The sequence below is a fragment of the Nicotiana tabacum genome, chromosome 16 (genome assembly GCF_000715075.1).
Source record: "Nicotiana tabacum cultivar K326 chromosome 16, ASM71507v2, whole genome shotgun sequence".
Taxonomy (NCBI): domain Eukaryota; kingdom Viridiplantae; phylum Streptophyta; class Magnoliopsida; order Solanales; family Solanaceae; genus Nicotiana; species Nicotiana tabacum.
The window spans coordinates 168,149,551-168,221,639 of record NC_134095.1 but is presented as its reverse complement, the minus strand read 5'-3'; the positions used below and the strand labels follow the sequence as shown (position 1 = coordinate 168,221,639).

At 38.7% G+C, this 72,089-nt stretch overlaps 3 protein-coding genes, 1 long non-coding RNA gene and 1 pseudogene across 11 annotated transcripts in view; 2 read left to right on the top strand and 3 right to left on the bottom strand.

Annotated features, from left to right (window-relative positions):
- The first annotated feature begins 29,781 nt into the window (after window positions 1-29,781).
- Window positions 29,782-33,818, top strand: LOC107788372 (leucine-rich repeat receptor-like tyrosine-protein kinase PXC3). The gene is made up of 2 exons (XM_075233609.1): window positions 29,782-33,098; window positions 33,193-33,818. Exons 1-2 carry the CDS (start codon window positions 30,746-30,748, stop codon window positions 33,516-33,518), a joined length of 2,679 nt encoding a protein of 892 aa, XP_075089710.1. The 5' UTR covers window positions 29,782-30,745; the 3' UTR covers window positions 33,519-33,818.
- A 1,016-nt stretch (window positions 33,819-34,834) lies between these two features.
- LOC107788374 (uncharacterized) lies at window positions 34,835-39,858 on the top strand. 3 transcript variants are annotated; one of them, XR_012700409.1, is made up of 7 exons: window positions 34,835-35,031; window positions 36,192-36,337; window positions 37,019-37,546; window positions 37,635-37,714; window positions 37,797-37,926; window positions 38,032-38,163; window positions 38,298-39,858. XR_012700409.1 is itself a non-coding variant. In XM_016610051.2 (5 exons), the coding sequence occupies exons 1-5, from the start codon at window positions 36,330-36,332 to the stop codon at window positions 38,055-38,057; spliced, it is 396 nt and encodes a 131-aa protein (XP_016465537.2). In that variant the 5' UTR covers window positions 34,835-36,329; the 3' UTR covers window positions 38,058-39,858. The 3 variants fall into 3 exon arrangements, 1 of the variants encoding a protein (XP_016465537.2); XR_012700408.1 differs by having other exon boundaries at window positions 34,835-36,337; window positions 37,395-37,546; XM_016610051.2 differs by having other exon boundaries at window positions 34,835-36,337; window positions 37,395-37,546; window positions 38,032-39,858.
- Window positions 39,859-39,917: 59 nt separating this feature from the next.
- Window positions 39,918-45,505, bottom strand: LOC107781180 (NADPH HC-toxin reductase 1-like; annotated as a pseudogene).
- Window positions 45,506-47,458: 1,953 nt separating this feature from the next.
- Window positions 47,459-50,178, bottom strand: LOC107781179 (uncharacterized). The gene is made up of 3 exons (XR_012700407.1): window positions 50,041-50,178; window positions 47,867-47,988; window positions 47,459-47,781 (listed from the first exon to the last, which is right to left on the bottom strand). It is a non-coding gene; the product is annotated as an uncharacterized LOC107781179 (long non-coding RNA).
- A 14,081-nt stretch (window positions 50,179-64,259) lies between these two features.
- Window positions 64,260-72,089, bottom strand: part of LOC107781178 (protein SEMI-ROLLED LEAF 2) — an 11,254-nt gene continuing 3,424 nt past the window's right edge. For 2 of the 6 annotated variants that reach the window (XM_075233611.1, XM_016601841.2), the window contains 14 exons: window positions 71,777-71,824; window positions 71,329-71,513; window positions 71,047-71,243; window positions 70,236-70,528; window positions 69,949-70,098; window positions 69,451-69,846; window positions 68,133-68,282; window positions 67,920-67,995; window positions 67,527-67,654; window positions 67,188-67,388; window positions 66,978-67,100; window positions 66,775-66,891; window positions 65,809-66,036; window positions 64,260-64,908 (listed from right to left, as the gene is read on the bottom strand). In XM_075233611.1, the coding sequence (XP_075089712.1) occupies window positions 64,744-64,908; window positions 65,809-66,036; window positions 66,775-66,891; window positions 66,978-67,100; window positions 67,188-67,388; window positions 67,527-67,654; window positions 67,920-67,995; window positions 68,133-68,282; window positions 69,451-69,846; window positions 69,949-70,098; window positions 70,236-70,528; window positions 71,047-71,243; window positions 71,329-71,513; window positions 71,777-71,824 (2,457 nt within the window). In that variant the 3' untranslated portion in view covers window positions 64,260-64,743. The remainder of the gene's footprint in view (window positions 64,909-65,808; window positions 66,037-66,774; window positions 66,892-66,977; window positions 67,101-67,187; window positions 67,389-67,526; window positions 67,655-67,919; window positions 67,996-68,132; window positions 68,283-69,450; window positions 69,847-69,948; window positions 70,099-70,235; window positions 70,529-71,046; window positions 71,244-71,328; window positions 71,514-71,776; window positions 71,825-72,089) is intronic. The other 4 variants (XM_016601845.2, XM_075233612.1, XM_016601846.2 and 1 more) reach the window with 3 other exon arrangements.

Below are 72,089 nucleotides of genomic sequence, written 5' to 3'. Positions count from 1 at the left end.
AGAACTTAAAAAGGGCTGAACTTTTAGTCTTCAGAAAAAGAGAAAACAAAAGGCTGGAATTTTTAGTCTTAAAGCTGAAACTTTTAGTCTGAAGAAAGGTTTACTGAGTTTAAAGAAAGCTGAAAAACATAAGTTAGTTTCCAAAATAGATTATAACCAAACACCATCTGAAAGTTGAATAAGAATTCATATTGGTCAAGCTGCCTTGGCCAAGTTCTGTCATCTGCATTGACTGAGCTGTTTGTTGGTTGCTGAACTGTTGTTATTTGCTGCATTGAACTTCTTTTACTTCTGGTGTATCATTACTCTTCGTCTGGAATTATTGGTTTGGCACTCGACTATTTGCTGGTTTCATTTATTCTGGGAATCATTGTTGGTTGTTCGTGGACTGTGGAAAACAATCTTGGTTGTTGGTTTGTTGCTGTGCTGTTGCTGTGTATCTGTTGATGCTGTGATTACTGCACACTACTCAACTGATCACTCTCCTTCTTCCTTTCCTTTCCTTACCAGGTACACAATTGATACCACCAATGTAACTGAGAGTTTGAGCATGAATGCAAAAGAGAGGACCTGCAGATTGTTTTTTTATGTATACATGAACTGTTACATTAAATGTCATAAAATAGTTACATTTTCGTTTGTATAATAGAAGTAGCCTACATGCTCAGTATATCAATGTAGGTTAATGAATGATAGTCATGTATGTATGCTGTTAGGTGAAAAACATTCCCAGTGTAATAAGTTGTATTTTAGACTTAGTCTGATGGTGTAGTATATTCTATAATGTAGGCCAAAATAGGAAAACTATCCACATGAGTTAAAGTTCTTTCCCCTTTTGCTAGTTTGTCACATATAAATTGATAAAGAACAAAGAATCAGTTCTAGGCCTCAACCTCAGGAAGGCCGAGCCCAAATCGAAAAAATCAGCTAGGCCTGTATCGGAAAAACAGGGCCCAAGTCTGTCCATCTCGCATGAGCTAGGTTTGTGCCCATAATTTGCGACTAGTTGTCCATAAGTGCAGTCACGTTTTATTATTCTGTAATAGCACTTTAAATCCGGTTTTATAATCAACTAAGGCTATTTACTGCTTTCAATTGATAGAGACAAACACGACGAGAAACGTAGTTGCTATAGGATATCCTTTAAAAATAACAATGAGATGAGCCTCGATAAAAATAAACAAAACGCAGAGGCGGGGCCCTTGTTAAATGTATATTAGTGAAGCATTTAGTTTCCAGGACGGGTTGTTTAGCAAATCTCACAACCTTCCTAAAATAACAATACGTTAGACTCTTTAGGACGCGCCTTAATAAATCTTACCTTCGTAAACTCGGGTGCACATTGATGTGACCCAAATCCAAATCTCAACGGAATCGAAATGTGTTTCTAATCACGGGTACATTGATTGTGACGTGGTTCGAGATGCGTGTCCATGACGTTGCAAATTCATTTTAAAAAATAAGGATGAGATGAGCCTCGCCGAATAAAAATACAAATTGCGGGGCCCTCAGTAAATACTTGTTTAAAATTACTTAGAATTCAGGAGGGTCGTTTAGCGAATTTCACGGCCTCCGCAAAATAATAACGCGATAGTCTCTTTAGGCGCATGTTTAATAATTTACTTGCTTAAGTTCGGGTGTGCATTTCATGCGACCCAAAGCCAAATCTCAAAACATCAAATAAAATGCGTTCCGGATTGTGGGTGCATTTCGTGTGACGCAGTCCAAAGACGTGTTTTAAGCGATGTTCACATTCTTGTAAAAAACAATAATAATAAAGCGGTTAAAAGTTAAAATTTGCACATAAGTTCATATTGTATTAAAAATCAGATAAATAAGCCAAATATAACAGTTGAGCGACCGTGCTAGAACCACGGAACTCGGGAATGCCTAACACCTTCTCCCGGGTTAACAGAATTCCTTATCCGGATTTCTGGTACGCAGACCGTAATATAGAGTCATTATTTTCCTCGATTCGGGATTAAAATTGGTGACTTGGGACACCCTAAATCTCCCAAGTGGCGACTCTGAAATAATTAAACCAATCCCGTTTCGGTTGTCCTTTAATTGGAAAAAACTCCCTTGCACCCTCTCGGGCGCGGAAAATGGAGGTGTGACAGCTCTGGCGACTCTGCTGGGGATTAGATGACCCAGAACCACTGGTTCAGGGTTAAGAATTCGAGCTTAGAATAATTGTTATTATTTGGCTTTATTTATTATCTGATTATTACATGTTTTGAGCCTAATGTGCTAAATGCTGCTTTTATCGCTTTGATATTATTTGAACTGTATATAAATTGTGCCGAAACCTTTCTCTTCTTACCTCCGGGGATGTGCTTACTGGTTGAGACTCCCTATTCTGTTAGTGTCATACCCTAAATAAAAGAGGCTCGGAAAGTTTCTAAGCCGGTTGGCCTTTTGGTTCCCGGAAAGGAGCTCCTTCCTCAACTCGAGTTGTCCGCTCGGGTACACTGTCTAGAACACCGACCCAGGTTTTGAACATAGAATAACGTGACTTCATGCCGGATCCCTAGTAGGAACGCTTATTTGCATCATGTTGCATATGACTTAGGGGACTCAACACAGGGGTTGGGTCCGTCTAGGACTAGCGACCTGATATGAAAAAGACCATTCTGATGCATCCTATTGTTTTCCGTGCATTTATTTGTCTCATGCCCGCATGCTGACCGGTGTTTGAATATTTGGAAAATTGTGAAAAAAAAAGAAATAACAGTTAGGGAATTGATTGATTATTTTTGAAAAAAAAAACAAATACTGTCAAAACCCTGCCAAAATTTTGAAAAATCATTGTTCTGTTTTGTTTTTTTAAAAAATAAAATATAAATAGAAATATATAGTTTGTCTTGCCATAAAAATAAAAATTTAAAAAAAAATCTTATTTTTAAAATGGTTTTTATGAAAATTCGAAAATAATTAAAAAAAAAGAAAAAAAAAAGAAAAAAAAAAGGGGAGTCTTATTTTGCCTTTACTTCTATTATTTGTTGCAAATATGTGTGTATATATATATATGAAAAATTCAAAAAGTCTTTCTTTACTTCAAAAAATGTATATATATCTTTATTTGTTGCAAAAGTATTTGTCTTGCCAAAGGTCTAGAGAGTTCTTTTAGGCTCCCAGTTTTCGAAACAAAAATCAAAAATATTTTCCGTTATTGACTTCTTTAGAAAGTTTTTTTTATATATATACGAAAATTCAAAATTCAAAAATCGCATATATATTTTTGTTTTATCAGAATAAGTGTCGTTTGTTAAAATCTTATTAATAAATGTGCAGAATGAGCACGACTCCGAATGAACCCTTTTCAATCATGAGTAAAATCCCCCTCCAATTGCGGCTCTGGTGGAATGATTTAGGCAAAGAAGGGCATGACGAAATCAAGAAGTATCTGAAAGGCCTCACGAGTTTGTTGGATATCAGGCCACGAGGAGATATCATAAGGGCACTAGTTCCCCACTGGGATCCTGCGCACAATGTCTTCCGTTTCTCAGATTTTGAACTTACCCCAACTTTAGAAGAAATAGCAGGGTATATCGGCAGCGATGAGACTCCCTTGAGGCACAAATATCTGATTGCTCCAAGAGCTGTAGCAATACACCGATTTCTGGACTCCTTAAAGATAGTCAGAACAATTCATAACCCTGACTTGGCAAAAGGTTTTTGCAGCATGAGTTTCATATATCAAAGATATGGTCACATAGGAGGATTCGACAAGCCAGAAAACCAGTTGTGCAGCAAAGGTAATCGCCAAAAGTGGGAAGAACATAGACGGATTGCTTTCATGATAACTTTCTTAGGACTACTAGTATTCCCAAGAAAAGACGGGAATATTGACATAAAGATAGCAGGGGTCGTCAGTACGTTGCTCACACAGAGTGATAGTACGTTGGCGCCCATGATAGTGTCTGATATGTTCCGGGCTCTCACATCTTGCAAAGCCGGAGGAAGCTTTTTCGAGGGTTGCAATTTGTTGTTGCAAATGTGGATGACCGAACATCTATGTCACCGAGCCCAGTTTCTGAGCCATGGATCCGCTGGAAAGACCTGCATAGAGGAGTTCTATACCAGAGTTAATAAGACATACCTACCAGAAGGAGTCATAGCATGGACCTCATATTTCCATACCCTCAACGCCAGTCAAATACAGTGGGCGTTAGGATGGTTACCGATCGACGAAGTCATATACATGCCAGCAGCCAGACCCCATTTTCTCTTAATGGGACTCAAGAGCATTCAACCATACGCGCCGCATCGGGTTTTAAGGCAACTGGGAAGGTATCAGATACTGCCGAAAGATGAGGATCTAAGCACCCAGGTGATCGAGATCAGTCCCGACGGCCAGTTTCCCGAAGCAAGGGTGCGTCAAATTTGGAGCCAATGTCAATACTTAGAAGCAAATACTTGTGTAATGAATCGGGCAAAAGGGGAAGTTTCGCCCGGGTATCAGGCCTGGTACAAAGGGGAGACATCATCTGGAAGACCGACCAAAAGACCTCACCTGCAAGAATTTGCCAAATCTTCACAAGCGCAGTGGGGCTGGTTGGCCAAAGAGCGGGAATATCTTGCCGAAACAGGCAAACTGAAGCAACAAGTTCAGGATATGAGGTTTGAGAGCCAATTACAGTCTGCCGCCCACAAGGGAGAAAAGAACAGATTAATCAGAGAAGGCGAAATCCTCAAAGCTCAGATCCGGAGAATGAAAAAGGAGGCTAATAGCCAGCTGAGAAGCCGGGCAGATAAAAGAATGATAGCAGGGTTAAAAGATCAGGTTGCGGAATGTCAGGAAGATTTGGAAAGAGCCAAGGCCAGCACAGCAAGATTGCGGACCAAGTGGGCAAAGGGTGCGATAGCTCGGAGGCAGCGCCTGCAACGAGTCATAAGGGATTATGAACTGAGCATCGGGACATTAAGGGAAACGAATGCCTCTCTTCAAGAGAGGATCTTCAAGCAAACACGAGATGCCCAAGCCGACAGAAGGCGATGTTACGAGGCAATGACCAGAATGGAAAGGCAAATGGAGATGTTCCAGGACCAGCTTGCCAGCAATGCACAAACACTAGGATTGAAGAACCGACAGATAAGGCAGTTGTTCGCGAAAGAGATAACATTCGAGCAAGGATTGATGAAATAGGGCATTACATCTACATGAAATGCTTGGCATGTGAGCGAACACCTCGGAAGAGCCTCCTTGTTTCCATCATGGGCTGCGTCCGCCGGATTATGAGCGAGTTGAAGAGCCTGCAAAGAGACCTTACACCTAGAGCCGCGAAAAGGCCGAATGATGCCTCGCGGGCCCTTAAATTGGAGAATTAGTTTTGGTCAAGTCCTGTTTATTTGGCTTTGGTTGTTTTCCCATATGTTGTTTTCTTTTCGTTAAACCAAGTTTAAAACCGTGGAGTCTGTACTTCTGCTATTTTATTTTAAGTACTGTGTAATAGCAAATTTTGATAATGAAATTAAGTGACTCTAGAAGAATTACTGTGTGTCTTTGCTTTGAGGCAGAACTACGCCTGGTCTGATTCACGCGGGGACGTGATACGTAGGCAATCCCCATAAGATTCGACCGCTTTTAATAAATAAAGAAAAGAAAATGTAAATAAAATAAAACGCAGGGTTTCGCAAAATACTTTAAAGAGACGAATGAGCAAACCGGGATGACGCATGTGGTTTGAAGCAAAGCATGTAGAAACGGTTAACTGCCTAGGTGCATTGCATCCTCTATGTGTTATGATCAAATCTGTTAAGCTCTAACACTAACAAAGTTTGTTGTTGTCTGATACCAGACAGTTAGTTGTTAAAGAGTTCTGGCAACACATTCATACCAAACCAGATCCAAAGGACCGATAGCATCAAGCATGACTACTTCGGAGAATAGCAATGAAGAAGAAAGGCCGATGAGCCAGTTGTTAAAAGAAGCGATGGAAAAGATTGAAAGGATGGGACTAGAAATGAACGCAATGCAACTAGCCCTAGCCAAAACACAAAAGAGTCCCGAAACACTAGGACACATGCCAGAATACCCTCACTCTGGCCCTTCCACAAGCCGCCCAAATCCCCCTTATCATCAAGAAAGAAGCCCTCATGATTCCCAAGCTCCACCACCCCATCAACCTCTCCCAACACCCAACATTCCCATTTTTGTGGGACCTGCATCAGCCCCTTTGCAGCGAACGACCAGTGAGCCATTGTTTCAGGCTCACGATACCCAATACTATCCCCCTGAGCCTACATTCCATGCACCCGAACCACAGGCTTACAATCCCCATTTGGAAGTACCGGCAGAGGGTGAGAAGCCGGTTAAGGCCCCTGAACAGGATGAAGTGTTGAGAAAGTTCAAAAGCCTGGAGCAATCCTTCAGGAACTTGCACGGGTTGGGCAATCAAGTCAGCGTGGCATACAAAGATCTGTGCCCTTTCCCAGATGTCCAACTCCCGGTTGGGTTCAAGATGCCCAAGTTTGATTTATATGAAGGGCACGGTGATCCCATGGCACATTTGCGGGGATTCTGTAGCAAAATGAGAGGGACAGGAGGCAAGGATGAGCTTTTGATAGCTTATTTCGGCCAAAGTCTGAGCGGATCTGCACTGGAATGGTATACCAGGCAGGATTTCAGCAGGTGGTACACGTGGGATGACCTGGCGCAGGCTTTTGCAGGTCATTTCCAATACAATCTAGAGATAGTCCCTGACCGTCTCACGTTATTGAGAACTGGGAAGAAACCCGGGGAAAGTTTTCGCGAGTTCGGGTTCCGCTGGAGAGAACAAGCAGCTAGAGTCGATCCTCCCATGAGAGAGGGAGAGATGGTGGACTATTTCTTGCAGACATTGGATCCAACCTACTTTGGTCACTTGGTGACAACGGTTGGAAAATCTTTCAACGAGGTGGTCAAGATAGGGGTCATGATAGAAGAAGGTTTGAGGTCGGACAAGATCTTGAACTATTCGGCGCTTAAGGCCACAACCCAGGCTATTCAAAACGGCACGGGAGGTGCGCTGAGAAGAAAGAAAGAAGAGGTTGCCACGATCGAGGCAGGCAGTTGGTCCAGGGCTGGCAGGCCGCACTACAACCAACCCAGGCCTCACAGGTCAAATTACCCATACAACCCACCACAAAATTTCTATCCACCTCGAGAACCACATTGTTCCGTACACCAAGCCCAGGTATACACTCAGCCTCCGGTTCGCCCACAATGGCGCGCACCGGCTCCCCAGAACATATATGCACCGCCACAAAACACCTACCCTCCACCAAGGGCATATAGAAACCCTTCAGGGGCAGGTTTCCGGGGAAATCCAGATGCTAGGAATGACAGGTTGCGGAAGCAAAGAACCTTCACCGAACTGGGAGAAACCTACACCGCTGTGTTCCACAAGCTGCGGCAATTGGGTTTGGTTAGTCCTGTCCATACTCGGGAACCAAATCCCCCACCTCAGAATTTGGATCGTTCAATCAGTTGTGAATACTGTTCAGGGATGCTCGGGCACGATACCGAGAAGTGTTGGAAGTTAAGGCATGCCATACAGGATCTTATTGACACCAATAAGATCGAGGTCCAGACACCGGAGGCCCCTAACATCAACCAAAACCCACTGCCAGCGCACCACGAAACTCACATGATTGAGTTGGTGTGTGAGGGAGGAGAATTAAGAAAACCCTCACAAACAGTGATGATGATCCAAGCCGCCCCGAAAGAAGTCTTAACCAGTGGAGGAACGAGTGTACAGTCGCAGGGTGAAGGCGTCAAGCCGGTAGTGATATTGGGGAAGAGCCCGTCCGTCATAACAAGCAAACCCGAGCCAAGCAAGTGGGTAATACCAGGGATCCTGCCCATACCGGCAGCCGTGTTGAAAGGGGTATGTAGAGAACGGGTGACCATAAAGCCTGTGGTCCAACTACCGATGATTGACAGCAAGGCTGTGCCTTGGAAATATGAAATGGCAGTGGTGACGTATCAAGGAAAACATGTGGAAGAAGTCAGTTGTGAAGCGCAAGGGCTGACTCGATCAGGTCGATGTTTTGCTCCGGTGGAGCTAAGAAAAACCAACCCAGTGGCAACCAAGAAGCCAGTGTCTGAAGAAGAGGCTGAAGAATTCCTGAGGAAGATGAAGGTACAAGACTATTCTGTGGTTGAGCAGCTGAGAAAAACACCGGCCCAGATCTCACTATTGTCATTACTCCTCCATTCTGAGGAACATCGTCGGGCCCTGTTGAAGATATTGAACGAGGCTCATGTACCCAGTGAAATTTCTGTAAACCACCTGGAAACCATTGCCAGCAAGATTTTCGAGGTGAACAGGGTAACATTCTCAGATGATGACCTGCCGGTGGAAGGTACGGAGCACAATAAAGCTCTATACCTAGCTGTCAAATGTGAAGACTCGGTGGTAACCCGAGTATTGGTGGATAACGGCTCAAGCGCCAATATTTGTCCATTATCCACCCTGGACCAGTTAAAGATTGACCGTGGAAGAATCCGGGAGAATAGCATCTGTGTCCGGGGGTTTGACGGAAACGGAACCGCCACTGTGGGGGATGTTGTACTTGAATTGACCATTGGTCCGGTCCTGTTTACCATGGAATTCCAGGTGTTGGACGCCACGGTATCTTACAACTTGCTGTTAGGACGACCCTGGATTCATGCAGCTAAAGCGGTGCCTTCCACCCTACATCAGACAGTGAAGTTCGAGTGGGAAAGACAAGAGGTCGTGTTGCACGGCGAGGATACAACATGCACCATGGGTGGAACCATTGTGCCTTTCATAGAGACCACTGATGACAAAGGTCCTTGGGTCTACCAGATTTTCAATACAGGGTCGGCCAACAAAATTTCTGAAGGAGAAATCATCCCACACCCTAGGGTAGCTGCCGCAACGGTCATGATGGTCTCAGAAATGCTGGGCAATGGATTTGTGCCGGGAAGAGGCTTGGGAGTTGAACTTCAAGGGATAGTCCAACCTGTCTCCCTTCCTAAGAATCTGGAAACCTTCGGATTGGGGTTCAAACCAACCGCAGCAGACAGGAAGCAGGCGCGAAAAATGAAGAAGAGGGTCTGGTTTCTGCTTAAACCAGTGCCACGCCTCTCAAGGTCTTTTGTTAAAGCAAGTGCCAAGGGGTCAGCGATCCCAAAGATTCGAGGACCTTTGATCGGTATAAATGAAGACCTGAATCAGAGTTTTGAGAGGCTATTCGCAGATGTCAGTATGGTGGAAGCTGGAGAAGGTTCCAGCAGAGCAGAGATACAATTTGTGGGGCCTGAGGCCAAGACCAACAATTGGACGGTTACTCCTCTTCCTGTCCGAGGGGAGTCTTGGTAGTAGGCTTTGATTAATGTTTTGTTTGTTTGTTTGTTTGATCGGATTATTCAAGGGTGTAATCCAAATTTTACTTTCGTTTTTGTAAAAGTGTGAACCCTTTTTATCCCGCAAATTTAATAATGTTCTCTTCTTTTGTCTCATTTTAATTTTTGTCTTGTTCTTTTTCTTTCTGAACAGTTCTCTTTTTACTGGTTCTAATGACATGGCATGCACAGCGGATCTTCGACCTAGTCTAATAAATCAATTTGAAACCGACTCAATGATGCAAAAGGTCGTTTGTGACGATGAATCTGAATGTGACGAAGGTGAAGCCTTCGAAGAAATAAACAGAGAACTGTGCCAATTTGAAGAGAAACCCAAGCCTAACTTAAATGACACCGAGGCTGTGAATCTAGGAGACGCTGATAACGTCCAAGAGACCAAAATTAGCATCCACATTGAGCCGAATGTCAGAGCAGAATTGATCAAAACTCTCAGGGAATTCAAAGACGTTTTTGCCTGGTCATATGATGATATGCCTGGATTAAGCACCAATTTAGTGGTTCACAAATTACCCACTGACCCGGCATACCCTCCGGTCAAGCAAAAACTAAGGAAATTTAAAATAGAAATGAGTGTAAAGATCAAGGAAGAAGTGATTAAGCAGTTACAAGCGAAGGTCATTCGGGTCACTCGATATCCCGAGTGGTTGGCCAATGTGGTACCAGTCCCAAAGAAGGATGGAAAAATCAGGGTGTGCGTTGATTACCGCAACCTCAACAAAGCAAGTCCCAAGGACAATTTTCCGCTGCCCAACATTCATATCTTAATCGACAATTGTGCAGGGCGCGAGATTGGATCCTTTGTGGATTGCTATGCAGGTTATCATCAGATCCTAATGGATGAGGAGGATGCTGAGAAGACAGCGTTTATTACGCCATGGGGAACCTACTGCTATCGGGTAATGCCGTTCGGGTTAAAGAACGCTGGGGAAACATACATGCGAGCAATGACTGCGGTGTTTCATGACATGATACACAAGGAAATTGAGGTGTACGTCGATGATGTGATCATCAAATCTTGGCGTCAGGAGAACCATGTAGCAGACCTAAAGAGATTTTTCCAAAGACTCCGGAGGTATGATATCAAGCTTAACCCAGCCAAATGCGCATTCGGGGTTCCATCAGGAAAGTTGCTAGGATTCATCGTCAGTCGACGGGGGATTGAGTTAGACCCATCCAAAATTGAATCCATCCGAGATTTGCCACCGCCAAGGAACAAAACAGAGGTAATGAGTTTGTTGGGCAGACTCAATTACATCAGCAGGTTCATCGCTCAACTCACAGCAACTTGCGAGCCCATATTTCGGTTGCTGAGAAAGGATGCTGCGGTAGGTTGGACAGGAGAGTGTCAGGAGGCTTTCGACCAAATCAAAGGCATGACGACACAGGGAGGAAGGAGCAAGCCATCTATTATCTTAGCAAGAAATTCACAGTGCATGAGGTTAAGTACACTCAACTCGAGAAAACGTGCTGCGCCCTAACTTGGGTAGCTCAGAAGTTGAAGCACTACCTGTCTTCATATACTACTTATCTCATATCCCGTTTGGACCCATTGAAGTACATCTTTCAGAAACCTATGCCCACGGGAAGGTTGGCAAAGTGGCAAATTCTGCTCACAGAGTTTAATATCATCTACATAACAAGGACGGCCATGAAAGCCCAGGCACTGGCAGACCATTTGGCAGAGAATCCCGTTGATGAAAAATACGAGCCTTTAAGAACGTATTTTCCTGACGAAGAGGTGATGCATACGAATGAGTTGGAATTACCTGAGGAACCGGGTTGGAAGCTTTTCTTCGATGGAGCTGCAAACGCAAAAGGGGTTGGAATAAGAGCAGTACTCATTTCTGAAACAGGACGACATTATCCTGTTACGGCTCAACTACGCTTCTATTGCACCAACAATATGGCCGAATATGAGGCTTGCATTCTGGGTCTGCGCTTGGCTGCTGACACGGATGTCCAAGACGTCTTGGTCTTGGGAGACTCGGACCTCTTGGTACATCAAATTCAGGGAAACACGAGATCTAAAGCTCATACCATACCGACAATGCTTGCATGATCTGAACAAGCAATTTCGATCGGTAAAATTCAAACACATCCCGAGAGTTCACAATGAGGTTGCGGAAGCCTTGGCCACCTTGGCATCAATGCTGCACCACCCTGACAAAATGTATGTTGATCCTCTACACATCCAGGTCCGTGATCAGCACGCCTACTGCAATGCCATAGAAGAAGAAGCAGATGGCGAACCCTGGTTTCATGATATCAAGGAATACCTCAGGATGGGGATATATCCAGAACATGCCTCTGGAGACCAAAAAAGAGCCCTCCGGCGGTTGTCGAATGGTTTCTTCCTCAGTGGGGGAATATTGTACAAAAGAACCCCGGATCTGGGATTGTTGAGATGCATAGATGCCAGGCAGGCAACAACGGTTATGGCAGAAGTACATGCTGGAGTTTGTGGGCCACACATGAGTGGATATGTATTGGCAAGAAAAATCCTTCGAACAAGGTGTTATTGGCTCACCATGGAACACGACTGTATCACTTTCGTGAGGAAATGCCATCAGTGCCAGATACATGGAGACTTGATTCATTCTCCGCCAACAGAGTTACATACGATGTCAGCACCCTGGCCGTTTGTAGCATGGGGCATGGATGTCATTGGGCCCATCGAGCCAGCAGCGTCCAACGGTCATAGGTTCATTCTAGTGACCATTGATTACTTCACCAAATGGGTTGAGGCTAATACCTTCAAATCAGTAACCAAGAAGGCAGTGGTGGACTTTGTTCACTCCCATATCATCTGCAGATTTGGGATCCCCAAAGTGATCATCACGGATAACGGTGCGAATCTTAATAGCAGCTTGATGAGAGAGGTATGCCAACAATTCAAGATTAAACACCGCAATTCCACCCCATATCGTCCTAAGGCAAATGGAGCAGTCGAAGCAGCCAATAAGAATATCAAGAAGATACTGCGAAAAATGGTGGAAGGGTCCAGACAATGGCACGAGAAATTACCCTTTGCCTTGTTGGGTTACCGCACTACCGTCCGGACTTCCATAGGCACAACTCCTTATTTGTTGGTGTATGGAACTGAGGCCGTGGTACCAGCGGAGGTCGAAATTCCGTCCCTCCGAATTGTCGCTGAAGCCGGAATTGATGATGATGAATGGATCAAAGCTCGCTTGGAACAGTTGAGCCTGATAGATGAGAAAAGATTGGCAGCAGTGTGCCATGGTCAGCTGTACCAGAAGAGAATGGCAAGAGCGTATAATAAGAAGGTGCGCCCTAGGAAATTTGAAGTAGGGCAGCAGGTATTAAAGAAGATCCTCCCACATCAGGTCGAGGCAAAAGGCAAATTCGCCCCAAATTGGCAAGGGCCTTATATCGTGACCAGAATATTGTCCAACGGTGCTTTGTGTTTGACAGATGTCGAAGGTAGATGTGTCGACATGGCTATCAATTCAGATGCAGTCAAGAGATATTATGCGTAACTTCTTTAATTATGGCAATTTTTGGTTTATTTGTTTGTATTTGGCATTTGTTGAATAATGAGATGACGGAGGCAATTCTTTCTTCTATCCAAACACTTTTAACCCTCGCTTCCCCCTTTGAGCCTTAAGCAATTCTTTCAATACCCCTCTTTTGGAATCACTAATGGGAAAGATATGAAAAAAAAAAAGAAGAAAAGAAAGGAAAAGAAAAGGAAAAGAAAAAGAAAAGGAAAAGAAAATGAAAAGAAAGAAAAGAAAAATCAAGGAATATAAAACCGTGGGAACTACGTTTGACCTGATTCCTCAAAGAGGATACGTAGGCGCCTCACGGCTCGGTCATAGTATGCATCATAGCAAATATAGGATGCATAATGTACATAGTGTGCATAATAGGCACAATGTGCGTAACGCACATAGCTCAACATAAGCATAAAAAATAAATTCCCCAAGCAAGAAAACTGGGGCAGAGGTTATGTTTTAAGTTCCAACAAAGGTTTGATTCCAAAAGTTGTAGCACATCACCCTTCAAATTGTTTTCATTTTTGTAGCCTTTCTTCAATCCCACACAAAAACCAACATCAACATCCAAAAGACCTCCCGATCAATGTTCGAGAGATGCCAAGTCTGGCGAATAAGACCGAGAATAATACACTGATCCCCAGCAAAGAAGAGGATCGTAAGACTGGGAATGAGTTGATAGTCAAAAGAATCCCCAGAAGAGAGGGTCGTATCTACAACACCCCGAATCCTCGAAAGAAATAAAATGAGAGAGTCTTATCGGTGAAAACCTTCACAGGCACCGAGAGGCGATGTAAGATGAGGGATATGAAATGAGAGTCTTATTGGTGAAAACCTTCGCAGGCACCATAAGGCGCCGGGAGATGAGAGAAAAGAGAGAGTCTCATTAGTGAAAACCCCTCGAAGGGCACTATGAGGCGACAAGACGAATCAACAAAAGCTACCACATTTGCAACAGCATGGACAGTCATTTATCATCCCCAGCAAGTCAGACCATCGAGCAAATCGATTGATACAAATAGACTGGGTCGGGAATCTATGGTGCACGTCATGATCACGGGGACCAGTCGTATCCTCCAGATAAGTTCTTTTGAGTTTCTTCTCCCACCAAAATATTCGTTTAGAAAGATTTTCTCCTTTTTCTAGCTTTTATTTCTTTTCCTAAAATGTGTCTTGAAAGGATTTTTCAAAGCTTACTACCAGAAACCGGAGGGGAATTCATCCAATGCAGGATAATACAAACAGTCCTAAAGGCCGGTCCCAGGCAATGCAGTGATCATACCCGATAATGTCGGAGGAAGTGAGCTCATAAAGGGAGTGGTTTCAGGAGTTAAAAGCAGGCTCCCACAGCATGTGCTTAAAGAGAAAGCAGAAAGGGGAATTAATTGAAAGCCAATCCCCAGCAGGCTAGAGACCCCCCCAGCAGGCAACTCTACCCGTTAATCGATTATGGGGACATAGAGCAAGAAAAGGGGAAGAGAGAAAAATCGCTCGCCGGAAAGGCACCCTCTACCACCACAATGAAAACTAATTAAATCCTTTTGTCTGCTGCAGGAAAACAAAGGATTGATGATGGCAGCGAGATGCACCGCCATGGAAGTCACCAAAACCGGGGCAGAAAATTTTCTGCCAATTGTCGAAAATTTTCTCGGAAGAACGGGGAAGCAATTTCAATACTTTTAAGTTCTAGGTCGCCCACCAGTATAATGCGGGAATACATTTTAAGTTCTAGGTCGCCCACCAGTATAATGCGGGAATACATTTAAGTTCTAGGTCGCCCACCAGTATAATGCGGGAATACATTTAAGTTCTAGGTCGCCCACCAGTATAATGCGGGAATACATTTAAGTTCTAGGTCGCCCACCAGTATAATGCGGGAATACATTTAAGTTCTAGGTCGCCCACCAGTATAATGCGGGAATACATTTAAGTTCTAGGTCGCCCACCAGTATAATGCGGGAATACATTTAAGTTCTAGGTCGCCCACCAGTATAATGCGGGAATACATTTAAGTTCTAGGTCGCCCACCAGTATAATGCGGGAATACTTTTAAGTTCTAGGTCGCCCACCAGTATAATGCGGGAATACATTTAAGTTCTAGGTCGCCCACCAGTATAATGCGAGAATACATTTTAAGTTCTAGGTCGCCCACCAGTATAATGCGGGAATACATTTAAGTTCTAGGTCGCCCACCAGTATAATGCGGGAATACTTTTAAGTTCTAGGTCGCCCACCAGTATAATGCGGGAATACATTTAAGTTCTAGGTCGCCCACCAGTATAATGCGGGAATACATTTAAGTTCTAGGTCGCCCACCAGTATAATGCGGGAATACATTTAAGTTCTAGGTCGCCCACCAGTATAATGCGGGAATACATTTTAAGTTCTAGGTCGCCCACCAGTATAATGCGGGAATACTTTTAAGTTCTAGGTCGCCCACCAGTATAATGCGGGAATACATTTTAAGTTCTAGGTCGCCCACCAGTATAATGCGGGAATACATTTAAGTTCTAGGTCGCCCACCAGTATAATGCGGGAATACTTTTAAGTTCTAGGTCGCCCACCAGTATAATGCGGGAATATATTTAAGTTCTAGGTCGCCCACCAGTATAATGCGGGAATACTTTTAAGTTCTAGGTCGCCCACCAGTATAATGCGGGAATACATTTTAAGTTCTAGGTCGCCCACCAGTATAATGCGGGAATACATTTAAGTTCTAGGTCGCCCACCAGTATAATGCGGGAATACATTTAAGTTCTAGGTCGCCCACCAGTATAATGCGGGAATACATTTAAGTTCTAGGTCGCCCACCAGTATAATGCGGGAATACATTTAAGTTCTAGGTCGCCCACCAGTATAATGCGGGAATACATTTAAGTTCTAGGTCGCCCACCAGTATAATGTGGGAATACATTTTAAGTTCTAGGTCGCCCACCAGTATAATGCGGGAATACTTTTAAGTTCTAGGTCGCCCACCAGTATAATGCGGGAATACATTTTAAGTTCTAGGTCGCCCACCAGTATAATGCGGGAATACATTTAAGTTCTAGGTCGCCCACCAGTATAATGCGGGAATACTTTTAAGTTCTAGGTCGCCCACCAGTATAATGCGGGAATACATTTAAGTTCTAGGTCGCCCACCAGTATAATGCGGGAATACATTTAAGTTCTAGGTCGCCCACCAGTATAATGCGGGAATACATTTAAGTTCTAGGTCGCCCACCAGTATAATGCGGGAATACATTTAAGTTCTAGGTCGCCCACCAGTATAATGCGGGAATACATTTAAGTTCTAGGTCGCCCACCAGTATAATGCGGGAATACATTTAAGTTCTAGGTCGCCCACCAGTATAATGCGGGAATACTTTTAAGTTCTAGGTCGCCCACCAGTATAATGCGGGAATACTTTTAAGTTCTAGGTCGCCCACCAGTATAATGCGGGAATACATTTAAGTTCTAGGTCGCCCACCAGTATAATGCGGGAATACTTTTAAGTTCTAGGTCGCCCACCAGTATAATGCGGGAATACATTTTAAGTTCTAGGTCGCCCACCAGTATAATGCGGGAATACTTTTAAGTTCTAGGTCGCCCACCAGTATAATGCGGGAATACATTTTAAGTTCAAGGTCGCCCACCAGTATAATGCGGGAATGCATTTTAAGTTCTAGGTCGCCCACCAGTATAATGCGGGAATACATTTTAGCTCTAGATTTTGGAATCAGTAGCCCCACCTGAAGACGGAAGGTTACAACAGAGATCCCCAAGCAGGAAACAATAAAATCCCCAGCACTAAGAAGCAGAAGGCTGCAAAAGCAAGCGCACATTCAAAAGGAAGAAGGAACACGTCTCAGAAGAAGCAGTTTGAGAACGCTATGGCATGCCCAACATGACGATTCTGATGAAAAGTCATACCGCTGAAGAAACCATTGAAAGATTTAAGGAGGAAAGCCATGTTCCCAGCAAATCAAGCAAAGTGATGAGAACTGACATTCAGAAAAGGTGAAGGGTCAGCATCATCTCCAAGTTCACAAAATAAAGGCGTCAGAAGAAAGCGTTAGCCGACAAGAAAGCAAGACAACAAGAACAAGTTGGAGATGGATAAGATCTCATACTCTAGCTTAACTTCTTGTTTTTCCTTTTAGAGCAATGTAACAGGGAGATCGGTTGAGCAGTAGCATCCTACAGCAGCATGCGACAGCGCACAACAGCAGCAAGCAATACAGTCACACGGTAGTCCCAGCTACCAAAATTTCCCGAACTACATTGACCTGATTCCTGTTTCAGCCCAGGATATGTAGGAAACCTCTGAAGCAAAGGTTCGGTCAAATCTTTTTCAAAAAATGCTTCACACGGAGTATTCGGACGGGCAAAAATCGCTCGCTTATCTTTGCGCGAAAACCCTTCGTGTCTTCGTGCAAAGAGGGGCAGCTGTAAGCACGTAATTTTTGCTTTACGAGCAATCGCTCCAAAAGAAAATAAAAATAGTAACAAATGGTTTCGCTGTACAAATGTTTGAGTTTTCGTGACATGTGTTGTTAGTCATTTGTGGATCTGTCCATTTTTGCATTTAATCATTAACAAACAAAATATGTATGTCAGGATGATTAAACCATAATTCGGTCAGTAAAAGAAAATTCAAAAAATAGATATATATGTGTGCATCGTTTGTTCTAGGTTTTTAACTTACTTAAATAATTTTGTGGTAATTGTGTTAAAATGTTGCATTGTTGTTTAGTTTTAATTTCGTTATTTATCATTTTTATTTTTATTTTTTGTTTTAAAAGAAAAAAAATGAAATTAGAAAACAAAAGTGAAGGAAATCGGTTTGGGCCAAAAATTAAACAAAATAACTGGCCCAACCAGCACTCAGGCCCAGTCCAAATTCGGTTGCCCAGACACCTCCTGAAACGACACCGTTTCAGGCCAATCCATCTCAGCCGTTCCAATCAATCCAATCCAACGGTCCAGGATCACTTTCAATAACCCAGGTTCAAACCCGACCCAAATCTGACCCAACCCATCACTTAAACCAAACGACCCCGTTTAACTACCAAACGACCCCGTCTCAGTTCTCACCCTCAGATCCAAGCCGTTGAGATCATCTGATCTAACGGCTCAGATCCAATCCCATAGACCATATATAAACCTTCCCTGACACCCACGCCCCCTATACTAACACCCCACCCCTTCGTCCCCAAGTCGAACCCAGACCTATGCCAAACCACCCCATCTTCATACCAGACATTCCCCTGACCTTCCTCGTGACCAAACCAAGCTTGGTTTGGTCCGAATCTACCCACAACTTCCTAAAAATCAGATCTGGAAATCCAGACCTTAGAACACATGCACCTGGGGAATCCGGCCGGTCTGGACAAGGGTTTGAGGTCTAAAAGACCTTAATCAAGGTGTTCTCATGTGAGAACACCCTGATTAAAGTTTGTTCGGCCTCAAGAGTTCGAAGTTGAATCAGAATTTGGGTCGTTTTGATTTCAAACCTTTTTGGGTAAGTTTTCCTTTCTTTCGTTTTAGTTCTAATTAAGTTGTCAGCATATTCCGTTGTGTTTGTTTGTTATGCTGTTATTTTTCATTCGGATTTCTTTCATCTCTGTAAAGACCTTTATTTGGTCGATGGTTTTTGTGTATGATTTGAATGCATCCTATGATAAGCATGTCCGATTAATATAGTCGTCGCATGAATAACTTATATAGGTTCCTAGTGACTGACCAAGTTGTCCGAAGCCCTTTAGGTCCCCGTATGTGTTGTTTATTTGAACGACTGATTATTACCTGTTATAATTAGTATAGTCGACTCGATAATTGTCGTCGATTAGTTTTCTATAACTAATGAATCAAACGAGCTAATAATGTCGCATGACTAATTGAACGTTGCCACTAACTGAATGCCCCAGCATTGTTTAAAATGGTTTGTTTGCATTGTAAAAATGACTGAAAAGGCTCAGCCCAGGCAGCCTTGAATTTGAACTTTCATCAGTTCAAAACTGCCCTGATGCTGCAATAGGCAGGGCAGTAATAATCAAGGTTAAGCAGGGGTATTCTGGGGTGTCAAAAAGGACAGAAAGATTAGTTTAAATGAAGCTGACAAGTAGGGTACTAATTAAGATTAAACTAATACTAATGGGAAACAAGACACAAGGGTATGGGGCTTAAAATGAATAAATAAAATGAGCCCATAATTCTGGATTAAACAAAAACCAGGCGTGGGGAATAAAGGGGCTGGCACCAAAAGATGCTTAGGCATGGGCTCTAAAGAGTATGGGCAGGCTGCAAGTTGCAGCACGAGGGCAGCTCAGCTGCACTGGATCATTTGGCTTATAAATAGGCCATTTGAGAACTTAAAAAGGGCTGAACTTTTAGTCTTCAGAAAAAGAGAAAACAAAAGGCTGGAATTTTTAGTCTTAAAGCTGAAACTTTTAGTCTGAAGAAAGGTTTACTGAGTTTAAAGAAAGCTGAAAAACATAAGTTAGTTTCCAAAATAGATTATAACCAAACACCATCTGAAAGTTGAATAAGAATTCATATTGGTCAAGCTGCCTTGGCCAAGTTCTGTCATCTGCATTGACTGAGCTGTTTGTTGGTTGCTGAACTGTTGTTATTTGCTGCATTGAACTTCTTTTACTTCTGGTGTATCATTACTCTTCGTCTGGAATTATTGGTTTGGCACTCGACTATTTGCTGGCTTCATTTATTCTGGGAATCATTGTTGGTTGTTCGTGGACTGTGGAAAACAATCTTGGTTGTTGGTTTGTTGCTGTGCTGTTGCTGTGTATCTGTTGATGCTGTGATTACTGCACACTACTCAACTGATCACTCTCCTTCTTCCTTTCCTTTCCTTACCAGGTACACAATTGATACCACCAATGTAACTGAGAGTTTGAGCATGAATGCAAAAGAGAGGACCTGCAGATTGTTTTTTTATGTATACATGAACTGTTACATTAAATGTCATAAAATAGTTACATTTTCGTTTGTATAATAGAAGTAGCCTACATGCTCAGTATATCAATGTAGGTTAATGAATGATAGTCATGTATGTATGCTGTTAGGTGAAAAACATTCCCAGTGTAATAAGTTGTATTTTAGACTTAGTCTGATGGTGTAGTATATTCTATAATGTAGGCCAAAATAGGAAAACTATCCACATGAGTTAAAGTTCTTTCCCCTTTTGCTAGTTTGTCACATATAAATTGATAAAGAACAAAGAATCAGTTCTAGGCCTCAACCTCAGGAAGGCCGAGCCCAAATCGAAAAAATCAGCTAGGCCTGTATCGGAAAAACAGGGCCCAAGTCTGGCCATCTCGCATGAGCTAGGTTTTGGCCCATAATTTGCGACTAGTTGTCCATAAGTGCAGTCAAGTTTTATTATTCTGTAATAGCACTTTAAATCCGGTTTTATAATCAACTAAGGCTATTTACTGCTTTCAATTGATAGAGACAAACACGACGAGAAACGTAGTTGCTATAGGATATCCTTTAAAAATAACAACGAGATGAGCCTCGATAAAAATAAACAAAACGCAGAGGCGGGGCCCTTGTTAAATGTATATTAGTGAAACATTTAGTTTCCAGGACGGGTTGTTTAGCAAATCTCACAACCTTCCTAAAATAACAATACGTTAGACTCTTTAGGACGCGCCTTAATAAATCTTACCTTCGTAAACTCGGGTGCACATTGATGTGACCCAAATCCAAATCTCAACGGAATCGAAATGTGTTTCTAATCACGGGTACATTGATTGTGACGTGGTTCGAGATGCGTGTCCATGATGTTACAAATTCATTTTAAAAAATAAGGATGAGATGAGCCTCGCCGAATAAAAATACAAATTGCGGGGCCCTCAGTAAATACTTGTTTAAAATTACTTAGAATTCAGGAGGGTCGTTTAGCGAATTTCACGGCCTCCGCAAAATAATAACGCGATAGTCTCTTTAGGCGCGTGTTTAATAATTTACTTGCTTAAGTTCAGGTGTGCATTTCATGCGACCAGAAGCCAAATCTCAAAACATCAAATAAAATGCGTTCCGGATTGTGGGTGCATTTCGTGTGACGCAGTTCAAAGACGTGTTTTAAGCGATGTTCACATTCTTGTAAAAAACAATAATAATAAAGTGGTTAAAAGTTAAAGTTTGCACATAAGTTCATATTGTATTAAAAATCAGATAAATAAGCCAAATATAACAGTTGAGCGACCGTGCTAGAACCACGGAACTCGGGAATGCCTAACACCTTCTCCCGGGTTAACAGAATTCCTTATCCGGATTTCTGGTACGCAGACCGTAATATAGAGTCATTATTTTCCTCGATTCGGGATTAAAATTGGTGACTTGGGACACCCTAAATCTCCCAAGTGGCGACTCTGAAATAATTAAACCAATCCCGTTTCGGTTGTCCTTTAATTGGAAAAAACTCCCTTGCACCCTCTCGGGCGCGGAAAATGGAGGTGTGACAGTTATGATCCTGATACGCCTAGCGGGGACGATGTTGATGATGCAGATAGGCTCGTCTTCTATTCTTGGTATAATGATGAGTACGCCGAAGGGATGACACGGCGTAGGGCTGTTGTACTTATTTTTGTTTTACCTTGCTATTTTTATAAGGGCGTCTTCGGTCCCTTTGTAAAACATTTTTAATATAACAGTTGTAATAGAATGATTACCTTTTTGCTGTATATTCCCGACTTGTCATTTTTGTTTGTTATGCGGTGGAGTCCTTAGCTTTTTGCCTGCTTATGTGTAATGTTTTGGCGTAGTTAATAGTATAGTGTAAAGTAATTCGAGCGAGGTCGAGTGTCAAGTAATTCGAGCGAGGTCGAATGTTAAGTGATTCGAGCGAGATCGAATGTTAAGTGATTCGAGCGAGGTCGAATGTTAAGTAATTCGAGCGATGTCGAATGTTAAGTGATTCGAGTGAGGTCGAATGTTAAGTGATTCGAGCAAGGTCGAATGTTAAGTAATTCGAACGAAATCGAATGTTAAGTACTTCGAGAGATATCGAATGTTATGTAATTCGAGCGATGTCGAATGTTAAGTGATTCGAGTGAGGTCGAATGTTAAGTAATTCGAGCGAGGTCGAATGTTAAGTAATTCGAGCGAGGTCGAATGTTAAGTGATTCGAGCGAGGTCGAATGTTAAGTGATTCGAGCGAGGTCGAATGTTAAGTGATTCGAGCGAGGTCGAATGTTAAGTGATTCGAGCGAGGTCGAATGTTAAGTAATTCGAGCGAGGTCGAATGTTAAGTAATTCAAGCGAGGTCGAATGTTAAGTAATTCAAGTGATGTCGAATGTTAAGTAATTCGAGTGATGTCGAACGTTAAGTGATTCGAGCGATGTCGAATGTTAAGTAATTCAAGCGAGGTCGAATGCGGGATGCGAAAAAGAAGCTTGATGGAGAGTGAAAAATGTTGCTTTATTTCATTCATTGGAGAATATCTTGGGGGAGAGTACACAATGTTGCTTTATTTCATTCATTGGAGAATATCTTAGTGGAGAGTACAAAATGTTACTTTATTTCATTCACTTAAGAATATCTTGGTGGAGAGTACAAAATGTTGCTTTATTTCATTCACTGAAGAATGTTATACATGTCCGTTTCATACATATATTAGAGAAGCTTCCATGTATCTAGTCCCTTTATCGTCCTGCCTGGGGAAGCAGTCGGCAGGTGGGGTGATGAATAATACTTGAACTTAGAGACGTCCCTTTCGTCGCCTCGTCAAAAACCTCCCCGAGAAAACCCAATTGGGACAAAACTCGAGTGAGGGAAAAAGAGTACGACTTGAGGGGCGTCCTTTTTCAGAAGTTAAAATATATGAGGTGGGCGACATTCCAATAGTTTTGCAGCAATTTTCCTTCCATTGTTTCTAGTTGGAATGCTCATTTGTTTGTTGCTGCCGTGATTTTGTATGGCCCGTCGCAATTGGTTCCCAGTTTGACTTCTTTCGGGTCTTTGCTCGCTTATGTTTTGGCCTTGAGAACATAGTCTCCGACTTTGAGTGGTCGTATTTTGGCTTTTTTGTTGTAGTACCTTTATGCTTGTTGTTTTTGGGCAATCATTCTTACGTAAGCCATGTCTCTTCGTTCTTCTGCCTCGTCGAGGTCTTTTTTCCTGTTCTCGTCATTGTTTTATCCGCTTTCAGGTTATCTCAGGCTAGGCTCCCCGACCTTAACAGGTATCATGGCATCAGTCCCGTAGACTAGTAAATATGGCGTTTTGCCTGTGCTCGTTTTTTGGCATGGTGCGATAGGCATATAGTACTTTTGGTAACAATTCTGGCCATAACCCTTTGGCGTCCTCAAGTTTTTCTTTAAGATTTTCAATATTGTTTTGTTGGAGGATTCGGCTTTCCCATTACCATCGGGATGATATGGCATGGAGAGTATTCGCGTGATGTGCCATTTTTCGAAGAACTTATGGTCTTCTTTTCGGTGAATTGGGGCCCATTACCACAGTTGATTTCTTTAGGGATGTCGAAACGGCATATGATGTTCCTCCATATGAATGTGATGACTTCTTGTTTGCATATTTGGGTGAACGCACCTGCTTCCACCCATTTGGAAAAGTAGTCAGTTAAAACCAAAAGAAAACGTATCTTACCTCATTCTGCTGGGAGGGGTCCGACGATGTCCATTCCCCATTTGATGAACGACCATGGTGAAGTGACAGAGTGGAGGTGTTCGCCCGCTTAATGTATCATAGGTGTGTAATTTTGGAACTGTTCACACCTTTTGACGTAATCAGCGGCTTCCTTCTTCATAGTGGGCTAATAATAACCTACCCGACTGAGGCACCTGACAAGGGCTCGGTTGCCTGTATGGGCACCACAATGGCCTTCGTGCACCTTTTGACGTAATCTGGCTAATATAGGTCGTGATTTATGATGTTGCACCTGGCCGCCTACATTCAAAGCTTTTTAGCTTCCTTTTGTCTTGTGGGAGTACTCCCTCCTGCAAGTATGTCATGATGCGGTTGCCAGTCCCAAGTCAAATTTATAGAGTGTACCTCAATTTGATCTATTGACGAGTAAATGAGGGTGACCACATTTTCTTTAGTGATATTTTTGGTGGCTGATGCTAATTTGGCGAGGCCATCTGCTACGATGTTTTGTGCTCGATGTATCTGGTCGAGTCGACATTTATCGTATTCTAGCAGTAATTTATGAATTTCTGCTTGGTACTTTTGTAACCTCTGCTCTTTGATTTGGAAAGTCCCTGTAATTTGGTTGACGACGAGTTGTTAGTCGCATCTGAGGACGACTCGTCGTGCTCTGTATTTGAGGGCTAGCTTTAATCTTGCAATTACGGCCTCATACTCGGCCTCATTGTTAGTCATATCTAGGCACCTTATGGATTGGCGTATAACTTTGCCTGTTGAGACCTCGAGTATGAGTCCCAATCCAAATCCTGACTCATTGGATGTGGCATCGGTGTATAGGACCCATAGGTTGAGTAGCCTAGGAGGGGTACGAGAAGCTTCCTACTCAACCTCGGGCATTATTTTGGTACCAAAATCGGCGACGAAGTCGGCGAGTACCTGCGATTTTATCATTGTTCGCGGTTGATAGGTTATATCATGCTCGCTCATGTCTATGGCCTACTTGTCCAGTCCCCCGACAATTTAGCTTTGTGTAGGATGCTTCGCAGGGGGAAGTTCGTTACCACCGTTATGGAATGGCACTGAAAATAGGGTCTAAGCTTTCGTGAAGCTATAACCAATGCTAAGGGCAATTTCTCAAGGTGGGGGTACCTCGTTTCGGCGTCGACCAAGGTTTTTCTAATGTAATAAATTGGAGATTGCGTACCTTTGTTTCGCGGACCAACACTGCACTTACCACGACTTCTGAGATGGCCAATTATATTAGAAGGCGTTTGCTAGGTTCTTCTTTGGTAAGCAGCGGGGGCGAGGACAAGTATGACTTTAGTTCCCTCAAGGCATCTATGCATTCTGAATTCTACTGAAGCCCGTTGTCTTTTTTCAGCATGTTGAAGAATTTGTGGAATCCGTCGTATGATCGTGAGATGAATCTCGACAGGGAGGCTACACGATCGGTCAGTTTTTGCACTTGTTTCTTGCTGATCAACACTTCAAGTATCCCTTCAATGGCTTTGATTTGATCTGGATTGACCTTGGTGCCTCTTTGTGATACCAAGAAATTGAGAAATTTGCCCGAGGTTACCCCGAAGGCATATTTTTTGGGGTATAATTCCATGTCGTACTGCCTTAATATACCAAAGGCCTCTTTTAAGTGGTCGATGTGGTCTTCTTTCCTTTTTAATTTGACCAACATGTCATTGATGTAAACTTCCATCGTTTTGTCGAGTTGATCCTTGAACATCTTGGTGACCAACCTTTGGTACGTTGCCCCTGCGTTCTTCAACCCAAATGGCATGACTCTATAACAGTACGTTCCCTGATGGGTGATAAAAGTAGTTTTCTCCTGGTCCTCCTCCTCCATGAGGATTTGGTTGTAACCCGAGTAGGCATCCAAGAAGCTTAGCAATTCGTGTCCCGCTGTTGCGTCGATGAGCTGGTCGATGTGAGGCAAAGGAAAGGAGTCTTTTGGGCATGCCTTGTTTACGTTTGTGAAATCCACACACATCCGCCATTTCCCGTTTTTCTTTTTTACCATGACCATATTTGCGACCCATTGGGTGTATTTAATTCCCATATGGAACCATTGGCGAGTAGCTTATCCACTTCATTATTGACGGCCTCGTTGATTGTGGCATTGAATTTTCTTCTTATTTGCCGCATTGGTTGGTAGAATGGGTCGACGTTCAACTTGTGTGTGGTGACGTCTTTCGGGATGCCCGACATATCTGCATGGGAGAAGGCAAATAAATCGGCATTGTCAATTAAAAACTTATGAAATTTTCCTAGGTTTGAGAGTGTATGTCCGATGTAAGCCCTCTTGCTGTTGTCGATGCTGTCTAGTTGGACAAGATCGAGGTCTTTTACCATTAACTAAGTGGCTTCAATGATGTTGGCGTCTCTGATGATGTTTGTTTGTGCGTCGAGTCCGGTCCACGACTTTGGTAATTGCTATGCTTCTGAGTCTGTTCCCTTTAGTTGTCGAGGTAATGTGCAATCCTGGGTGATACAATAATATTCTTGGGTGGTGTGTTGTTCGCCTCGAGTGCTGAATATCCCCCACGGAGTAGGGAACTTGATCACTTGATATAGGCTTGACGGGATGGCTCTCATGCGTGTATCCATGGCCACCCTATGATGGCGTTGTAAGCTGTGTCTTGGTTCGACGTGGAATGTTGTTTCTAGGCTAACGCCCCAGCCAGAATGGGTAGCGTTATCTCCCTAGAGGTTCGCTCAACTGCATTGTTAAAACCTGTTAGTGTTATGCAGCGTGGTACTATCTTGTCTTTAAGTCTCATTTGTGTGAGGACTCGAGAGTGGATAATACACGCGTTGCTTCCGTCATCTACCATTATTCTTGTCACATCAATATCTGAAATACATAAAGTAATAACAAGATCGTCGAAATGTAGGAAATCCAAACAGTCGGTATCTGACTTATCGAAGATGATACTGTCTCCGAGGTCGTCATACCGTTCGTGGGTGATCGACCGCTTCAATTTGTGTGTGGTGGTGAACTTCGTATGGTTGATCATTGCTTCATCGCCTCTACTGCTGATTATTTAGATGGTGCGAGCGGGTGAGGGTAGCTTTGGAGGGACCTGATGTTGTTCACGCCCGCGGCCGAAGTTAGCTCGTCCACGGTCGCTCATTAGTTTCCTCAGGTGCCCTTGGTTCAACATTTTTACTACCTCTTGCCGTAGAGCTATGCATTCCTCAGTTTTGTGACCCCGCTCCTAGTGATATTCACAGAGGACATTCGACTATTGGTACTTGGGTCAGACTTCATCTTCTGTGGCCATTTCACCTTTGTGCCAAGCTTCTCTAGTGCGTGCACTATTTCTGAAGGGGAAACGCAAAAATTGTGAGCAGATAGGAATGGAGGCATACCTCTTTCGTTTCGTTGAGTCCCTATATGTAGCATGGACGGCCCTTCCGCATGTCGAGGAGACGGTGGGACGACTGTTCTGACATAGGGTTGATGTATTTCTCGATTGGGACAGGGGCCCGATTGATCTCTTCGTCCATCGTTACGACGATCGTTTCTTGACTCCGTTTGAACTGATGTTAACCGTTGGGTCAGGACATTAAGGTCGTCCTCGTTGTCTCTCACCTCGGCGCAGTAGGCATTGTGGATTTCTTCCCAAGTGGTGGGAGGGTATTTCATGAGCCTGCTTAGTAACTTTTTGTTTGCTCTTGACCCATTCCTGTTCAACTCGTTCTGAAAAGCTGTTACCGTCATCCCTTCTGATACATTTGGTAGGCTCATTCTCACCCTATTAAACCGGGCGAGGAAGTCCCTGAGTCCCTCGCCAAGTGATTGCCTAACGACGAATATATCATTCACCCTGGCCTCCGCCTTTTAACCACGACATGGACAGTGACAAACTTGTCGGCCATTTCCTCGAACGTTGCTATTCACCATGCCGGCAGTTGTGAATACCGGGTTAAGGCTCCCTCCGTTAGGGTTTCGCCGAAATTTTTCAGTAACACTGATGGTACTTGCTCCTTTGAAAGGTCGTTGCCCTTCACCGCCGTGACATAATGGATGATGTGATCTTCGGGGTCTGTAGTACCGTCGTATATCTTTAAGTACGGTGGCATTTTGAAGGTTTTGGGAATGGCATGTGGAGCCGCTTCCTCACTGTACGGTTGTTCGAGGAACCGACCAATGTCTCGTTTTGGTAGCAACTTTGGGGCGCCCGGTATCTTATCGACCCTTTCTTGATGCTCTCTCATCTGGTCGCGGAGTGCCTTGTTTTCGTTTTCCATTTCTTCAATTGTCTCCAGAATAGCTATCGTTGCGTCATTACCTGCATCAGCAGTGGTGTGAGTGTTACCTGTTTGTGGGAGGGGGGGACTATTCGCCGGTGATCATTGTAATATCTGCTTCCACGGTGTTTCTATTCTCCTTTTGCACGAGTTTGTCGAGTATGTTGTTTAGAGTGCTCGTCATCCATTCTTCCAATAATTTTCTCACTGCTGGTGGTGTTTCCTCAGCCGTGGACGTTGACGCTCCTCTCTCGCGTGAAGCGGTTACACTCTCATGAGGGGGGGGGTGAGGTGAGTCACTCCGCTTGAGTGTAGCGTTTGGTGTTACATTCTCGTTGTCTTCCCTGTCATCCTCGTTGATAGTGTTCAAAATGTTGGTAGTGACACCTGCTATGGCTTTCTGTCTTGCTTCTCCTTTTCCTACCATCATTAGTTTGTACAAGCGAAGAAGAGATGACAGTCTTTTTTGTGATCTAGAAGGAGCTAAAATTTCAACTAAGACCTCCCCACAGACGGCGCCAAATTGTTTGAACAAATAATTGTTAAACCAATTAATGATGAATTAAAGGGGCGAATCTTAGTTGAACTTAATAGATTCTAGACCGAATAAAATATAGCACTTGTGAAACGAGTAGGGCTCAAGAGCATTAAATAACGGATTTAACACACTATGATTGACAATAAATATGATGACATAAATATGTAATAATTGTAAATAATGACAATGAATGTAATGAGAAAGGATCTACCACCCAATTATTATATGATTGAGATGTTTCTTTCCTCTGTCTACGATGTGAAAAAGTAAGAAGTCAGGATGTATATGAAATCTTTGGATTTATGGATAAAGATTGAAGAACGCGTGCTTCAATAATATTATCAATAAACAAGACAACTTTTTGATATTCTCTTTTGTCAACCTTTACAATGTATTTTTCTCCAAAGGTTCATAAGATTACCTTTTTGTTTCCTATCTTTTCCTATTTATAAGGGATATTTCCCAAAAATTCTAAAAAGTATAACATAAGGAATATCTAAAAGAATATTCTTTATGTCCACTTCTGAATCTATGCTACTGTTATGCTCTTATCTCGGCTGCCCGCTTTTGACACCAACCTTTGTGAGAATAACCTTCGGTCGTTATATTACGGTAGACCCCGTTCTTGGTCTTACTTATTTGTTACCGCTAAGTCACCAAATTTGGACCTATACAAGGCCTCGATTAAAAAAAAAACGATTTTCATCATGTTTAAATAGCAGAAAAGTAATGAAGAGGACATGTTGAGGGCTGTCTATGAATTTGGCCATCTATAATACAGAATCATTACAATTCCGTTATAAGGATTGAACATCTTTATCCTCAATTTCAAACAAGAACAACTCAGCACACTGTTGTCCTAACTGGAAAAAGAAGGAAAATGTGTAACCAGCTAAGGAGGCAGACTAACAGTTACAGTAGACTTAAACAGTTTCATTGACTCATGACTCCTCATTTCCTGTGACACTTCAATTAAAATAACAGTATAGTTATTTTTGTGCAAGTGAGGTGTTCAAACTTAAAAAAAAAAAAAAAGAATCTCAGACAAATTAATATTCCTTCTAAAAAGACTTAATATTTTACCTATATATGTAATGTTATTTTTCGACGAAGAGTGGTCAATTGACCACCCTTACTATAGTGTAGCTTCGCACCTACCTATAGGTCACGGATTCGATACGTAAAATTAGCTAATGATGTTTGCATTAGGATAAAATGCCTATATTACACTCTCTTGGAGTGCGGTTCTTCTCCGAATCCTAAATCCTGCGTGACATAATATATTTCGTGCACCAAACGGCTTTTTTAGTGGACTTTCAATATGGGATGATTGTAAAAAAATACTATATCCCTCTGTTAGTATTACTCACAGATTCCTCTTTTTAACCTTTTTTTCCAGAAATTCCAACACACTTTTCCCTCTTTTTATGTCACTCTTTTTCTCTATACAAAGCAAAAAACACAACAGACATATAAACACACACAAAAACACCTGACCCCTTGAAAATCAGTTACATAATCAACGTTGTACCCATTCCCCACCCCACCCCCCTCACAGTCTAGCTCCATGTTTGTCCTTTGAAAATCCATTTTTTTTTTCTCTGCAACCTTAATCTACTCCAAATTTTGTTTTTCTGAACAACTTGGTACTACACTAACAATTAGTCACTTGTTTCTTTATACTCTTAAATATTGTTTTCAGCTCAGCTAGTCTAGCTTAGTCCCAGGTTTTCTGTGTCCCTTTGTTTTTTAGTATTTGTTTGTTTGTTTTCTTCTTCTACACACACACACACTGTTTTCTTCATTTCTGACATGGGTTTTTCTTCGTTGGTACATTTTATTTCCTAAATTTAAGGGCTTTCCAGCATTTTTGGTCATGTTCCATTTTCAAGATTCCTCAAATAGTCACATTTCTTGAACATTTCAAGACTCAATCCTTTTGTCTCTAAAGCCCCTTTTTTCTTCATTAATGGCTTCTTGATTGTTGCTTTAGAGGAAAAAAAGAAAAAAAGAAAGAAGAGAAATTGAAGAAAGACTGTTTTCTTATATATAAAAAAACCCCAAAAATGTCAATTTTGAGCCAATTTTAAGCTTTCTTGTGCATTTAAAGACTCAATCTTTTGTCTCTAAAGCCCCTTTTTTCTTCATTAATGACTTCTTGATTGTTGTTTTAGAGGGCTAAGGAAAAAAAAGAAGAGAAGTTGAAGAAAGAGTGTTTTCTTATATAACACCCCCCCCCCCCAAATGGCAATTTTGAGCCAATTTTGAGCTTTCTTGTGCATTTCAAGACTCAATCTTTTTGTCTACAAAGCCCCATTTTCTTCATTAATGGCTTCTTGATTGTTCCATTTGGTTGTGTTAGAGGGGAAAAAGGAAGAAAAAAAGAAGAAATTGAAGAAAAGGTGGTTTCTTGAAGGCCCCCCCCCCCCCCCCAAATGGCAATTTTGAGCTTGTTAACAACTGTGTTTGTAGTGTTGTTATTATCAAGATTTCAACTTGGAAATTCCCAATTAGTTTTTAATGATCAGAATGTAGTGGAAGCAATTGGGAAAGAGCTATTAATACCAGGGTGGGGTGTGAACACAACTGATTTTTGCTCTTGGGCTGGCATTAGTTGCAGCTCAAACAATTCAATGGTAGAAAGACTTGATCTTTCTGGTTTTAGATTACAAGGTAATGTGACTCTAATATCTGAGCTCAAAGCACTGAAATGGCTAGACCTTTCTCATAATAATTTCCAAGGTTCAATTCCATTATCATTTGGGAATTTGTCTATGCTTCAGTATCTTGATTTGTCTTTTAATAAGTTTGAAAACTCAATTCCTAGTGAATTAGGTAAGCTTAGAAACCTTAAGGCATTGAACATTTCAAACAATTGGCTCACTGGACTTGTACCTAATGAGCTTAAGGGGTTGGAAAATTTGCAAGATTTTCAAATATCTACCAATAGTTTAAATGGTTCTATTCCATTTTGGGTTGGTAATTTGACCAATCTTAAGGTTCTTGCAGCTTATGAGAATGAGTTTAGTGGTGATATTCCATTTAACTTAGGCGTAAACTCGGAGCTTTCTTTGTTGAACTTGCATTCAAATCAGCTTCAAGGTACTATTCCTGAGAGCATTTGTGCTAAAGGGAATCTTAAATTTCTGGTTTTGACTCAGAATAAGTTGAATGGAACTATTCCTGAGTCTATTGGGAATTGTAAAGGACTTTCAAGTATTAGGATTGGGAATAACAAGTTGATCGGTGGCGTCCCTAAAGCAATTGGGAATATCAGTAGTCTTACTTATTTTGAAGCAGATAGTAACAGTTTGTCTGGTGAAATTGTCTCAGAGTTTGCCAAATGCTCTAATCTTACACTGCTTAATTTAGCGTCGAATGAGTTTTATGGAACTATTCCTCCTGAGTTTGGTGAGCTCAACAATCTTCAAGAATTGATTGTTTCTGGTAATAACCTCTATGGTGAGATTCCAACTTCAGTTCTTAAGTGCAAGAATCTCAATAAGCTTGACTTGAGCAACAACAAGTTCAATGGCACGATACCAGCGGATATATGCAATACCTCAAGATTGCAATATTTGCTGTTGGGGGAGAACTTAATTAGAGGGGAGATACCTCATGAGATAGGGAACTGTGTAAAATTGCTTGAGTTGCAAATGGGGAATAATGAACTTATTGGAAGTATCCCTTCTGAGATTGGTCATATGAAGAACTTGCAGATTTCACTGAATTTGAGTCATAATCATCTCCATGGTCAATTGCCTCAGGATTTAGGAAAACTTGACAAGTTGGTTTCTTTGGATGTTTCTGATAATCAGCTATCCGGGAATATTCCAGCGGCGTTGAAGGGCATGCAGAGTTTGATAGAGGTTAATTTTTCAAGCAATCGATTCACTGGACCAATACCTACTTTTGCACCATTTCAGAAAAGTCCTAATTCAAGCTTTCTTGGAAACAAAGGGCTCTGTGGTGATCCCTTGAGTGGTGGTTGTGGAGATCTAAATGGTTATAACCACCGCATTTACGGTCACAAGGTTTCTTACCGAATTGTTTTGGCTGTTATTGGTTCTGGTTTGGCAGTTTTTGTATCTGTTACAGTGGTTGTTTTGCTGTTCATGATGAGGGAAAATCAAGAGAAAGCAGCTGCCAAGGAAGCTGGAATTACCATTGAGGAAACTTCTAGCAAACCAGTTATACTAGCGGGAAATGTCTTCGTTGACAATCTAAAGCAAGCAATTGATTTTGATGCAGTTGTAAAAGCAGTCATGAAAGACTCAAATAAGATTAGTGTTGGTACTTTCAGCACCGTCTATAGAGCAGACATGCCTTCCGGGATGATTTTGTCGGTTAAGAAACTAAAGTCTATGGACAGAACTATAATTCATCACCAGAGTAAGATGATCAGAGAGCTTGAAAAGCTTAGTAAGCTCGTTCATGATAACCTAGCCAGGCCTATCGGGTTTGGAATCTATGAAGACGCTGTTCTTCTGTTGCATCAATATTATGCAAACGGGACGTTGGCTCAATATCTTCATAACTCTAGCCAGGAACCTGAATATAAACCGGACTGGCCAACAAGACTTGCCATCGCCGTTGGAGTTGCAGAAGGATTGGCATTCCTCCATCATGTGGCCATCATCCATCTTGACATTTCTTCGGGGAACGTGCTTCTTGATTCTAATTTCAGGCCTTTGGTTAGTGAAGTTGAAATATCTAGGCTTCTGGATCCATCTAGAGGGACTGCAAGTATCAGTGCTGTTGCCGGCTCATTTGGATATATTCCCCCAGGTATTCTATTATTCAAACACATACTTATCGTTCTCTTTTTTTCGTTTATAGAGATTGTATATTTGGTATTGACTAGTTTTCTCTCTCTGAACAGAGTATGCATATACAATGCAAGTAACAGCTCCTGGAAACGTTTATAGTTATGGGGTTGTTTTGCTCGAGATCCTTACCACTCGATTACCTGTTGATGACGATTTTGGTGAAGGAATAGATTTGGTTAAATGGGTACATGGTGCACCTACGAGGGGGGAAACACCGGAACAGATACTCGATGCAAGGCTTAGCACCATTTCTTTTTCTTGGAGAAAGGAAATGTTAGCAGCGTTAAAGGTTGCGTTGCTGTGCACTGACGTGACACCAGCAAAACGACCAAAGATGAAGAAGGTGGTAGAAATGCTGCAAGAAATCACAGAAAGCTAAATGAAGTTTGCATCATCAATGTCTGTCTTGATTTCGTTCCTTCATATGAATGCTTCCGTGAAAATGCTAGTGTACGACATACTTAGTCGAGGGGACAAAATGGTCGAACTCTATATACTGGTCGGGGGCAGCTGTTTATTGTGTCTTACCATTTTGTACTGGGGCTTCAATCATATGATCAAGAGTTCTTTTTCTCCAAAACATGTAAATGTTGGTGAAACAGATCAACATCTTTCCTTTTCCTGTCCTCTTTTCTGGTAAATTGCTTCCAAATTAAATATAGATTCAATCATAGTTAAAGTATCTATTCAACATGTGACTCACTTTCTATTTTGTTCCTTTAATATTAAGAGACAAGTGACTCACTCTATAAGACCTATAACTGCTATTGCTTCTAGCTGATATGTTACTGACTACGAGAACACTAGTTTGTTCTTCACCTCCTAGCAGAGACAAAAAACACTAGCTGATTTCTTCTTATCTGCCTAATCCTTGGTTGACAGAATTATCTGGTACCTGTGCTGGTGGAGGTAGTAGGTACTCGGGGTGGAATAGTGCAAACTGGCCCTACACCATGTTATAAAAGAAAGAACACTAGTTTATTCTTTATTTTAGCAAAACATCTGTTTAGTGCAAGTTTAACTTATTTTCACTATCTACTATTTTATTTTGGCATGAAGATGGTATGAGTTGAGCTTAAAAAAAGAAGTGAGGACTCATAGCTGACCCCAACTTTGTTTAGGACCGAGAGGTAGTTGTTGTTTGTTGTATCTGTTGGTTCAAGTTCCAGGAGAAGGCCAAAATACTGCTACTTCCCAACCCAAGAAGCTAGATTTGACCTTTGTGGCAAAGAGTTTGCATAAGTAATCTAGCAGGTAAGAGCCCAACGCATGAAGCATGGGTTAGGCGCATGTCACAGGTTCGAACTGGTATTTAAATAGAGAAGAGTAGAGGAGCGGACCTATCATCCACTACCAATGTGCACAAAATACAACAGTGTACAAACCATGATAAGTTAATATGATTTGGTACAAACACTGATTGCGAGCCGGTATTACTAATACTAATATTTAGAAGCGAGAGTTTGAAGAGGACGAACACGACGAACACTGTTGTAATTTGCTGTACAAAATATAGTTATCTAAATTGTACTTCAATATTTGGGCCTATTCGTTGGCTTTTGCTCTTTGTGGGCCTATTGAACACGTGTAGGCTCTCCATCAAATTACACTTGTGCCACTTTCTTTACTACTGTCGAGTATATTTCTTACTCCTCAAAAGTTGAACTTTCACTGCTTCACAATTCTTTGGTGAGTTTTTCAATTTTCTTTTTTTGTTGGAAAAATTCCCTTTTCTCCTTTACTCTTTCAATATCAGATCTTTTTAATTTTTCTCTGATATGATCTAATTTTTCCATGATATGGCATGTGATGTGGTCTGATTATTAAATTTTGGGCTTTTGCATATTGTGATTTTTGCTTATGAAGCTAAGACTTCAATATCTGGAAATCAGGTTTTCACATTTTCGTTATTTATTTCACATTCTTGGGTCCTTATTTTGATTTACTTACTCATGCATGTTTCGAAATTGATACCTGGGCGCATAATTTGGAATAGTAGATAAATACACTTAATCCCAAAAGTAATTACTACTTCAAGATTCCTATAGGATTCTAATATCATGAATGAAGCTCAAATTAATTTTTCACTCATTCATAAGGGCAAAATTCCTGCTTGAAAATGGGTATCCTAATTTTCCTTTATCATATGATCTTAATTAGTTTCTTCTTCTCTCTTCCCTTTTTTTCACGTTTCGTCTCTGTTTCCTACTTCTTGCAAAAAAAAATTCTTTGGTTTCTTGCAGAATTTTGGATTTTGATAGTTTTGGTCTTTGAACTGATCTTTATGAAGAATCTTTAGAACTTTCCGGGATTTTCTGTTGTCTTTGAGTTTTTGTTTTTAATTATTATTATTTGTTGCGTTCATATCCAAATATTTATAAAAAGCCTTTCAAATATTTTAAAAGATTATTTCAGTCAAAAAAATGGTTGAAGTTTTAGATTATCTATCACTGAGAAGTATAAAGCACATGTACTATATTTGTTGCTTAATAGTTATTCTAATGGGCACCTTATGTAGATTTTGAACCTCCTTGACCACTAAACTACACTTTTAGATTGTGTTAAGGGGGTTCAAAACTTAATATATAGAGGTAAAAAACAGATTTTGCCTTATATATACAGTGTATTTTTTCGGCGAAGATGAACCCCCTTGCGCCCCCCTAAATCCGCCCATGCTAATGGGCTCTCTGTGTTGGCTGCTAATTTCTTTCTCTTTGACTATGTTAGTGTGTGTACTATGTGCCGCCCTTTATATAAGGTTATGTGCTCTGTATTTTCAACAACAACTTCTGATATGAATTCTTAACGGTCATGTCTTCTTCTTCTTTCTTTTCTTTCGTAATTTTGTCATCTTTTCTTCTCTATTTGTATATATGTATAATATAGCTTGAGCCTCTGTCTTTTGAGTTATTTTGCAATCTTTATTTGTCATTGCACTTATCTATCTGTACTCAGTTTTCTTTTGAATAATGACTAGCTAAAACTTTTACATGATGTTCCTGATTTCTGCTTACCTTGTGTTTTTCTGATATATTTTATCACTGTTACCAAGATATCATGGCGCTAATAGGCAACATCAATCAAATAATGATCGTGACACCAGATTGGAAATGTAAAGTCCAGATTGTTGACATAGGTCGAGAATGAGAAAGTGAGAAAAAAAGAAGATTTCTAAATCTTATTTTAGAAGATGAAGAGGTAATTTCATCTATCGTTCGTATAATGTAATCGAATTTTTATAATTATAAGTTAGCTGCATTTCTGACGAATATTGACACTTCATAGGAGCAATAAATTAGAGGGATCACTTGGGCAATGACATTTAATATTATGCCGACAAGCTTAAGCTCTTCCACACATACTTAATCTCCACTACAAGAGTTAAAATTTCATCCACTTTATACTTAAGACTTTCACACAAATTTTATTGTGTGCTTGATAGAAAAATTATAGTGGAACCAAAATAGTGATAGAGGTATACTAATGCCACCATCAAGCAAGTTGAATCTGGCTGATTTGTACCACATTGTTGCTGATCTTGCTATTGAAAGTGGTAACTCAGTTCTACCCAATATTAGTATGATGAAATATATGATTTTATAAAATACACGAGTCGTATTATACTTCATTATTTTCAAAACTTTCTGCTGAAATTATCTATTATGGCCCTCCAAAATATGCAGGTCGAGTTCCAAATAGGTGCCGGTAGATTATTTTCACAAACAATAAGTATACTGAAATATTTTACATTATACACCACAATTTGACTCCTCAGAATATAATATACATATATCATTATAAATAGATATATTCAATAATTTATTCATATACTCTTACATTTGTCATGAAAAAAATTGGCTTCTTCTCACTTTGTGGCAGGACTTCGCAGAAGTCGAAGGAACCAAACTCCATCAGAAAATTGAGGCGAAAATCAATAACGATGAAGGATATCCAGTAATCCTTAGGAGGATTATAGGAATATCTCCTTATAATGGTACGAGTGTACTCAGTTTTCTTCCTTATATATTTTTTATAGAGAAAAAGAGAATACAATATTACACAAAGATTGTAGCATAAAGAGGTTTATCACTGCAAACTATATTCAACTTAACAATATAAAAATAGATCGCCGCTTATCCATAAGCGTTCGAGTTGATCAATTGTTATAAGATTTTTTATTGTTATTCTCAGACTAAAATATGTAAGTGTACACCAATATTGATTACCCTGTATATTGTGATGAATTCAAACAAAGACATGCTTGTAAGTTATGCATCAGACAACTTCTCGCGATCATTCGACTTCCAGAAGTCGAAGGAACCAAACTGCAACAGAAAATTGAGCCAAAAATCAATGACGATGAAGGATATCCAATAATCCATAGAAGGATTATAGGAATTTATAATGGTACGAGTGTACTCAGATTTCTTCCTTATATATTTTTTTATAGAGAAAAAGAGAATACAATATTAGACCAAGATTGTGGCATATACAGGTTTATTACTGCAAGCTATATTCAACTCAACAATACAAATAGATCCCCGCTTATCCATAAATGTTGGAGTTGATCAACTGGTATATGATTTTTATTGTTATTCTCTAACTAAAATATGTATGTGTACACCAATATTGAATACCCTGTATGTTGTGACGATAGAGCAAATTCAAACAAAGACATGCTTGCAAGTTATGCATCAGACAATTTCTCACGGTCATCCGCCCCTCTCATGATGATTCCTGCTCAACAACAAATTATCCTCATTGGAAAAATTCAGTCACAAACTTCGGTAAGTGTAGTAGATATTTAAACGTGTACAAGTTTACTTATAAAACAAAGATAAACATGTAATTTTTTGTTTGCTGACAAATTGAAAGTTTTCATGTTGAGACAGAAATTTCAATATCAAATGACATGTAGTAGTTTTTGTGTGCTTGAGTGCTTGGGCTGCAAATAAAAGTTGCGAGCGAAGGAAAGAAGAGATTTTGACTGCACCAAGTGTAAATGGACAACATTATTTCCTCGGGTATTATAGTTTTACCATACTTAGAAGTATCATTTTAGCAAATATATCATATATGTACATATATTATACCATCTTTAGTTGCATGTATATGTTCCTGATTAATTTTACTAATGGTAGTGGTTCAACAACTGCAGTAATTTTGGGTGATGTAGCTGAAAAAATGCTCGACATGACAGCAAACGATATATTTGACACAACATGTGACAGATACAAACTTAGACCAATTAATTATTTTGTATTAGTATATTTTATGTATATTCTTATTATGTAACCCACAATTTAATTATTTTTAGCATGAAAAATTCATCTATATGTACTTTTACGGTACTTTCATTTCAGCTTAGTTTACCTGGTACTTTAGATCTAAAAAATTATCTTTCACTTTTAGAAATAACTCACACACATTAACAATGTCCTAGATATGTTTTCGGACAGAATCTTCCGAATTCAATTAAGATAATCATTCTTGAAAAGTTCTGACAATGTGCATACAAGTCTATCAGTGTTGTCCTACATAGAAAAGGAACAGGTCTTTGCACCAAATATTAGCGAGAGAAGCAAAACGTAAGTCAAGACTCTAGGAACAAATGAGGTCGAAATGGAAAGAACAAATGTGATATCTGAATCTTCAAGCGCAGGGCTGAAACTAGAACCATCAACACCATAAAAAAAATTATAAAAGGTGAGTCCCATTATGTATGCGTGAGATTTTCTTCTTTCCTCTGGATTCTTAATTGATATAATTATACTATAATGCAGCTTAGAATTGCTTTTTTCTCACAAAATTGTCTTCTTTTTACTCTTATTTATGCTTGCCAACCGCAAGAAGTATCTACCTTTTTAGGATCTTTTGCCACCGGAAAAGAAATCCGTTTTGGGTTCACATATGTACGGTAAAGTCTTACACCTCTTCCCCTTCACAGTTTTGTCTATTCTGTAACTTAATCCATTGAACTTGTGAATGAAAATGGATCTTAACTTTGTTTTTGTGTTTGTTCCTGATACATTTAGTTTATTAAAAATTATCTGGAGAGAAAACTACACTCCCATTCTCATAGCTCTCTTGATGTTCTGTTACTTAATTGGTTTTGCCTAAATCCTCTTCAATAGGTTGATATTACAATTTTCAATCCTTTACATATTAGCATGTCACAAGCCGATTGAATTTATACTTCAAGTACAGAGATAGAGTGAGCAGTATCCCAAAGAATTTTAAGTATTCGCTTTTACTAATTTTACTGTCGTTCTGTATCAGCAAATGTCGTTCTATTTACTCTATTGAATGAATAGTCATACTCAATCTATTTAGTTTTAGTAATCTTAAATAAAGAGATTCAACTTTATTTTGACACACGAACCATTCGTCCATGTTAGCTGAATGTGCAACATATTGTATCTTGCTTAATAGTTCTTGCGTGATTACTCAAACAGTAACATATGCGATTATATCTATCAAAAATTTGTAACTGAAAAGAATAAAGGTTACCTTAGAAGTCAATATGTGAGTCTCTAGGTGATATATAGTGTGAAATAATTAAGTGTGCGTTTCACAAAATAGAAAGCATTACTATTATTTAATGATATTTTCTTTGTCATTAGGTTTTCTGATGTTGAATTTAGCATAATGATTTTTCTCAATTAAATTTTGCAAAATCTTATTTATAAGAACAATGTTACTATGTTGTTTTTCAATTAAAAAGAGATCTATCATGTTGAGCCCGTGCAGAGCACGGGCATACTCTAACTAGTATAAGCTAAACAAGACAAGGAGATTTGGCATTCGTTGATACCCACTTCACTTCTCTCTTTGGATCATCCAAGTACCTGTTTAATGTGAAGAAATGAAAAAAAAAAATAATCAAATTATCACCATTAGCAGAAATGATCCTTCAAATATATAAAAGTGAGCACTTTAGTCTACTTTTACAAACTTATATACACACCAATAGTGTAAAGAAAGTTTACACTATCAGTGTTGTTTCTGACTATAGCAAGGCTTAAACTGCCAGACATAGACGGGCTAGCTGGACTCTTACGTAATTGAGTATTGAAAGAGGAATCGTCTTACTTCCTGGCAAAAGCTTGAGAAGAATATATCGATACTGCCTCCTCATACTTAGAGAAGGCAGCATACAGCGGATAAGAGAAGGCGTTGGATCTTAGTCCAGCCTACTACGAGGATCTCGTATCCAACAACCTAACCTATACAAAGGGCGTCAAAGGCTGTTGACTAGGTTGGAGCTATAAAGCTTGCTATGTTAAAGTAGGTTACCATTCCATTCTCGCTATAAAATTTAACTATAACTGACTTTTAACTGACCTGACAATGTAAAAACATTTTACGTTCTAAGTGCATATTAGTTAAACTCTTGTTTTACTTATTCTATAGCCTTCAAATACCAAGCATGCACAATGAAAATTCGAGTCTCCTTTATATGTCGGTAGCATTAGTACTATTCTCGTATTTTCATACCTTATTATCTGTAGATTTCTTTTACTATATGTCGGTTCTTTCGCTTCGATTATTCTATCACCTTATCACATTATCTCGTTGTTATTACTACTTGTTATGTCTGCTTCTTTTTCTCTTTTACCTTGAGCCGGGAGTCTATCGGAAATAACCTCTCTATTTTCTTAAGGTAGGGGTAAGGTCTGCGTACACTCTACTCTCCAGTCCCATATTATGGGATTACATTGGGTTTTTGTTGTTGTTGCACAAAGAAAATTCAAGAACTACTACTACAAACAACAACAACAAACCCAGTGAAATCCCACAAGTGGGGTCTGGGGAAGGTAAAGTATTCGCAGACCTTACTCCTACCTTATGACGATAGAGAGACTGTTTCTTAAAGACGCTCGGCTCAAGAGAAGTAAAAATAAAGCAATAAACAGACAGTAGCAACAACAAAACTATTACGTCAAATGAAAGAAAGTTCAAATGAAAGATAGAGTAAGTACCTTTGGTTGACATGAAACTCTGGGAATTTTTCTTTGTAATAACTGGCAATTTCTGCAGAAGAAACGAAGGCGCTCGCGCACAAGAAACGACCATTTATAGAATTAGTTTCCATACCAAAAATGTGAGCTTCACAAACATCTTCAATATGTACAATTGGAACTTTTCCATCAACTTCTTCTATGAACTTGAGTTGGTGGTAAGAAATTTCATTACCAGTTACCACTGATAATATAGCAGCCATGCTTGTTGAAATATTTGACAATAGTGTATCTCCACCCACAAGACCACAACTTAAGCTCAAAACCTCAAAACCATTTTTGCCTAAGTTCAAGATTTCTTTCTCAGCCATTGTCTTTGCTTCCATATACTCCTATACCATTCAAAAAATGTGTGAGTATGATTCTTTTTCATAGACCAAACACGTATTCTTTTTACTTTTTTCGGGTAGTGCTGAGATTGAACTCATGACTTTTTACCTGCTGTGATACTATGTTGAAGTGTATGACCATCTCATATAAAAGTTTAACTGTTAAAGAGAGCACTTTTATACCTAATTATATTATGTCTCAACAGTTAGCCATCCAAGGGTATAGCCTAGTGGTTAATAAAGTGGGTGTACACTCTGAAAACCAGGATTCAATTCCGAGTCGGGATAGTTCAGGTTAAAACTTTGAAGAGTAAGCATCACCTGCCCCATCCAACTATGATACATCATTTCCTAAAAGTTTAACCGTTAAAGCGAGAACACTTGTTATTACTTAATTATATTATGTTTCAGCCATTAGGCGTCCAAAGGTATAGCCTAGTGGTCAATAATGTAAGTGCATACCTTGGAAACTAGGTTTCAATTCCGAGCCGGACAGTGCAGGTTAAAACTTTGAAGAGTAAGCTTCACCTGCCCCATCCAACTATGATACATCATTTCCTAAAAGTTTATCGTTAAAGCGAAAACACTTTTACTTACTTAATTATATTATGTCTCAACAATTAGGCGCCCTAGCCTACTGGTCAATGATGTAAGTGCATACCTTGGAAACTAGGGTTCATTTCCGAGCCGGACAGTGCAAGTTAAAACTTTTAAGAGTAAGCTTCACCTGCCCCACCTTATCTAATAACCCGGTGCACAAAGTATCCCGCGTTCATGCAGGATCCAGGAAAGGGCCGCACCATAAGGGGTGTGATATATACAGGTTATCCTAATGCAAACATTAGTAGCTTTTTTCACGGCTCGAACCAATGACCTATAGGTCACACAGACTGTTGCTCTAAGGCTCCCCGTCATTTCTCTAATTTTATATAGTACACAAAACTTGTTAATTTTTTTTAAACATGTTTTTAATGTTATCTTTGATTGCAATGGAAAAGGAAAGATAGTGAGAAAGAAATATTTACCCCAAGATAATCATCAGTAAAAGCAAAGTGGATATTGAGAGGTGTCCAACATGTTTCATCCATCAATTCCTTGAAACCATTATCATCATCCTTCAATGGTGAAGCAGAAAGCACAGATCCTGTATAAATAAGCCTTCTCACTGTCCCACTCTTTATACAAGCATTTCCAATATTCTTTACTGAAGCAACTGTTGCTTCTACCTTATTCTTATACTGTTACATTCAATCCCACAAAAATAAATAACTCAGCATATTTAATATTTGACATATATATACCGTATAAATTTTCGGCTAGGGGTGTTAAATCGGTCGCCCTTCATTGAACATAGCTCCGATGAGCACTAAGGGTGGAGCCTAACCAGGGGCGGATTTAGGGGGGCGGAAGGGGGTTCACCTCAGCCCCCTTCGCCAAAAAATTACAATGTATAATATATAAGGCAAAATTTATTTTTTACCTCTATATATTATGTTTTGAATCCCCTTGACACAACCCATAATCATAGCTTAGTGGTCAAGGAGGTTCAAAATTTTTATAAGGTCATTGGTTCAATTCCCACTAGCTACAATCTATTTTAACTTTTTTTTTTCTTTTTTGAATCCCCTTAGCGGAAATCCTACCTTTACCGTTGAGCCTAACAATCAATGTAATAGGTGAGAACCATGGGGGATCAGGTACTCGGCGATGTAGTACATGTGCACAAGCTTAACCTAACTCCAGTGGCCACATACAATAAAGAATGGTCGGTTGAACACCCTTCATCGAAAAAATTATACTACTGTGTTTAAAAAACTATACTGCATATATAAATCAACAATTCCTTCCTATACATATATGTTAAATTTTGAACACTATTAGCGAAATTCCTAGGTTTGCCATTGTCTAACTCCACCATTTCAAAAAAATATAAAACGTTTATACGCTAGTGAATGGTAACAAGTATGAGGTGAAATAGTTGAGGTGCACGTATTCGAACACCATTGTTAGAATAAAGAAAATAAAAATAGATACATATATCGATAGAAAATAATTATAAGAACTTGGTAAAATTATCGAGGTGCATACAAGTTGACCCGAACACCACCGTTAGTAAAAATAAAATAAAATGGTACCTGAAATCCTTCAGAATGTAACAAGGGAGTAGCCACATGGAAAACAAATTCACAGCCTTGAATTGCTTGCTCAAACTCTTCTGGTCTATAGATATCAGCATGAAATAACTTCAATCTTTCCTCTTTCCTCTGCATTGGGGAAGCTCTTCAACAAGCCTACTTTTGATTTATCCTCTGCAAAATTATCAAAATTTTGTTATTCTTTTGTTCAATTTCAAAAGCGTTTACAACAACTAACATACTTAATATAATCTCACAAGTGTGGTCTGTGGAGAGTAGTGTATATGCAGAACTTACCATTAGGCGTGTACATAGGCCGGGTTGATTCGGATTTTTCAATTACCAAACCAAACCAATTGTCTCGTATTTTTAAATCTATAAACTAATCAAACCAATAAAAATCGGGTTTTTCAATCTCGATTTTTTCTCAAATTTTTCGGTTTTCTTGGGTTTTTCCGACAAAATCTTTATAGCATAAAATATATTATTTGCGCTCTAGTATTTCTTAGGTCCTAGTAGGATAAAATTATATAAGTTGTTATCCAATAAAATAATATAAAATAATGTGAGATGAGCCATGATTATATTAAAATACTCAACAAATCGCATAAAATAAATATTGCTAATTAATAAGCTATAACAAAAATAAACATAATGTAAAAGTAGTAAGTCATGCTAAAATAAGTACGACTAATAAGTACTAAGTATTAATTACATGACTAAATAATATTAAAAGTAAGTTATGTATTTCACTATCTAAACCAACGCAAAACAAAAAAAAATCCAATATTATTGTCCTTCCTAGTATTGATTATTTTTTTTTGTTAGCATTAGTATTGATTTGATTTTGTTTTGGGTTTTATTTGAGTTACTAACTTTTATGGGCTCTAAAATATATTTGATCATTCAAAAGTTCTAAATCCAAGTTTGAAATAATATATTAAAAGAGAAAACTATGACAAAATTTTATAAAATATTTATAAATTACATTACAATTATTATTTTTATGTATAAAATAATATTAAAACTTGTATACATGTAATATCGGGTTGGTTTGGTTTTGGTTTGACTCTTTTTAGTTATAACCAAACCAAACCAATTATGGTCGGGTTTTTTTTAACACCAAACCAAACCATAATCTAGTTTTTGTTCCTCGGTTTGACTCGGATTATCGGTTTGGTGCGAGTTGTTGGTTTACTTTGTACACCTCTAGTTGCCCTTACCTTGTGAAGGTAGAGATGTTGTTTCCAATTGACCCTCGGCTTAAAAGAGCGTTTCTTACTAGAATTTTTTTTTATCCACAAGAATTAAACTCGGGACATCTGGTTAAAGATCAAGAGCAATGATCCATTTCACCAAGAGTATAATTTATGGATAAAAATGCAAATTAAAGATTACATACCCAAGATTAACCCTGTTTAATGCAGATTCTCGCCTCATAGGCTCGTTAAAGGGGAAATCGTTTTTTACTAGAAATTTTTCTAATCGAACTTTGTACAATAATAACATACTCAGTGTGATTCCACATGTAGAGTTAGGGAAGTAGGAATTAGAATATATGCAAATCTTACCTCTACCTTGTGTGAGGTAGAGATGATATTTCTGACAGACCCTCGACTTTGAAATCGAACTCGAGGCCTCTGATTAAAATTTCAGGGATCTCGTCCATTCCACCAAGAGTACAATTCAGAGATAAAATGCAAAATAATGATTACATACCCAAGTTTCTGAGGGTAGCATGAACTTTGTATCCTTTTGCCAAAAGTTTCTTCACACAAACCAGCTTTGAAATTCTATTATTGCTCTCCTCCATTTCTAGATTCTTATTTTGCTTTTCTTCTTCTTTTTTTTCTTTCTTTCTTTGGCAAGACCAAATTTAAAGCCACATGTTTGGTCATTACATAAATATCACTTTGTACTACATGTTTGGTCCTACTTAAATTCAGTATAACGAATTTTTACATTATCGATATATTTTAATATGTCGTAGCGGATAATTTTCGTTATTTTCAAGTTATTAATCTTACCTTTTATGAAGAGTTTAAGTTTTATGCATTGACGGTGTAAAAAACAAATAATAACAATCCAATAAAATCCTACCAATGAGGTCTGGGCATGATAGAGTGTACGCAAACCTTACCCTTACTCCGGAGGGGTCGAGACAGTGGCGGAGCTAGAATTTTCGTTAAGGGGTGTCAAAATATATAAAAGTAAATATACTACAAAATTAAGGGGAGTCAATACATAGTATATATACATTAAAAAAAATTACCTATCTACACATTGTATTTTTTCCGCGAAATGACACCCCTTCCTATAATGTGGCTCCACCATTGGGTCGAGAGGATGTTTCCGGAATGACGGTGTAAAAAAAATTCACAAAATTAATAAATTAAAAGATAACTTTGGGTAATTCGCATTAATATCATTGATTAATAGCCTAAAATAAATGATAGTAACTTGCTATGATAAATTAAATTGTACAAATAGTGTAAACAATTAATTATATTGTAAATATATTATATATATGATTTGTTTTATGAATGATTACCTGTAATTATTTTTTAAATAACTTGATGCTAATTTATGTGAACGAGTAAAATTCATTCTTTTTGGAAGAAGCCTTTGTTGGAGAAATACATGTTGTGGTTCTCTTTATTTGTAAAAGTGTATTGTTGTACGTATTCACTAGTAATATATGTTGTCTTTCTGACAAAAAAAAAAAAAAAGATAAAATGGTCCAACTTTTATTGTTTTTCTATTTTTTTCATTTTTTTTCCGACTCCTTGTGATTTTTTTTCTTTTTACAGGTAGGAATCTTATTTTAGTTAAACTCATTCATTTTAGAAAAGAGGAGTGAGTTCGAGTCACCCCAAGAGCAAGGTGACAGTTCTTGATGGGAAGGATGCTGAGGGTCTATTTGGAAACAGCCTCTCTACCCATGATAGGGGTAAGGTCTGCGTACACACTACCCTCCTCAGACCCCACTAGTGGGATTATACTGGGTTATTGTTGTTGTCATTCATTTTAGAAAAAGCTTTTTTTTTTAGAAGTACAGGTCGTTGTTTTTTAAGCCGAGGGTTTATCGGAAACAGTCTCTCTACCCTCAAAGTAGGGGTAAGGCCTGCGTACACACTATCCTCCTCAGACCCCACTCATGGAATTATACTTGGTTTGTATCAAAATCACTAAATTATTTTTGCAACAAAAATATTAGCTCAACTTTAGACATCTTAAAAGTTATACCATTTGTTCCAATTTATGTGAACATGTTTAATTGGGCACAGAACTTTAAAAACTAAAGACTTTTAAAACTTATGATCCTAAATAAGTTATAATATTTGTATAGCTATGAATAAGTTAAACTATTTTTAAATTTAGAGAGGAGTCATTCCTTTTGGAACAGACCCAAAGAAAAAGCCAAGTATATATACAACCCATTCAACTTGGCCCCATTTTTCATTTTAACACTCTATCTCAACTTTGTTCAATTTTGGCCCTCCAACTCTATTGTATATGCTCTATTTTGGAACTCCAACTCTATTTCTTATGTTCCACTTTAACACAAAACTTGAAACCAGTACAAAAAATATAGCACGTGTGTATACACAAATCTGAGGTGTAATAAATATCCAATTAAATGTTGCCACCTGATTTTTTTCATCCATGTGAAACGGGTCAATACTAAAATACCCGAAGCAAGAGAATAGCTCCAACAAAGGAGTAACCAAAGGAGCAATAGCTCCAACAAAGGATCAAAGGGGAGCGGAATAAAAAAAAACCAGCTCAATTGAGCAGAGTTGATCATATATGAAAAGGGAATACACATGGGTGTGCAAACTGAACAAAAGAATTTATTATAACATGTCAACCCTTCTTATCGGGAAAGTGAGATAAAATGACTTGGAATCGTCTGAATACAGCATCAGAGCAAATCCTTTGCTCAACACAAAAATGGTTTCAATTTCAAATGAATTCTTTTCTGGCAGAAACAAAAACAACATAACTGAACTTCCTCAATCAAGACTTAACAATATAATTCTGTCGGCTGATGGGATTCATGACGATTGGAGGACCAGCAGTGCGAGGCCATGCCTGGAATTTCTTGTCTGTTTCTTTCCACCAATCATTGTTGGCAACGGTGCTTGGAGTAGTACCTGTTTCGAGATACAACAAGTAACTGTCAGCAGAGCATAGGCAATTTCATGATCAAAGAACTAACAAAAAGGAACCAGAACTTGCCTCCAAACAATTTCCCGTCAGAAATAACAGTATCGCAAGCATATGCAACTGCAAAGGATGCGACAATAGAACCAACAATGTGCTTGGTAGCCATCTTCGAGCTCCTAAAACTGGAAGATAACCTAAAACCACCAAGAAGAGAACTAATTCTTTTCCATAAAAAACATAAGAGCATTCAGTTATATAAATAGCATCTCAAGATAGCTAGTATATGATCTTTCTAAAACCATCATGACGCTTCGGAAGCAATGATGTATAATTTAGAGATTATCTCAAGTTATACAAATTAGTATCTCAAGATACAGCGTTTGTTTAATCTTTCTGCAATCATCATGTGGTTTCCGAGGCAATGAAGTATAGCATACAGAGTTTCTCAAGATACATATGAATAATATTGAGCACTTCTAAGTTCTATGTGATTCAGTAGCCTACCGTATGATGTACCATTTGAATCTCTAAAAAAATGTACATACAGCTGCAAACTTCAAACCTTCAAACTAAAACTATTTTATTTGGTCTTACCCTAACAAAATGTTTGTTCAGAAATGCAAGGCGCAGGGTAGTGTGAAGGAAAATAAGCTGTTGAATTACAAGCCTTAGAAAAAGCATATATCCTTCGGGTCAAGATACTCGGTACAAGTGAAAGTTGACATCTATTTCCTCTTTCTACCAGACTTTTCTACCAGACCTTTGGGATGGGCTGAAAATATTAACATGAGTATGTTGTATCTTTCCCATTTTAGTTTCTGAAGGGGGGGGGGGGGTTCCACTAAAACATATCATAAATCAATTCTAGAATAAAGAACAGAACTCATCGCCATCACTAAATTAGGTCACGTCTGCAAGCCATTAGCAATTAACTGGAGTACCACATGAAAGAGGGGGAAAAGAAAAAAGGATAAAGAAGATAATAAGAAACATATGCACAGACCAAAGTGTCTTCAAATTTTTCCCCAAATACACCAATGATATGCTGCAAGAACTTCCAGGAGTTCATAGCTCTTCATATGGTATTTCAAGATATACCATCAATAGAATTCGACCATTCTTTGGGAGGCTTTATATCGTTTTGTTTTTGTTATAAGGTTCATTTTCAATATCAAATCTGAGTGTTTACGCCTATACACGCGACACAACTAGATCAACAGTTCCTTCCAAATCAATATCTTAATCCATCTTAAAATTCTGCAAATGCTCCTATAAATATATGTTCTGCAAACAAAATATACTATTCAAGATATGATAGGATTAAAGGGTGCTACAAATTTTGGCTAATTCAAACATGTAATGGTGAAGCTTCTTTTTGAACAACACAAATATCTACATCAAATCATGAAGATATCAGAAAAAGAAGCGACTAGCTTCTATTAACACTATTCCATTTCCTCAAATCAAGGAGACAATCACTTCCATAATATTCTGTTCATAAAATCGCTTTGGTATGAAAACCGTTAATCCAATCTTCCCTATACACATCATTGTATACATTTGTCTTTCATCCATGTTTACATCAATCAGTCAATACGGAACAAAACAAACGATGAACCATTAACCCTAACTATTCAAATCCCACGGAAAACATTAAAACTAATGAAATCAATCACACTGAGCCCTTCAGGATGCATTAACCTATACCATAAAATCAGAGGCGGATCTATGAGTAGAACTTTAAGGGTTCAAATTCGAAATTCTACCACATCCCATCTAATTTACTGTTTATATTTATTTATGATTTTTTAAAACAAATTACAAGGTCTAAGCCAAAGCTACGGGGTTCAAATGAACTCGTAGCTTATTCATTAGATCTGCCTCTACATAAAACATGCATGCCAGGAATCAAGCTCAGCTACGATATAAACCAAACAAACGATGACCCAATAAGCCAAACCATTCAAATCACACAAATAATGGGTTAAAAATTAACCAATTCAATCATTCAACCGTGGCTTCAATATCAATAAAACAAGTTAACCAATTAATCAAAACCGTATAACCGCAGGTAAAAAATGTTATTTTGTCTCTAATAAGCATTAAATCAGATACCCTAAATGTAAAATTCATCTCAAGCAGTAACAAACATGGTGGCACAAGATTTTCCATAAATCTACACGTATTAGAGAGGGAAAAAAGTAATGAGGTGGGGGTGGGGGGAGTGGGGGTGGGTGGGTGCTTACCGTGAAGTGATGAAGAGCGAGAGATTGGGGAATCGAGAAGATCGGAGAGGTATGAAAAAATTTCTTCTACGCTGAAATGTCTTGGAGCTGTACTTTTGAGAAGGTCTTTTGTAGCTTCAAAAACGGCATCGTTTTGACGTTTGTTTTGTAATGTCGCGTCGTTTTATACTTGGTGGCGCTATCGTTTTAGAATAGAGATCAACCATGTAAGAAATGGATTCCGAAATCAGGTTTTGGGCCTAGGCCCAGATTTTATTTTCTTAGTTTTTTGTTTATTTTGTTTTTTCAGGGAGAAATTCAAAAATAGCCAAAAATTTACAAGTGGTCATTCAAATATAGACACAGTTTCAAAAGTAATTGAAATTTAGCTACTTTTCATGTAAAGATAAATCTGAACGAAAACACAGTTTAAAATCCGGAAAATACTCCAGCATAATATACTGTAATTCCAATATAATATACTGGAACTCCAGTATAATTATACTGGAGTTCCAATGCAATATACTGGACTTCCAGCTTAAAATACTGGAGTTCCGGTATATTATACCGGTCCAGCATAATATGCTGGAAGTTCATACACAGGTGCTCCAATCTTCAGTATATTATGATAGAACTTTTCGCGTGTTGGAGTTTCAGCATGTACACCGATCTCCAGTATATTATGCTAGAACTTTTCATGTTGTAGCAAAATAATGACTATTTTTCAATAACTTTGCAAACACTGGCTATTTTTGAATGGCCAGTCCGAAAACTAGCTAGTCCGTGCTATTTTTACGTGTTTTCAATATATGTGTGTCTAATTTTAAAAAGGGGAAAAAGGCCAAATATATCCTTTTACTTTTGTATATTGTTTATATTTAATCTCCGTTATATTATACGAACAAATTTATCCCTATCATTATATTATTCGGCAAAATTTACCCCTTTCATTAGTAAACATTTAAAAATTACCCCTCAATCTGTCATGTGACCTAGAATCTCCCACATAATTTTAATTAAGTCTTTTATTCTTCTTCTTGATTTACTTTTTTCGAAATAATTGGCAATTTACCTGCTTTCTTAATTGAAAAAAAAATAAGAGAAAGAAATATTAAAATAATACAATAGTTAGTAAACAAAGTATAGTAAATTAAAGAAATTAAATTACGCAACTTGTCTAAATTTCAAAAATATTTACAGTAATCCAACTTTAATGAATTCGTTGCACCAAAGGTATGGAGACTTTGCAAGTATTAATGATAGAAATTGAAGTTCATTGGAGATTTTACGTACATTGTTGAATTTAACGTTGTTTTAATGAAGTGCTTATGCATTGTGCACTCTTAATTTAGTCGATCGAACTCTACACTAATCAAACAATAACAAAATATATTCGAATATACATATACATACATGATGAGTAACTACATATAATACAATAAATAGATCTACTGAATTCTACGATGTGTATATGGTTGAAAAATAATTGATTTTTAAAAACAATTCAAAACCTATTACCATAAGAAGAGATGTGAGTGCACTGATAATTAAAAATATCCATGAATAATTTATATAGTTGTCACGACCCCAAATACCCCGGGCGTGATTGTTACGCCCCACAATATTACGTCGATATTACGCCCCGCGATATTATATTACGATGATGCTACGCTTCCCCATATTAAATTACGACGATTTTTTACCCTGTAGTATTGTACGTTGAATTTGTCGTAAAGTCATTGACATTAGTCCTAGGAAAAAGATTATTTGGAGATTATAAGGATTATGCTACTTTAAACAAATGATGAGTAAATTTGTGATGGTGAGAGGGGAAGTAAGTCAACGAAAATGAATTTTTCGTCCAAGTTTGGCATATTGGGATAAAATACGGGCCGAGCGTTAATACCCGATATTTATGGATTAGTGTCATACAAGGTACCACATGACCATGATAGTAAGGTGTATAAGGCATGTTAAAAGCAAGTGGTATTTTAAGTAAGTTGAGATAATTCTTAATTATGCGGATAATTGATTAATTACCGGATAATGAGACATTACCTAATTAATTGGGGATATATTGAATAAGTATTAAATAGCATGACATGGCAGCACCCCATCACTCTTTAATGACTCATAAAAAAGATTGGGAGGTGGCACGCTTAAAGGATTTATGTGTGACACCAAATCCTTAAAATGTGGGCTTTATCTAATCACTTAAAAAGTTGCATCCAAGAACATTTCAATAGAAAGGACATTCTGATCCAAGGAAGATATCATGTTAATGCATTTTCCAAACAACAACTCAATATTGACTTCCTAATCCAAGGAACAGATCGTTAATTTATTTTCCAAAATAAAGCAACATTGTTGCAAAGCTCTTAAGGAAATATTTTCGACCAAAATTTTCTTTGCATAGCAACGTGATTGCTTCGAGCTTTTCATATGACTTGTTCCGTAATTTGTCGCAATTAACGTGTATTAGAGGATTATCAAGAGAATCGACTCAAGTATGTTAAGGTTATCCCTTCTTTCTTTTGGCATGATCTATACGATACAAACGAAACGAGCAAATGCACAAATTCCATAAATGACTCTATTCATAGAAGTATTAGAGATATCTATGTTCTTGAATTTCCATGTGTCATAATATTTTATCATTTGTTCATGGGACTCAGAAAAATACGAAAATTAAAGAGAGTACTTTATGATATTACTCAAAGGCAAAATGGTCTTATGACATTCCGAAAGATTTTATTAACGTACTTTTCATGCATTGCATTCATGTACATTGACCCATAACCAGATGGCGTTATATACGCGTATATATGTATATATATGGGATATGAAAAAAAGGTTATGGCGTTATATACGCACCACCACCTGATCAGCTGGTATACGTTGATAATTTTGTCCACAGTGGCCGAGATGATATGATGGGATCCCCTTAGAAGCTGATAATGTTATGAAACATGTACCTATGCATGACATGACATTCATACTCGTATGCATGACACTATAACTATTTCATGATTTACAAAGTTCTCCAGACTTACAGGTGGAGTCATTTACTCTATGTGTCCTCCATGTCTGTATGTAGTTATTTATGTGCCTTACATACTCAGTACATTATTCGTACTGACATCCCTTTTGCTTGGGGACGCTGCGTTTCATGCCTATAGGTTCCAATAGACAGGTCGAGAGTCCTCCAAGTAGGCTACCAGCTCAGCGGAAGATGTTGGTGCACTATTTGCTTCGGAGTTACTTGATTGGTTAGTATGATTTAGATGTGTATTGTTTGGTATAGTGGGACTCTGTTCCGACCTTTATGAAAATTATGTATCTTTAGAGGCTTGTAGACAGATGTCATGTACGTAAAAGATTGTATGGCCTTGTTGACTCATGTTCAGTACATGAGTGACTATTTTGGTCTTATAGGCCTGTACTTCATATGTATAAATTTTTATTCCCTCATACTTTACTCCGGTTCATTTACCTATGATAGAATGATATGAAAGATACGCTACATTGGTACTCGGTTGAGTAAGGTACCGGTGCCCGTCGCGGCTCATCGATTTGGGTCGTGACAAAAGTGGTATCAGAGCAGTTCTGTCCTAGGTAGTCTACAAGCCGTGTCTAGTAGAGTCTTGTTTATGGGTGTGTTGTGCACCACACTTATAAGTAGGAGGCTACAGGGTATTTAGGACTGTCACTCTTTCTTCTTACTCTAGATCGTGTGGTAGAGCTCAGTTGTAAGAATTCAAGTTCCTAACTCCTATTTTGTTCATAATACGGCGATGCCTACATCCAGAAAGATTGGTGATAAGAGATTGAATGTGGATATGGAAGAGTCAAGTCTGAGGAACTCGATTTTTCATGATGCTTATGATAAGTAAATGTAAGGTCTTTAGTAGATCATGTTCATACTAAGACGTATAAACCTCTTGATAAGGAGCCTTAAGGCAAGAATATCTATCCATCTTTATGGGGAAAGACAATGAGAGATTCATAAGATAAATATAAGTTTCAACAAGAAAAAGGATCAAGATGAAGAAGGGTACGAAGCGCCCAGTTAATGAAGGTTAACAGAATTTACAACTCAGGCAGAAGAATATAAGCGTTTTGAATTACCTTCAACAGTAATGGAGGTATGTACAATTGGCCACACCGATCTCAGTTATGCCCTATAAAATCTAAAATATATGGTTTAAGAGAAAGACGGGATATCAGAATCTGACTGGGGTTGGAGTAACCCAAAATGGTGGATTGTTTGTATTAGTTGACGTTTCCGAAGGATATTGCAAAAGTTTTAATATATCTCCTTGTGAGACATCCAGATGGTGCACTCTAAAATAGTACAACTAGATATGAGTACTACAAACATAGGCACTGAAAGCCTTGAAGGGATAAATATTACCTAAGTGTGGATCACGTCCCTAGTAGAGCGAGAACGTTAAGCAATCCGAAGACCTAGTGGATGGAGCAAGGGGAGGAAAAAAAATCAAAAGAACATCTTGTTGAAGTTTTCAGAACAAAATGATAGACAGAAATGTTAGCAGGGAAATAAGAAGAGAGTTAATGAAGCATTATGAGTAAAATGTGATACATGGATGACAACGGTAGATCAAAAAGATGGCAGTATTACAGAGTCTATAGTCAAGTGAAAGAAAAATGAGAGGTGAAAAGCCTTGAGAGAACAAAGGAATATAGGCCCTAAAGTCATTTCCTCATCTCAAGAAATAAGTTCGCAACGCTAACGTGATTACCAAAAGAAGAAGTTAGACCCTAGAGTAATAGAAAGCTGTATGGACTGGTGAAAAAGATAAACTAAACATGAATTAGGGACTAAATACTTTGATGATGGTCGACATCATGAGGACTTCATATTGCATTTCAGCGATAATGGAATGGACTGCAAAGGAAGATTCATGAGAAATTCAGAGAATGGTCACTCAGGAAGACGCTTTCCTAAAGCAAACAATATGAGCAAAGTTAAGCTTAAGGGACTGTATATGGCAGTTACACTAAGCTTCACCCTCGTGAGTAAGGAATTTTGTTATCCTTGGTGCAGAAGGATTACCGCAGGGCAAGTAAAGGTCATCGATGGTGTGAAATAATGCCAAAGATGAAGAGGTAAAACATCTATAGATAGGTCGTCGTAGCTCCAACTCATAGTACCCCCTAAAGGGGGGAATATGGAGTGATAATGACATTAAGTCAGAGTTAAGTGGTTTTAGTAATTCTGGAATGGTAAAAGAAGAATGCGATAAAAATGAGAAAGGGATGAGGTTGCAGTTATTCAAAGCCTATAGATATGCTACGATTCCAGAACATTATGAGAACACAACGTCAAGGAAAGGAAGTAAGGGTTCCTGCCTGGGATGTTATTAGTAAAAAAAGGAGCCTGTATGAAAGGCAAGATAAGACAAAGGAAATAAACCTAGAAAGATTATACAGAACATTGATATGAGGATGGGCCAACGAGTAGTTGGCATTTGATTTAGGAAGAGCCTAGTTATGACTAAACATGAGGTTACAGACGAATTAGCAGATCATGCACGATAAACATGGTAAAATCCAATATAGTGAATTCAGCCTCACAGTAATGTCATTGTAATACTTGAGAAATATTCAGATAAGAGTTAGGGGTAGTTAAAGGTACCATATGAGAATAAAAGAGAGTGCCACTAGGAAGACAGTAAAAGTACTAGTTTAGAGGAAACCCTACAAGCACAAGGGCGTGGGGATAAGTAACTACAAATAATTGTAGGCAAGGAAGGACATCAAAAGGTTCGTAATAAGCTCACAGCTTTACAAGAGTCAGATGGTCCTCCCTAAACACTACAATGAAAGACTAGCTGGGAAAGTAAGGAAGAAGGCTTCAACATAAGCTCAATGACCTAAGAAGGGAATGATCTTATAACAACAGTCTCACAATAACATTGTATGCACTCCATAAGAAAATGGCACCTACAGTGGATAATGAACGGGAAGTAAAATCAGAAGTGATATCCAACATATGAGTTGTATGGAATTCCAATATATGTGGGCACAAAGATAAGCTAAGTATGCACACGAAAGGGGGAAGAAAGGCCAGGAAAAGTAAAAGCTTACATTTAAAGAAAGCTGAGGAGGAACAACAGGAACTAGTCGATCAATGGTCCGGAGTTAGGTTATGGACGCACTTAAGAGTTTGCAGTTTTATACATGCAGCATATACAACCGTGGAAGATTCTGGTATAAGTCAAGAGAAATAATTGAGCCCAGGTCATAGATCTAATTGTTAAAGGATTATATCATGGATATTCCATAGCACCCATAAAAGGCTGATCAGAAGGAGGAGGAAACTAAAGGGTTACATCAACGAAGTAAATCAGCAATCTGATTATTGGACCCAGAAAATTATAGAAATCGTGATTGAGCACATTATAGGGTCGCTCTTAATATCAAAGGTACAAGAGGGATAGTACAACAACCATATTCTATAACGACCCTACGATAAAGTCGGTTAGAAAAGTGCCAGCCTCATGACAAGTCAGTACGAAGCTCCCACTGGGTTGTGTATGCACCGGAGGTGAAAGTATTATAGTAGAGCTTAAAGTTATAGACGTAAATTATACCTAGGTGAAAGGGAGGTCATGGAAGAGATAGAAGATACGATGCGAGATTTTAAGGTAAAGTAAAGATGAACAACGTACGAGATACTCAAAGGTAGAAGATCGTGAATAGTCCATACTTCGTATAAAAGGCTAGAGTCGCAGGGATTCAGTATCTAGGAATAATAGTGGCATCGTCACTAGCATATCTTCCAGCCTATGGTCTAGGTATCGAAAAGCCTGACTAAGAGAGTAAAGAAGAGTTAGAGACGATGTGATGTCTCGCTTGATGTTCCAAAATGACATAAGGAAATCTATGATGGAAGCAAGTTGAAAGGTAGCAAGAAATATAAATAGATATGTGTAGGTCGCAAGCTATTGTATGGTGAAGCGACAAGGTTCTAGAAGATAGGAGTAAGGATAAGAACGAGCAAGTGAGAAGGTAACGAAAATGGATAAGTCCTCAGGATTAAGCCTATGAAAACTAGAAGAACAGATGGTTCTCTAAGTTATACAAAGTTCACTATAGCCTAAATGAACTCAAAAGAGCCTAAGACTAATAGCATTTAGAAGAGATGTAATGCTACCCTGATAATAGAATGAGGATGTAATTGTGATAGATAAAGAATGACGTTTGGGCCTTCGATTGAGTAATATATGACAAAGAAAAGAAAGGGATCTCATGAATTGGACATGATTAAAATACCCACGTAAGGTGAATCACATTGGGATGTTGTGAAATACGGTTATGCAAGCATAATATCGTATCACCCAGGTGGATCAGAAAAATCACTTCAAGTATTCCATGATGCAAGTAATATAAGCCCTAGTGGCAATATATTAAGTAAGAAATTTCAAGTTATCAATGGTTGGATGTAGATCAACATTGAGGTGAATAAACAATGGATGGGTAAAAATTGCAAAGTACGAGATGAGTTTGGGCCATCAGTCTTAAGATGAATAGTAATGAAGAACGTTAGAGGATTTAGCATTATGCATATAGGATAAGCAACAAGAGTAACCTGGAGTTCGGTTAGCAGACCTCGGTATCGATAAATTGAAGTAAGAATTTTGGTCTAATATGGCCTACTTAAATGTAGTAAAGCTAATGAAGCCCAGAGGGACAACTTGACATAAGTTTGTATTTGTTCACAAAGTGAAGCCTAGAGATTGGCTAAAAGCTGGGAGAGAAGAGAAGAGTTAGGCACTCATACAAAGTTAGAATCGTAAAGGATGCATGATAGAAGGTAGGAACAGTTACAAGATTAGAAGGATTCTGACTACAAGTCGTGGTGTAAGAAAGAGGCTAAAAGGGGTGAATGCCCTGGCCTTTGGGATTCAATCACAGAACAGTTGCCTAGATAGCAAGACGAGTATTAAAGTATTTGTAAGACCTATGGGTTATGAGAATGAGAAGTGCATCAGTCAACATTCGAGGACGAGTGTTCCAAAGGGGGGAATGATGTTGCGCCCCGCAATATTACGTCGATATTATGTCCCACGGTATTATATTACGATGATGCTACACTTCGCCATATTAAATTACGACGATGTTGCACCCTGTAGTATTGTACGTTGAATTTTCGTAAGGTAATTGACATTAGTCGAAGGAAAAAGATTATTTGGAGATTATAATGATTATGCTATTTTAAACAAATGATGGGTAAATTCGTGATGGTGAGAGGGGAAGTAAGTCAATGAAAATGAATTTTTCGTCCAAGTTTGGCATATAGGGATAAAATACAAGCCGAGCGTTAATATCCGATATTTATAGACTATTGTCATACAAGGTACCACATGACCATGATAGTAAGGTGTACAAGGCATGTTAAAAGCAAGTGATATTTTAAGTAAGTTGAGATAATTCTTAATTATACGGGTAATTAATTAATTACCAGATAACGGGACATTACCTAATTAATTGGAGATATATTGGATAAGCATTAAATAGCATGACATGGCAGCACCCCCATCACTCTTTAATGACTAATAAAGAAGATTGGGAGGTGGCATACTTAAAGGATTTATGTGTGACACCAAATTCTTGAAATGTGGGCTTTATCTAATCTCTTAAAAAGTTGCATCCAAGAACGTTTCAATAGAAAGGACATTCTGATCCAAGGAAGATATCATGTTAATGCATTTTCCAAACAACAACTCAATATTGACTTCCTAATCCAAGGAACAACTCGTTAATTCATTTTCCAAAATAAAGCAACATTATTGCAAAGTTCTTAAGGAAATGTTTTCGGCCAAAATTTTCTTTACATAGCAACGTGATTGCTTCGAGCTTTTCATACGACTAGTTCCATATTTTGTCTTAATTAAAGTGTATTAGAGGATTATCAAGAGAATCGACTCAGGTATGTTAAGGCTATCCCTTCTTTCTTTTGACATGATCTATACGATACAAACGAAACGAGCAAATGCACAAATTCCATAAATGACTCTATTCATAGAAGTATTAGAGATATCTATGTTCTTGAATTTCTATGTGTCATAATATTTTATCATTTGTTCAAGGGTCTCAGAAAAATACGAAAGTTGAAGAGAGTACTTTATGATATTACTCAAAGGCAAAATGGTCTTATGACATTCCGAAAGATTTTATTAACGTACTTTTCGTGCATTGCATTCATGTACATTGACCCATAACCAGATGACATTATATACGCATATATATATATATATATATGGGATATGAGAAAGCTTAAGGTAAGTAGACAAGAGGGGTTGCTCTAATGGTAAGCAACCTCCACTTCCAACCAAGAGGTTGTGAGTTCGAGTCTCCCCAAGAGCAAGGTGGGAAGTTCTTGGAGGGAAGGATGCCGGGGTCTATTTGGAAACAGCCTCTCTACCCCAGGGTAGGGGTAAGGTCTGCATACACACTACCCTCCTCAAACCCTACTAAGTGGGATTATACTGAATTGTTGCGTATATTATATGTATATGGGATATGGGAAAAGTTTATGGCGTTATATACGCACCACCACCTGATCAACTGGTATACGTTGATGATTTTGTCCACAGTGGCCGAGATGATATGATGGGATGCCCTCAGAGGCTTGATGATGTTATGAACTCATATACCTATACATGGTATGATATTTATACGCGTATGCATGACACTATAACTATTTCATGATTTACAAAGTCATCCAGACTTATAGGTGGAGTCATTTACTCTATATGTCCTCCATGTCTGTATGTAGTTATTTATGTGCCTTACATACTCGGTACATTATTCGTATTGACGTCCCTTTTGCTTGGGGACGCTACGTTTCATACCTGCAGGTTCCAATAGACAGGTCGAGAGCCCTTCAAGTAGGCTACCAGCTCAGCGGAAGATGTTGGTGCGCTCCATTTGCTTCGGAGTTGCTTGATTGGTTAGTATGATTTAGACGTGTATTGTTTGGTATAGTGGGACTCTGTTCCGACCTTTATGAAAATTATGTATTCTTAGAGGCTTGTAGATAGATGTCATGTACATAAAAGATTGTATGGCCTTGTCGGCTCATGTTTAATACACAAGTGACTAATTTGGTCTTATAGGCCCGTACTTCATATGTATAAGTTTTTATTCCCTCATACTTTACTCCGATTCATTTACCTATGATAGAATGATATGAAAGATAAGTTACATTGGTACTCGGTTGAGTAAGGTACCGGGTGCCCATCGCGGCTCATCGGTTTGGGTCGTGACAGTGCTTATCACAGTACTAGACCAGTCGAAACAACACGAACAATATAGAAAATCTTTTGAAAAATTCACTTTTTTAAACAGATTAAGTCTCAAATCTTTCATTTTCAGAATATCAAAAGAAAAACGTAGAAATGAGCACGTAAATACATCAACACAACCCGAATCTGGTGTCACTAGTCATGAGCCTCTAAGTACAACTCAACACTATCTACTTAATACAAATAAGTCTAAAATACAAAGTACTAGGATAAGAAGGAGAAAAGCAGGGCTGCGAACGCCGTGCAACTACTTTGCTAACTCCGGAATTACGCAGAAGCTGCTGAAAGCTCTCACTCTGATGCCCTGACACCTAGATCTGCACACAAAGTGCATGGAGTAACGTGAGTACGCCAACTCAGTAATTAAAAAAAGTAAATAAAGGTTGAGTGCAGTGACGAGCATTTAAAAGCATATGCATGTTTTATCAAGAATCTCAACAGAAATATCAAGTCAAAATATGTAGTTCAATAACCAAATATCTCGTAAAAACTTCAATTTCAATGAAAATCTTTTACGACATTTAATCAACATTTTTCAATAGAGACTCAATATAAAAGAAGAGTGAAAACAGGAATCTCATAAACAAGCCTCGCAGGCAAAGTATCACTCATAAGTATAGCCCCTAGGGCAAGCCTCTCAGTCACTCGTGACTCAGCTCTCGTCTATCAGTACTCTCTCTCAGCACAGCCCGATCCATATATAACCATAAGGCCCGTTGCGGCATGCAACCCGATCCACATATATATAGTCGACTGCACTCACTAGGGGTGTGCAGACTCCGGAGGGGCTCCTTCAGCCCAAGCGTTATATCGATGCGGCGTGCAACCCGATCCCATAACATATAAATAGCCATAAGGCTCGTTGCAGCGTGCAACCCGGTCCCTATACATACAGCCCTCGGGCTCGTTGTATATATATATATATATATATATATATTGATGCACGTGCAGCCCGATCCATAGATATATATAATCCTCACCGTCAGGTCCTCGACCTCTCTCTCTTAGTCATTAACCTCACAACCACTCAGACATGAAATCGGGGAACTCAGCCCAAACAGATTCCATATATTTGAAAATAGAGTAATGAAACTGAATCAACAATAAATAGATAAAAATCATGACAGAGGATATGCTTTCAAATCAAAACAGTGTGAGGAAAGTAGTAATATACCCCTAAGGATCTAAACAGTTCGGCACAAGGCCCCAAACATGGCTTTCAGCCCAAGTTAACAGGTTCATTCTAAAACACATAGATATCACATAAAGTTTATCAAAATATGCAACTCTACAGTCGCCACGGGACGGACCAAGTCTCAATCCCCATGGGTGCACGCCCACATGTCCGTCACCTAGCATATGCATCACCTCATTTATCAAAACAGTACGAATATTCGGGGTTTCATACAAGTCTAGATTTACAATCGTTACCTCAAACCGGACAAAACTCTAGCCCGCGATGCCCTTGCCTCTCGAATCGGCCTCCTTCGAATCTAACCAAAATCAGAACCATAACATCATTATATGCTAAGGGAACAAAGCCCACGCGAAAATAGTCAAAATTATATCAAAAATCCCGAAATTGGTCAAACCCGACCCCCGGGCCCATGTCACGGAATCCTATAAAAATCACATCAACAGAATCCTTATTCTCTCACGAGTCCATACATACCAAGAACATTGAAATCGGACCTCAAATGACTACTCAAATCCCCAATTTTCACCTCTCCAATCTCAAGCTCTAACTTCCCAATTTTTCACTCTAAATCTCATAAATTTCATGCTTAAATAATTAAAAATTATTATAGAATCATGTTTTAGGTCCAAGAAACTCACCTCAATAAAACACCCCTTGATTCACTATTCAAAATCTCCCAAAAGCTTCAATCCCGGATAAAAATGGTGAAAGACAACCCAAAATTCGTGAAGGGGAACTTATATACTTCCTGGCTCAGGGATTTCACACCTGCGGCCCTTTTTCAGCTTCTGCGGTCTAACCAACCGCATCTACAGTTTCCACTTAATGCACTGGGACCGCACTTGTGCCTCAATATCCGCACCTGCGGTCTCACAGGTGCGTTCAACATTCCGCACCTGCGGCTTCTGGATTTCTTGCTCATGGCCGCATCTGCGACTTCTCTAACGCTTCTGCGATCTCGCACCTGCGGTCCCCAATCCGCAGGTGCGGTTATGACAGGAACTCAGCAGCTTCAGCTGCAAATTTTAACTTCCAACTTCCCGATAACCATCCGAAAACACCCCGAGGCACCGGGGACCTCAACAAAAGTACGAACAAGTCATATACCACTATTCAAGCTTATACCAATCTTCGTAACACTCAAAACAACATCGAATCATCAAAACACCCTTGGATTCAAGCCTAAGGTTTCCAAAACTTCTGAATTCCGCAAAATCGATCAAAAAATCTATCAAACCACATCCGAATGACCTGAAATTTTGCACACACGTCACAAATGACACAACGGACCTACTCAAATTTTCGGAATTCCATTCCGACTCCGATATCAAAATTCCGCTACCAACCGGAAAGCGCCAAAATTCCAATTTCACCAATTCAAGCCTAAATCTACCACATACCTCCAAAATTCATTCCGATCACGCTCCTAAGTCCCAAATCACCTCACGAAGCTATCCGAATCATAAAAACCAAATTCTGAGATCGTTTACTCACAAGTCAACTTCCGGTTGACTTTTCCAACTAAATGGCCAACTTAAGAGACTAAGTGTCTCATTTCTCTACAAAAACCACTCCGAACACAGAACAACCAACACGATGATATGAAATACAGCTGAACAACATATAAAGAAGCAGAAATGGGGAAAACGGAGCGATAACTCATGAAACGACCGGTCGGGTCGTTACAATAGCCTAGTACCTTTAGTATTCACATCAATATTAATTTCTGAAAGTAGTGGAGTGCAAGAAGAACAACAAGTGATTTAAATAAATAGAAATTGTAAGATTTTTGGACTATCCAACAGATCAAGGTGTAATTTTTAAAAGTTTGCTAATGGTAGATATAAATTTGGCTGGATAGTATAACGAAGATTAAATATAGACAACATCCAAAAGTAGAGGAGTATATTAAGCCCTTTTCCCTTTAAAAAGCGTCATTTCTATATTTAATAGCTTTTACTTCGAACATTCCAATTTTACCTACAATGACACTCCTTTTATAGGAATGACATGATATGATACGTTCAAGATCACAAAATTCAAGCTTACTTTTAATATGTTATACACCTTTAGTTTAAGTCTTTAAGACCACAAAATTCTTAAATTTCGTGCCCAATTAAACTAAGACACATAAATCAGGTCTGCAGAGTAACGAATTAAAGCATGAAAAGAATTTCCAATCATCGATTGTAATGTTATTCATGATTGCACCTCATTGATGATTATACATGGCTGGCAGACTTTACTCCCACTAGATTTTTATTTTATGTAACAGAGTATAAAAACATATCCTCAGTCTCAAACAAAGTTGGATCGACAATATCTATTTATTTATTTTTTATTCCTCTTTATTGGAGTTAATGTTTCTTTGATGACTCGAGCTCATGACCCTGAGGTTGTGGTGTACAAAAGTACACTATAACAGTTCATATCTCATAACATATCCTCAGTCTCAAACAAAGTTGGATCGACAATATCTATTTATTTATTTTTTATTCCTCTTTATTGGAGTTAATGTTTCTTTGATGACTCGAGCTCATGACCCTGAGGTTGTGGTGTACAAAAGTACACTATAACAGTTCATATCTCATAACATATCCTCAGTCTCAAACAAAGTTGGATCGACAATATGAATCCTCACTTCTTTCTGTAAACTCAACTCATATCACCAAAATAAAATAAGAGTAGATAACATAAATAAAAGAAAATTTGAATAAACCAAAGTGTTTTTTCCATTTCAAATAGCAGTTTCTGCATACCAGAGGGGGAGCATAGCTCCATCTGAAATCACTAAAAAGAGAACAGGAAAAGTTACATTTGATCTTATACACGGTAAATGGCATTGGTTAGGACAGCAAAACCTAACATCTAAGCCATAACTCTTCAAATCCTTAGAGAGGAATATCTGCAATACGCGCCTCCTCTCCACCTCCAGTATAGTAATATATCACCTCATAATAGAATAAAGAACAAAAGAATGAACAACTTTGATGTGTATGAGTTACAAACTATGTTATCTACAGCCCTGGCGCCGACTTCCTTTCTGTGCCGGGTGTTGCATGAGGATCTTCTGATTCTCAGTAGCAGAAAGCGCTCTGTATTAGGCTTTAGCCGTACAAAGTCACCCTGCCATCAGGATTCAGGAGGGGAGTTATCTCAACCTTTTCTGTTCGGTATGACTCCTATTGCTATCTACCATCCTGCAGCTTTCAAAAAATTGTCATACGGACTTGATGCTGGTAGTCTGAACGTCTCCGGATTACTTTGACATTGAGCTCCACAATGCCAATCGACAGTTCCGGATGATGGTTTTTGAGAAACATTGGCCACTTTCTGATCTACGAGTTGGTTTTTAGCCTGCCCCCATAAAGTATAGTGAAGAGTAAGTTTAAGATCAAAGTGGATCAAAATGTGATTTAGCAACAGTTATCGGAGTATAACTTGAACCTTATAAATGAGATTACAGCATGTAAGCAAGTCTAGAAATGCAAGAAGCTGGATTATACTACAACAACAATAATAGACCCAGTCTAATCCCACAAGTGGGGTCTGGGGAAGGCAGTGTGTACGCAGACGTACCCCTACCCGGTAACGTTGAGAAGATGTTTCCGGTACGGCTCAAGAGAAGGTGAAGAAGAGAAAGAAGAAGAAGAAGAAGAAGAAGAAGAAGAAGAAGAAAAAGAAAGGAGAAGATGAAAAGGGAGAAGTAGCACCAAACAGTAACAACAGGAAAATATGATAGCTCAAGCGAACGAAACAACCGGGTGTAAATAAAGCTCTAAGAATATGAAAATACAAAAAATGTAACATGATAATAGAGTCATAAACTAGCAGTAGAACATTCAAAAAATTGCAAGAACCTGGAGATATGTTTTAAATAAAGTAAGTATGAGGAGAATTTAAATAATATGATAAATACATAAATTTGGTTATACCATGCTAATCGAATTTCTAATTGTTAAAGAGTATAAGTTAACTTGTAAAAACAGTCCTAAATATCAATAATAAATGAAACTCATTTCAGAATGGTCATGCAAGATTTGAACTGCTGGAGTTATCATGCAAAGCAGGAAAATTGTAGTGCTACATCTACTGTAAGTTCGTTTTAAAGATATAACCCAGCTATCCGTTTTGCCAAAGTAGGACAGAAACGGAAAAGCAAATGAATAACGGAATGGGGGGAAAGGAGAAAAAAGAAACGGTTAGTTTATAGAAACCAAAGAAAACCAAAAAAAAAAATACTACTACTGCTGAGACCTGGTTCTCAACCTGGTTATCGGAAGAGCTTTCTTTGTCCTGTTCACTGGAATTCTGTGATATTCTGATCAGTGCACTATCTTGTCTATGTTGGCTATTCAACAAATTGTACATCCTTTGTTGTTTTCCCGTTAAAAGTGCCTCACAATGATGAGTCATTTCTTTGTAAGAAAAATCAGGTTCATTGCTCAAAGATATTCTCCCTACTTGATGTGCCGTCTCCAAAACCTTCATTTGGTGCAGACAAAGTTAATTTTAGATGATCAGATCAAAATAGAAAACTAAAAAATATCGGCCAAAGGATTAAGTGGTACTCCACAAATATTTGTCAAGACAAGACGAACTAAAGAGCCATCAGATGAGGTTGGTTTTTCTCATAAGCACAGAAAGGAGGCATGAGAATATGCAAGTTCACTAGAGGTGAGAAATGCAGAATAGCCACATGCACACAAAGAAAAGAAATCCATTTCACGAGTACAGCTAGATGTAAAGCTTTTTGTCAGAGATCATAGTGCAGAAGCAATAGGTTAGACAAATTGTTATTACTCCCTCCGTTTCAATTTATGTGATACACTTTTCTTATTAGTCCATCTAAAAAAGAATGATATATTTCTATATTTGGAAACAATTTAACTTTAAACTTTTCATTTTACCTTTAATGAGAAGATATTATAACCACACAAATGTATAGCCACACAAACACAAAGCTTTTATCCTTTAAGCTTTTAAGACCACAAGTTTCAAAAGTCTTTTTTTCTTTCTTTTTTCCTTAAACTCCATGCTGAGACATACATCCCTTAAATTAAAATGCAGGGAGTGTTATTATTGTATAATATGGGTCTAAGATGAGATTAAATGGAGTGGCATGGACTGAGAAGATATCCCCTGCTTGCTTGGACTGAGACATAGTAGTTGTTTTTGTATAAATAATAGGTTAAATAAACATTATATTCGAAAGCCACTTACAGATTCTAAAAGTTGATTGACACTCAACAGATTGGGAATTTCCATGGCGTATTGTTCATTCTGTTTGGAACTGCTTTGAGACAAATCAGGACCATCATCGTCTAATATTGAGGACAGCTGCACAACAGTAGAAAGAATGATTAAATAAAGAAAATGAGGATATAAGAGTATCCCGGAATAAATTTTGCCCTCCAGATACTTACATCAACTGAATTAGACTGCTGAACTCTATGTTGAGCATCAGCGAAAAACTGAGACCCCAAGGAATCCGAATCATCCGGTGAAAATTCCTTAAGCAACTCTTCCCTTGTAGCTGACACTTCAAACTACGTACCAAAATAAATTATATTAGGGATCAAGGCTTAACCAGGGAACTGCTATATGGTTGTGAAAATTAGCAGCGAAATATTTACATCTGGTAGATTAGATAAGCTCTTCAGGATTAAAGAAACCAAGGATTCCGTTGATTGTTCTTCGGTGATATTTATTTGCGAGAGACATTTCTGAGCAGAACTATCATCTTCTTTGGATCCATATATAACTTTTCCATAACCAGAACTTGAATCAGCAGCTTGTAGTTTGCAATCTTCAACCAAATGTAAAAATGGATCAACCTGAAAAATGAAACGAAAAATTCCTAGTACTATAATAATACTGAAAAGGAACAATAAATTATATTAAAAAGTAGTTTTCATCAGTTCAGCTGCTAGTAGGAACCAGGCTGACATTCAATAGAAAGAACAAAGACCAACCGTGTTATCTGAAAGTGTAGCCTTGACACAGGGAATGAGAGAAGGTATATTATATGCCTTCGATGAGAAAAGAATCATTGATGTCGCCAACACAAACAGAGATCTTTTACGTGATGGTGGTAGTGACCCTGAAAAAAAAATCATATGAACTTTGACCTAAAGATCCTTGAAATAAAAAAAAATGTAGAAGGAAGCATGCAAGAGGGAAACAAAAACTCAACACAGATAAGCTGAACCATTTTCCCAATAAGGAAGGATCATAGTGTTCCTAGAGCTCCAATGAGACAATTACTTACCACCTCCTCTCAGTATAATGGAGGAATGAACTAAAGGGAAAGAAAAATCTTAAGCAGTTTCACACCACAGAGAGCATATATGATGTGGCAGTTTTACCTCCTTCAATGAGTGCGATATTTCTTAACGAAAATGCAAGCTGAAAACTTTGCACTAGAGCTTCACGGTATGAGTGCTGCACAAGTACATAAAGATAATTTCAATTAAGAGACTGTAGGAGAGGATATGCCGATGCATATCAACACATGTTTGTTCACGCTTAAGTTCGTTTAGCGATTTAACATAACAAAGAAAATTGCCTCATCCAATTACCTTTGCTCTAGAAAATAGCAAGACCAGGCTAAATGTGTGAGAAATGGCTTCATAATTCTCAGGCATATTTGCAGGAGAAATGGATTGTACCCATAGTGAGGAGAGCAGGAGTACGATTTGGTGGCTGCTGAGTCTTAGAGAAATAGGACCCTGAGGATCATGAGGAAAATAATTGTCACTACTTGGTAAAGTCAAATGAAGCAGAATCAAATACCGTTACTACATTGTATAGCTTCCAATCCCAAATTTAAAGATGTTCTATATAACAGTTATATCAGCAATGCTATGTCAGAATGAATGGCTGAGTCCAATGTCCAACATATCCACTATATGCATGTTCTAAATATACGGATGTTAAGATGGATACACGATTAGAAAAGATTAGAAAATTGTGAAATGTGAATGAATGTTTGACTTCTGATGCCCAACATATCCACTATATGAGTGTCGTAATACACAGCTATTATGATGAATGCACAATTAGAAAAGATCTACCCCTCTGGGGTAGGGGTAAGGTCTGCGTACACTCTACCCTCCCCAGACCCCACTGGTGGGATTTTACTGGGTTGTTGTTGTTGTTGTTGTTGTTGCACAATTAGAAAAGATTAGAAATGATTACATTTGATAGAAGGTACAAGTAGCACTACGGAGACCTCCAAATACAACGATATGTTGGTGAATAAAAGGTGTTAAAAGGTGAGGAGGTAGACCTAAAATAATATATTCCTCCATCCCAGTTTATGTGAACCTGTTTCCTTCCTCGTCAGTTTCGAAAAGAATGACCCCTTTCTAAACTTGGGAACAATTTTAATTTCCATTTTACCCTTAATGACAAGCTTCTATAGCAACACAAATGTTAAGGCATGTTTAAGATGACAAATTTCAGAAGTCTAATAGCCATACAAATGTTATGGCATGGTTAGGACCACAACAACAACAAACAACAACGACCAAGTGAAATCCCACTAGTGGCATGGTTAGGACCATAAGTTTCAAAAATCTTCCTTTCTTTCTAAAACTTCGTGCATGGTCAAATAGTTCAGATAAATTGAAACAGGGGAGAAGTATATAGAAATTGTCTCAAAAGACATAGGATTTCTCGAAAATCATGCAGACTAAGCAAAGTACATAATATGATAGAAGCAAAAGATTCACATAAAAATATACCAACTAATTAGGATTAAGGGTTCGCCATGTTGGTACACGTACCAGGTCAATGTTTTGCCAGGAGTCTTCTTAATTTTTTCGTAGACTTAAGGAATCTAGGAGTAACAAGTGTATATAATACTAAGATGGTGAAGATGGTTACAGAACCTACCGCTTCCTTACTTGGTTTGTTTGTACTCTCTCCAACAGGTGCAGGAGAGCCTATCGTGTTATATACCCCGCTATATGTTGATTTTATTCGGTTGAGCATCCCACTGTTGTTATCTTTCTGTTCCGTCTCAAGAGTAATATTCTCCGTCGAAGAAGTCCTCTGGTCCCTCAGCTTTCCAAAAAGAGCTGCTGAAGAAGAGAAGACAGAAACAGTTCTAGAGAGTGCTCTTGAAAAATCTGTTGCCTTCTTTAGGTGGGTTTCCTCCGGTACTTTCTGAGGAGAAACAGAAGATGGAACAAGGACAACAGAAAAGATTCGATGAGCTCCAACTCGTGTTTCATGATCAGGGTGGACCATTGCAGGGAGTAACTGATGAAATAAAGCCTCTGGGAATGCCTAGATATATAAAGAAAAGTCAGATTCTTAACTCAATATCCATCGGGAAAAGCTATGAAATAGAATAACAGTCTAGTAAATTCAAATGTCAATCAGCCTTACTTTGTTTTGATATGACAAATTTGGCATAGAAGCTATGATTTGAGAAGCACGGTAAACAGCAGCAATAGTAGTTCTTGCTATCACTTTGATACTCGAGATGTTCTCTAACATTACTGCCATCACATCAAGAATAGGGCCTGCATCTCCAACCTAATAGTCAAGGAAATAAAGAATCACGACTTCCAAATACCCATCAATAACAACAAGTTTGGTTAACACAGCTTCCAACCAATTTAGGTAGAATGCAACTTATTTGATATTCAAATCCAGTGACAGATTAACTGCACCTTATTTGATAACTCCACAAGGCACTCGTCCACTGCTTCCTGGAAACTTCGGTTCCACTTTATTAACTCGGCTCCCAGCTTTGCGTCATCAAGAGTATAATGTATACTTTTCCGTAAGTGCCTCATGATATCAGTCACTGCACTGACTAGAGCCATGGAATGATGAATTTTCGTGGTTTGAGCAAGCGAAGTCACCACCTGAACAATGTCAAGCTGCATTTCAGGTTGTTTAAGAACATTCTTGTGATCTAGGTGCTTGACTAATATTGACAGCAGAAGATGTGCGTTCTCTCCTGCATAAGTGAATAGGTGAACAAGAAATTCAAAAAAGTTAGAGAAAAAACCATTATGAATGTTATCAACAAGGAAAATATACAACAACAACAACTATGCCTCAATCCCAAACAAAGTTGGGTTAGCGATATGAATCCTCACATCTTTCTTTAAGCTCAACTCATATTATCATCATGCCAAAATAAAATAAGAGTAGTAGTGAAAATAAGTTAAATACATATAATGATAGCAATAATGATATTAAGAAATAGCAATAACATTAAAAGTTCTCCCACAAATTTAAAGCCTAATCCTTACTAGTAAGTGTCACCTATATGGATCTTTTTCTCTACAAGGAAAATACAATACTAGTAAAAGTAGGAAAACTTTGAAGAACCAAAGGTAATAAATATTTGAAACGAAAGACAATAAAGAGAAAATGAGAGTGCCAAAGAATAAAAAGAAGATAAACTGAAGGGCAACTTCTCACTCTCTTTTTTTCACATTTGATAGGTAAAGCTAAGGAGTAACTACAAACCTGAAGCATCCATCGTGTACTGCATATCCTTTAGAATAGGTAAAGCAATTCCAGTTTCAGTAGGCCATAAATTGTCGTCATCAAAGTAGCGGAATAAAGATTCCAAAACTCGCCGTGTGGTTGTAGCCTCCTTACCTAGTTTGGCAATGTTATGCAGGCAAATCCTGGACCAAAATGATGGGTTTTCTGCATCCTCCCTGTCACGGAAAATTAATATGCACTTAGGACACCGCACACAGAAAAAGAAAAAATTCCACCTGAAATTCAATGTAAAATATTAACTTTGAAATATTAAGTTCCCCTTTCTCATTCACAATCATTCTCCACGAGGGAACCTTCACAATGACATCTGGGGAAGGAGAAATGTGGCCCTCATGTTTGCGAACTTCTTCCACCCACCTGTTCTGATTTGAGTCTTGAGTTTCCTTTCTTGGCCTTGGATAATTTTCCAACACTACTGAAACAATCTAATAGATAGGATAAATATATTAATAGAAGCAATAGAAACGTCCGGGAAAATAAGATGAACACAGAGTTTAAGCTACTGCAATAAAGTAGTGCCAAAATACACTACTGAGAAATACAAAAGATCTATTTCAGGGTAATATCTCGCAAGCGATACAAGTTCTGACATGTAACCACTTCATCACATATTCCAGAGATCAAAAGATTTAAGCTAGCAATTTTTAGATTTGACAATAAGAAAATAAGGTGGAAAGAATCTGCTTACATTGTCAAACTCGGCTGAAACATGGGAATATTCACCCATGAACCAAACCTGCGACACAGTTAAGTTCTTGTAAGAACAACAATGTAACAACTAACTCCAGGATCTACATTTGACTGCAGGTATCAATTAGTCATGGTGTTATACCAATAATCATAGTAGTTACTGGTATAGAATTCAATTGAAAACAGAATCAGGACTTTGAGAATACAAGCCATACACTCAACCGATGTAGGATTCTACCTATTCTTCGATTTAATTATTTAAGAGTTCCATGCTATAATTATTTTTGTTCACTTCAGCAATAATTTTCAAA

Coding starts and splice junctions, on each gene's coding strand:
- LOC107788372 (XM_075233609.1), top strand. CDS start 30,746: ATGGCAATTTTGAGCTTGTTAACAACTGTGTTTGTAGTGTTGTTATTA. Junction 33,099..33,192: donor ATTTGGATATATTCCCCCAG/GTATTCTATTAT, acceptor CTCTCTGAACAG/AGTATGCATATACAATGCAA.
- LOC107788374 (XM_016610051.2), top strand. Junction 37,715..37,796: donor ATGTTGGAGTTGATCAACTG/GTATATGATTTT, acceptor TTGTGACGATAG/AGCAAATTCAAACAAAGACA. Junction 37,927..38,031: donor AAATTCAGTCACAAACTTCG/GTAAGTGTAGTA, acceptor ATGTTGAGACAG/AAATTTCAATATCAAATGAC.